At 44.7% G+C, this 60,000-nt stretch overlaps 1 pseudogene; it reads right to left on the bottom strand.

The window, feature by feature from the left end:
* Positions 1–18,912: 18,912 nt before the first annotated feature.
* On the bottom strand, positions 18,913–55,189 carry LOC147007743 (uncharacterized; annotated as a pseudogene).
* Between the last annotated feature and the right edge of the window lie 4,811 nt (positions 55,190–60,000).

Below are 60,000 nucleotides of genomic sequence, written 5' to 3' on the forward strand. Positions count from 1 at the left end.
GAAGGCAGTGTCATGCTGTGGAGACAGAAGACAGTGTTAAGCTGTGGAGACAGAAGACAGTGTTGCTGTGGAGAACCAGAAGACAGTGTCACTGTGGAGACAGAAGACAGTGTCACTGTGGAAGAAGACAGAAGCCAGCGTGTCGCTGTGGAGACCAAGAAGACCGTGTCACTGTGGAGGACAGAAGACAGTGTCACTTTCATGTGGAGACAGAAGAAGAGGTGTGCCACTGCTGGAGACAGAAGACAGTGCCCTATGGAGACAGAAGACAGTTAATCGCTGTCGAGACAGAAAGGTGAGACAGATGTCAGCCTATGGAGACAGAAGACAGTGTCACTGTGGAGACAGAAGAAGAGTGTCACTGTGGAGACAGAAGTCAGTGTCACTCTGGAGGAGACAGAAGACAGTGTCGCTGTGGAGACAGAAGTCAGTGTCGCTGTGGAGGAGAAAGAAGCCAGTGTCACTGTGGAGACAGAAGGTACAGTGTCGCTGTGGAGACAGAAGACAGTGTCACTGTGGAGACAGAAGACAGTGTCGCTCAGGATACAGAAGACAGTGTCACTGTGGAGGGTAGAAGACAGTGTGTCTCGCTGTGGAGACAGAAGTAGTGTCACTGCTGGAGACAGAGAAGACGAGTGTCACTGTGGAGACAGAAGACAGTGTCACTGTGGAGACAGAAGTCAGTGTCACTGTGGAGACAGTGTGACAGATGTCACTCTGGAGACAGAAGACAGGGTGTCACTGTGGAGACAGAAGACAGTGTCACATGTGGAGGACAGAGAATGGAAGTCAGTGTCGGCTGTGGAGGTGACAGACAATGACCTTATCTGTGAAGGAGAAAAGAAAGAAGAGTGTCCACTGCAGAGAAGACAGGGAAAGAAATTGTGGTTGTGGAGGAGAAAGAAGAAAGTATCACTTTGGGTTGAAAGAAGACAGTAGTCGCTCTGGAGAAAGATGAAAGTATCAGCTGCAGAGGAGACAGTTGAAGAATATGAACATTGTTGAACGAGGTTGCTGGAAAAAAAAGCTCTTTCCTCCAAGAGACAAAGGAAGAAAGCAGAAGACAAGGAGCAAACAAAATTGCTGGATCTGAGCAGAAACCCCACAGTGTTGTCAGGGTACATCAACAGCAACCGATACCTCACTGTGATGACTGGCTGCAGCAGCAGCAACAACAACAAGAAGAAACATGCAGCAACATCAACAACCCAAAACAGCACTTTTGATAGAGAAGTTCCAGAAGGAACAAGAAGCCTATGCACGTGATGACTGGCGGGATCAACATCAACAGCAGAAACAGCAGCAACATCAACAACAGGAACAACGCACTTTGGCGATAAGAGGTTCCAGAAGGAACAGAGAGCCTGCGCCGTAATGACTGGGCGGGATCAACATCAACAACAGAAACAGCAAGCAACATCAACAACAGACAGCACTTTGATAAGAGGTTCCAGCAGGAACCAAGCCTGCTTCCGTGATGACTGGCAGCATCAACGTCAGCAAGCGGAATCGGCAGCAACATCAACAACAGAAACAACACTTTAAGTTGTTCCGAAGCGAGAACAGAGGCCTCGAAATGTGAAGAACACGGACAGCAACAGCAACTTCGCAGCCAGCCGCAGCAGCAGCAGCAACAGCAGCAGCATGATGGGTGTTGAGGAGCCACATCACGTATTCAGGAAGTTCAACAGGTAAAGCGGCTCAGTCCTTTGGAGAAGTTGGGGTGAACATTTCCATGTGGAGTACAAACATAGCCAACCCCAAGATGGAGACGTCAAGTTGAAAAAGCATTTTGGCACTTCATCTTTCATGTAGACATTGCTGTTAATGTTTCATTCCAATGAAAAACATCCTTATTTGTCGAGATCATTGTAATTATCACTTTGGAGGAAAAGGTAACTCATTGCATGGTCATTGCCATGGAGGATAAAAACAAGAACTCTTAGATTCCCTTCGATTGGATTATGTCACCAAATTCAACTTTTCATGATTACTTGTTCCATTACTACATTTCAACTTCTGTACTCTTTCCTGAATGAGGGTTTCTTCATTTAATTCTTTCATTTTTCTATTTTTTCAAAGGTCCCTCGGAAGCGGTGCGGATTCCCTCCTCCACCACCTCACATTGAAGCGATATCGTTCCAATAGAACGTAGAAAGTTTCCAAGATTCTTGCCTTACATGACAAATTATTCCAAACATTTGTTTGAACTTTCCACGTTCTTCACCTGCACCGTGTGCCTTTTTTTCTGTGCGTCACAGAGTGTTGAGAACAGACAATTAGAATGTTTTGCTGCACTCTAGAGCCAGACCAAGCCCAAAATAAATCTTCCAATTGGTGGAAGTCTGGCATGAAGCTTAAACTCTGAAAGTATCCACATGGCATGTCATTGTGTACACCTGGATGATCATTCAAAATAAATTGTTTTAGAGAAAAACCAAATTTTTACAATCCCACTTTCTCTCTCAAGCTTGGGGTGACTCAGGCTGCCTCCCAAGAAAGCATTTCATCATGGTTCCAGGGAGAGGGAGGAGCAGAGAGAGATATCGATACAGATATAGGATAGATAGAATCCTCCATTCAAGGATTAATGGTGAAAAGCATGATAATGATTGAGATTATGATGACGAGTGTGATTGAATGATTTTAACCCTACCTTTTTTGTTGATGTTAATGCTGCATGACAGAGGAAGAAGTCATATTTATAGCCGCTGGAGCAGAGGATGAGATGTTTGGTAGATGAATCCATCATCACTCCCAAGTTAATATCTCCAGGAATCAAAACGAAGACAGGGAAGCTCTTACAGATGGGCTGATCCAAAGTTATTTCCAATAAAAAAACAGTCTCCAGAATTTCAGGTAAATGTTTACACTCGAAGGACTTTATTTAATATAGAATTGACACATTTTTTGAGTCAAGTTTTTAAATCTGTCACTTCCTTGTTTAAATAGCATGACAAGAACTTAATAATACTCAGTGAAGAGACTTTAATAATTCAATTAAATACATCAGGCTTGAGGTGAGGTCTCTCACTGATCACTGTGCAATCAATGCCAATCATGTCTGTCATCACATGAAGGGAACTGTAATCCATTGACTCTACGGTGTTTTGCTGCAGCTATCACGTGTGACTTCATTATTGTGCAAACCACATTGACACTCCAACGATATTTTTCACTTTTTCCTCCTTCCCTTCAGCTCCTGCCATCATCTGGATTAGCACTTTGAATATTCATCCAAAAAATATCTGACCTTAGATCTGACCACAATCTTCTCCACCTCATCAACTCAGATTTCTTTCATCAAAAATCCCATTCGTTTTTTACAACAAACGCTTTATCGTCTCCTTTTGGCTCTCATTGTAGATCCTCGACAAGGTATACAAAAAAAAAAAAAAAGCATGTTTCACTTGTACCAGCTTCCCCAAAGCTCATCTGCAGATTCCATCAGAAGAACTTCACTCAAAGCTATACTACAAATACTGCACAAAAATGAGTTTTACTGTTACAACTCATTTGCCAGTGTTGTGCCTGAAAGGCAGCAGAAACTTCCCAACATCAAGAGGCAAGACGAGAAGCAAGCCCAGCAGCAAAGACTGCAATCCTGCCCCCACCCACCCCACATACTTACTGCGATCTCAGTCATTGAGCTGTACTTCCAGTTGGTTTTCCATACAATCCTGGTTCAGGAGGACTACAGTTCATGCCACCCCTATGAAACCTTTGTCGCTCCTGTGTGAAGCTTGAGGGCCACTCGCCGTAAAATACAAAACACACAGGAAATAGGCGCAATGTGTTGAAGCGTGGCAGTGATGGTCACGTTTAACCCCTCGACCAGTCAAAGATCCTGGGGGAGTTAAATATCAAAGCAAGGTCAACTTTGGTATTCTTTGCTTTTATTTTATCAAAGCGACCGGTCTTATTTGTTCTCTCCAACATGTGTCTTTTTCTTGCCCTCCCCCCCCCACCCCACCCTTCGTCTTCCCGTGGTGAAGCGATGGGTGGTATTTGCTGAAGTCCCTGAAGAAAAACAGCAATAATATTCTAAAAATAGAGAAATGTTGGTTACAATGCCATGTCATACACACTTCAACATCCCAGATTATAATGGGGTTTACAAAGAAACGCGCTGCAAACAGACTCATGAGGGAAGAATGAAGTATCCACTTGGTGGGGATAATGAGGTATCAGCAAATAAAATAATTTGATACCTAATAAAATCTAACCAACAGTTTTGCCAAATGTATATACAAGTAGATAATTATCCGTCACATGGACAGGTGGCATCGGTGGTGGTAGGCGGTCTCTTCTGTGTCTGTGAGTTGTGCGTGATAGCACTGGACCAATCATGTTCAGTGATGCCTTTCGGGCTGCAGAGCCAATACTCGGTTCCACGTGCTTTCACTTTTTAGCTCCCTAATTTTTGATCATTCGAAACTTGTGATCGTGGGCTGAAAAGTGTAGGCCTAGTACGGTGGATATGCTGATTCTGGCTCACTTTCCCCATGTTAATGAATGGGGGATTCCACAACTGATTCATATGTTTTTCCCTAAAATAAACCCCCTTTTTTATCCCAACCTGTTGGAAATGTATCCTAAAACATGTAAGTGAATGGAGATATTTACTGGCTTCTCATGCCTTTTAACCTCGGAGCACTTTTTTCAAATAACTTAATGCATATTGTTTGAAAACTCACTTATTGAACCTATAAATGTTTGTTCATTCTCAAATTCCACAAAATAATGATTTCTGAACTCTTCCGAAGTAAAAACATTGGTATTGTGTTGTTTAAAAATGAATATGAACTTGTTTTGTTTGTATTATTTGAGGTCTGAAAACACTGAATCTTTGTTGTTATTTTGACCAGTTGTCATTTTCTGCAAATAAATCCTTCAAATGATAATATTTTTATTCAGAATTTGGGAGAAATATTGTCAGTAGTTTATAAAATAAAACAAAAATGTTCATTTTACTGAAACGCATACATATAAATAGTAAAACAAGAAAAACTGATAATTTTGCAGTGGTCTCTTAATTTTTTCCAGAGCTGCTATATTTCATTATTTATTTGTTACTCTTCTTTTCATCCCTCAAATTGTAAGACCTACAAACATGCATCCCCTCTCACTTTACTATAAATTTGTTTGGGGAAGAGTGTCACCAAGAGGATCGAGGAAAACTGAAAATGACATCACAAACAGCATTTGTTTAAGTTACACGACAGCATGGTTTTCCATGGAGATCACCATGTTAAGTGGTAGACGACATTGCTTGTTTGAGGTGCTTTGAAGGACAGCAAGCCACCTGGCAAGCGCGATATTAAAGAAAGCTGCTTACAGACGGAACACACACCCCTGGTGTTCATGTCACGCACTTTTTAAATTTAGGGGATACATGTCAGAGACTCCATATTGTACTGGAGTGGGCATGACACCCACAAAACACCCAAAGAAGTCTTTCTTGCATTGGATGTTAGCGTTACATCCAAAAAACACCCAAATAAGTCTTCCCTAACAAATGGGTGTTCGTGTTACATCCCAAAAAAAACATCAGCAATTGTTGCTTGAGGCTTGGAAGGTGAAGGCCAAGGAGATGGTCAAACCAGTAAAGAAAATGGCTTGTTCCAAGTTCCAACGATGTGTTCTGGTGTCCATGGAGATCGCATAAAGTACCCTGATGTTGGAAGGAATGAGGAGGGAGGAGGAGGAGGAGGAGGAGGAGCTAAGTGGGGAGGAGAAATGCATGAATGACAGATTTGGTGCTGTAGCGCCAATGATGTGCTGTGGCACCAATAGATGTGCTGTGGCACCAATGATGTGCTGTGGCAGAGGTGATATTGAAGCCTCATTGGAACCAAATGAGCAGTTCTCTACGGGTGGTGAAGAAGAAAAAACCAACACAAAACAATCTGCTTATAAATGTAGTGAAGAATGGGATGGGCCGAAATCAGAGAAAAGGAGGGAAAAATGGCCAGCAGACAACACCGACATAGCACACAAACATTGCCACAAAACTTGCCAAGATAACACCCAGCACACTGCTTCATACACCACAAAAATGCACACATACACTGCGCACAGTGTTACACTACGCACACTCACTTTGATCACAAACCATTTATAAATGTTTGTACACAAAGCACCACTCCACCTACACATCCCTAAGGAGACCCAAGAAAGGAGGAAAGTGGAAGGAGGGGTGAAACAATATAAAACTACAACTAGCACTCAGTAGGATGCATACCTCCACCAGGCTAAAAAGTTTAGGTTTTGAATCCCACAGACAGACCGGATCTGGATTCAGACCTGACATAAAAATCTAATCGGCTTTTCTTGTCACCTACCCAACTCATCCACCAAGTTTTGTACATAATCCAAATCACAATGTTTTCAAATATCATGGAATGTGCGGAGATGCCGATAGAAAGTCGGCACCTCCCCCTTTCAAAATTTCCACCTATTATTGCCTTATTGCCTGGAATTTAATAGCATGAAATCAGACTTTTTCCCACCTCTATTTACACATAAGCGTAACCCACAACTTCAAGTGAAAAACAAATTCACTACAAATTTCAGAAAGATTAATTAAAAATACAAAACTATAATATCTTCGATGGATAATTGTCACACCCCCTTATAAAAGCAATTTTAAATGAGCTCAGGTGTATGACTTAATCATCCTTCAAAATCACACATCAAGTTAATTGGCCTCCAGCCTGTGTCAAATTGACCTGTGATTCTGAAGTTATTTCAGAATAAAATCAGTTGTTCTACTATGAGTTTCTCTCTGCAAAGGTAGAACGCATTTCACAGCAAAGACTCAATATGAACACCAAGGAGGTTTTAGAAAAACCTCTAAGGGATACAGTTCTGGACAGAGCACAGATCCAGAGATGGGTTATAAAATATTTCAAAGGCCTTGAATATCCGTTTGGAAGCACAGTCAAGACAATCATTGAGAGAGTGGAAGGCCGATGGGTACTGACCCAAGACCCTGCCTAGATCATACACCCTCCTCCTGAAACTGGATGACCAAGTAAGGAGAAACTGATCAGAAAGAGGGCACCAAGAGGCCAATATGCCCAACTTTCAAAGGGCTACATACCTTTATACTGTAGAAACACTGGTCACTGTGTGCATGTGACAACACTATCCCCAAGCACTCCATGAGATCTGGCCTGCACGGAGAAGAAGGGTAAGAAAGGAAGCCATTCTCGAAATCACCCACCTTGAGTCCCAATGTGAGTTATGCAAAAAATCCACTCTGAGGATTGTGAAGCCATGTAGGAGAAAAGTTTTGTGGTCTGACAAAACCAAGATGGAGACTTTTGAGAAACAGGAAATGCAAAACAGTACATTTGGCCTACAAACCCAACACAACACATTACCCAAACAGCACCAACCCTGCTGCTGTAGGCGTGGTGGTGGCAGCATTGATGTTATGGGGATGTTTATTATCAGCAAGGAGTGGGGCACTTGCCAGGATAGAAGGAAAAATGGATGGAGCAAAATACAGAGAAAAATCCCAGAAGGAAAACCTACTCACCTCTGCAAGAAAAGCTGAAATTAAATTTGGGACGGAAGTTCACCTTTTCAGCAGCATGGCATTCTCCTTTCTCTCAATGGTGAAGAATCACTGAAGAAATTTTGCATAAAATTTCTCAAATCAGGATCTTCTCAACAAGAATCAAAATCAATTTTGTTCTTGGTACTCACACCCAACCTGTTCATAAGTTTCGCCCAAATCTGTACTACAACATTTTGAGATATGTGCTACAATGGTATTTGATTTGAGATGATTCAGTTTGTCCCCAAGATAATAGGTAGAGAAAGATCTTCCTTTGGTTGCTAGATGATTTAAATGAAGTTTCATAGAAGATGCTTGAAAACAATGGATGAAAAAATAAGAAGAGTTTTGCAGTGCGAAATGAACTGATGATGTCACCTTATTCATAGCAAATATATTGATATGGACTCGGGTTCAAGGCTGCGCCACTCAGGAAGGCGCTTGGGCTCCTCTCAAACAACTGGTCCTGAAGCCGCTGGGCACAGACAACTCATGCACCTGCAGGTGCTTCGAAACCAACCATGAACGCCGATTGGCATGGCCACTCTGGGTAGGGTTACACTACTTAGGGTGATACCTTGCATGTGGACGGCCGGTCAATGGTAGGAGTCACATGCCATCAATGCACACTCGGATTTACTGCCGGGTGATACAGTGAAGTGTACACTGGCCTGTGGGAGAGCAATTTTGTGGGGTATAACTTCCCAGACAATGCCAATGTCTGCATGCACCATGCTGAACCAATGAATGAAAGAGTGCAAAAACGGGCCAATTTGGTTACATTTGTATCAAGCATTTTGTACAAATCAGGCGAGAAAGGTTATGTAGTACATTAAAAAAAAAGTGTTTATTCACTTAAATTATGCACCAACGGGGGAAAGCAAGAAATTTGTGGGTGCAGCAAAAAAAAATAGTTATTTATAAAAGAGACAGAATAGAGTTACCCCAAGATAAACTTCTGCAGAAATCTTAACTATATGTTACACACTAACGAGGCACCATCAAGCACACATACCCGAGGGAAGCTAGAGAGTCCAGAAACTGAAGCGAAGCAGTTCAAGGTGTAGGAAATGACATTTACTTTTGCACCAAAGCATAGTCGATGAGACCGACACAAGCAATCAGCTTTGGAAGGGAGAAGAGGGGGAAGAAAACAGGGGTGTTATGGTGCATGAGTGGGAGTTGCAAAATGTCATGCAGCGTGATGCAAGAGGAAGTGAGAGGTGTGAATCGGAAATTGTCGTTGCTCTTTCAATTTGTGTGTCCACACAGTGGACAAGACTTACACATGTGGAGAGATGGGTGAAGACAGCTGAATGGGGACACGTGTGGGAAAGTCTGTAAATGTTTGGCTCTATGACATGTGGAACGCCATGTCAAAGCCGAGACACTGATGACCCATCAATATCAACAAAATTCCACTCTCCCATCAACAAAGTAAGGAAATAATGTTCAGTACTTTTTTCTTTGCTGGTAAATAATAGGATATCTGAGATATATGACACATCTGTGACCAGTCTGATTTTGTAATCTACCTAAGTGAGCATTTCATTGCTATTACTTACATATCCTCACACCCAGTCCCAACAAGTGTCTCACCTCCTGTTTCCTGTTTTCTGTGCAGTGAAAGCTGAAATGTTATTCCAAAATTCTCTTGTGAGCAACGAAATTTTCAATAAACTTTGACGTGTCTTGGTAATATTCCAACAATTGTAAAAGCAATGTGAAATCACAGATCATAAAAGTTTTATCAGATGATGCCTTTATTTCAATTGAAATACCATATTTTGAACAATATGATTGGAAACAATAATAAATGATTATATTGGCATTGTTCGTGATCAAACAAGAAAACTTCATTAAAATATATATGAGAGCAAAGTGGGGAAAGATCCCCCATTGAAAAAGGTGATGCTTGAAACGAATTTCCAACACCCCAACCCCCTACCCCATTCCCCCATTTTTAACTTATCTTCTATCTTGGCGATAACAGCAGAAAACATCATCGCTTTGAACAGACATTAAAATCCTTCCATATTTTCCAATTGGATTTGATTTCCAATCATCAATTTGGTTTTTAGACTAGGTCACTCCACCCTGGATATGCTGCTTCTGCCCTCTCTCCCAACAATGGATGGAGGACTCTCATCAATGCAGGATATAGAAATAAGAGCCCATATCCAGAGAATGAATTCACGTGCTGTTGACACAGTCTGGCACCCTGCTCTACTCACACAAACTCTCTTCCTATGGTATCCAAGGCCATCTCCACTCATGGCTGCATGAATTTCCTCTCCTGTCACAGTGATCAACGTGTGTGCCCTAAATGGGAGTTCTTTCATCCCCTCTTCCTGTACAGGCTGGAGTTCCTCAAAGCAGTGTTCTGGGCCCGGTTCTCCCTCCCCTCACTCTGTTCAATCCCACTTCTCTTCCCTCCAGGCCCTTCAAAACAGCTGTTCGCCACCACCTCTTATCGTCTCCCATCCAAATCATCCGATCTTTTCTACCCCCGTTAATCACACCCCCAACCCCACCACCTTCTAAATTCCCAGCTTTCCTTCCTGAAAGTCCCTGTAATGTGTCCTTGTATACCCGTGTTTCCCACCCCATCCCTCTCTCCTTCCTACAGATCTCCTAATGTCCTCTGTTCTCCACTGTTTTTGTCCTTCCCACTCCTGCCGCTCTTGTCTCATGTCCCCCTTGCTGTGCGTTGTGTTGTAGCTCTCGCATACGAGCTATCGACAAGGTGTTGCACAAAAAAAAACAACTACTCAACTTCTCCCTCAACAAACCTCTTGAAGTTCAGTCACTCAAACATCAGCCATTAGATCTTTGTCAGTTAAATGCTAGATGTGGTAATTTAAATAATCCTGGAATGCACATATAAATGAGCAATTAAAATTAATGGTTACACGTTTTCAGTTTTCATGTGTAGCACGGATCGGTAGGGTGTAATATAAACTAGCTTGATGTAATAGCAGAGCTAGTTATTGACTGGTAATACGTAATGGTGGTATTGTACCTGTAAACGGCCTGGTAAGATTCTCGACAGAAACTTCCACAATGGACTATAATCGCATTTGCTTGGAACCTGCACGGGATTGTTCATGTGAGTCACTATATAAACCCACAGAAAGACGATGTGCAGAGAGGCAGGTGATGCGGGAACGAGAACTGTGTGTTTTCCATACGCCCCACAGTGCTCGATTGTAACGGCTGAGTGAGCGAAGTGTTAATGTCATCTGAGCGGTTGTCAACACATGGAGCCGATTATAATCAGGGTATTTGATTAAAACTCATTAAGATTATGTATTGGGGAAAAGGATTACATTGAGCTCTTTAATCATCTGGATGAGGCCGTACGTACAAGAGAACACCCCGCGACGGGAATCGAAGAATCAAATCCCGAAGAGACGAGGTAGACACCCAGCGTCAGTTGTGTGCTGGCAGGGCTGGGACACTGGGCGGTGGAAATAACGACTTCACGGGAATCGGAGTTGTGCATTGCAAATGTCGTAAACTTCTCCTGCATTGACTTTGTATCTCCTTGTTTTGAAATACAAGTTTCAAAACACCACTCCAGAAGTCAGACACCTCTTGCCAAGAGATCCTATTTGAGTGATATAGCTGACCTGCACGTTCATCCACTCATGAAGCTCAAAGTTTGGTTGTAGTTGTTTGAGGACAGGCCTGAGTCCCGTATCTCCACATACAACATACACACACACGAAGGGAAGAAAACCCTGAAGGGTGTGTGCACCATATGTCATCCTCATCCCCCAACAATCTTTAATGGGAAACACACTTTATCTCAGTTGGCCTCTATCGCTTTAGCTCTCGACTTGGCATGCCTTCCCATAATTCAGTCTTTCCTTGACACACTTTGCCAAATCATGTGCACCCACAATACTTTCATCCCACAGCTTCAATCGACAGCTGGTTGCTCTCTGCTCTTGAGCTGGCACCCTACTTCACACCTCACACACATCTTAATGCGATGGACACCAAGTTCTCCAAATCACATTGGAAATCTCCTTCGATGAAACTGAGTCTATGAGCCTATGACTTTCACACCACCAGACAGATCGATGGTCTCTCTGTCTTCTACCACCTTCTGCCATTTCTGTGCCTTGTCCCCCAACCTCCCCTGGCCCCAGGGATTTTCTGCTAAGGGTTGTATGCAGTCCACCATTAAATCCCAATATCTAGAATCACTGTCCAACTTATATTCACTGTATGTTCCTCTTTTTTTCCAGCCATGTGTATCCAACAGAGAAGAGTTCTTATTCTCTCCAATTTCATTCTTCCATCCAACAAATCTTCAAGAGAGCTGTTTCCACCCACCATCATAAGATCATCTGCCATCCAAAACAAATATTGTTTTTCTCCTCTGGTTGGCCACCACTCCCTGAACTCCAACCCCACCTCCTTCCAAATTTCCAGTTTTTCCCTTCGGAGAGTTTGCTTCTCTATCCCATCTTTTTATCCACACCATGTGTCCTCCCCCTAACCCTACTCTCCCCCAGCACATTCTGCTCATGCACCCCCACTCTGTATTTACTATGTTATTTCACTTTTGTTTAAGGCCATTTATGCTTCATCCTCAGTTTTACCTTGCACTTTATGAGTTGAGAGTTTGCACCTGTATTCACCTATGGTGGGAATAAACTCAATTTCCACTCATTTTCAGCATACAAAGAGAATCTTTAATGTCGTAAACGTGCGCACACATACGGGAGAAATCTCACATCAATGGAAACTCTCAAATTTATGCCTTTAAATCCAAGCCTTATGTGTCCGAAGCAGGAGACGAGTGAGGGAAATGATTGTACAGGCAGGATAAAAGAGAAATTGCGCTTTCATCTGGGAAGGAATAACTTTTCTCAAAGCTTTAAAACAAATTACTGCTTTCTACCACTGGGAAAGAGTGGAGGCAAGTCTACATACAATGTTATTGATTCCGGTAGGCAAGGCCAAAGTACAGCGAATCAGAAAAAGAGCACAAACAGCCACTCAAGGTACACAGAGTTTGGAGGTAAAGACAGTTACACAGATCAAGGGAGTGAATCATTACTTCGGCATGTTCTCAGCGATTGATAAAGAACAACATCGTATTCTGACATTTTGACTTCGTGCCCTCATCGGACCTTGGCAGCTTTTACAATGCCGCCACACAAAATGCCGTGCATTACATTCATTAAATTTGTGAAATAAATTTAAAAATATCTAAAGTTATATTGAATCATGTACTAATTGATATACATAAGTGTTCTTGGAACTTTTGCATTTCCAGGTTGTTACTAATCGTGCGACAACCTATATGTAGCTGCAACTCAAAGTTTCCAACCCATGTTTCCACTTGACCAGTCTGGTGTGGCATCTTATCAAATATGCCTTCTGAAAGTCTAGATATTCTACATCCACTGCACGATATCTGACACTGAAGACTGTCCTGATGGACAATATTTCAAAGCTTAATAATAATATAGATGAACACAACTGCCAGCCAATTATGCATACATATTTGGGGTAAATAAACATACAACAGCCGATGGAAATATTCCAACACAACACTTCATATTGCATATTTTTATTCTCATTCAAACACAAACATCATAAGCATGATAACATTCAAGCAATCTTGTGCCACCTCTTCCTCTTTTAAAAGTTGCACTTTGTGTCTCTGTAAAGTGTAAAGCATTTGATTCAGTGAATCGGGATGCCCTCTGGAGGATTCTTAGTCTTCATGGGGTGCCACCAAAACTGATCAATCTGATGTCTGAACTATACTCTGGGACTGAGAGTGCTGTGAGATGTGGTGGCACCATCTCAGCCTTATTTCCAGTTATTACTGGAGTCTGTCAGGGGTGTGTACTGGCCCCCACACTTTTCAGCACTTGTATGGACTGGATTTGGGGAGGATGTCAGAGAGCTCAAGCTGTGGTGCATCGTTTGGGAATGTCAAGATCTCTGACTGATTTCGCAGATGATGCAGTCATCTTTGTGGAGACTCTGGATATCATTTTGGGGGCTGTTGAGGAGGTGAATGAGGAGTCAGAGCCGATGGGATTACGGGTTTCCTGGGTCAAAACTAAGAACCAGGCTTTCAATGACATCTTGGATGCTGCTATCCTGTCTGTACCTGTTTGTGGTGAGGATGTTGAGGACATGGAGAGATTCACTTACCTTGGTAGTGATATTCATATCTCTGCTGACTGTGAGCCAGAGGTCAATGGACATCTGGGTCAGGCCTGTGGTGTCATGGATTCACTGAATCATGGGGTGTGGCGTTAGTCAGTACCTGTGTAGGAGGACGAAAGCCTGAGTCCAGGTTCTTGGTGCTTCCAGTCTTGCTCTACAGATATGAGACTTGGACTCTGACAAAGGGATCTGAGATGGAGACTTAATTCCATTGGTACCAGGTCTCTTCGGAGAATCATTGGCTATCGCTGGTCAGACTTTGTGTCCAACGAGCGGTTGCTGAGGTCGACTCAAATGAGATTTGTTACCTGCATTGTTTGTGAGCGTCAGCTGTGGCTGTATGGACATGTGGCTCATTTTCCTGACACTGATCCTGCTCACCAGATTCTCTCTACAGAGGAGCCTCATGAGTGGAGGAGGCCAATGAGCTGACCACGTTCCTCGTGGTTGCAGCAGGTTGATCAGCATCTCAAGGAGATGGGGATGGGCCAGGCATCTGCCTGGGTGATGGACAGATGGAGGCGCCCACAGTGGACAGTGGACACAGCGGTGCTCTACTCCAGCGCATGCTCCCATACCTGACCTGATCTTTGGGCCAAGTGGTTCCACCATTGACCCAGGCTTCAACCCTCAATGCACCAAAACAGCTGCATTTTTCTTTTAACTGCTGGGTTCTCTATAAAACCCGGCAAGAACATTTAACCATCACACTATCTACCTGGCAAAAGCCTACCTGCATGCATGCTTTCACATGCAGCAAACTTTGCTCCTCCATGGTCGGCCAACACCATACCGTACTCATATCTTCAACACCATGTGAAAGCCGTTTTAAATTTAAACTACCGTTTGTCCTTAACGGCCTCCCCATTACGTTTATCCAACCTCCTCCACAGTCATCCCAACCGTGCCTTTGCTCACTGGAGCTACAATCACTCCCTCAATATTCAAACTCACACACGTGCACAGATTCCCACCAAAAAGCTCAACCCCTCTCACGCCTACACTACACGGTACATCCCGTGTGCTTTCAGTCAGATGTGAGAATAAATGCCAATTGTTGCTCCCAGCTCGATGACGCCATTCAGAAAACGCCATTTTCATTTTTTGCCTTCTCCATCCCGACCCGATTTAGAATCCTGTGTGGGTGTGGGAACAGGCAACTTGGTAATAGCTTTTAACACAATCTCAAATGTTTATTATTAGAGAAGTATATAACAAATTGATGTTGTAATCACTGGTAATAAATGAGTAATGAGTTATATTGCATACCTACTGATTCCCCCTCCACCCATTTGCGTTCCTTTCCATTTGTCCACCTCCTTATTATTCACAACATTTAGTTATCATATTTCACAATATTTCTGTCTCTTCCTATTTTTAATCACAATCCATTGTAAAGGAACCTGAAATTTTATAAGCCATGCTTTAATATTCAGGTTCCTCCACTATTCTCATCATCATAAGGTATCCATTTTTCTTGTATTTGATTGATTCAAGAGGAGAAATAAACTCTCACTCTCCCATGATACCTTTTAAGACAGACAGAGTTGCGGTATGAATTTATTTTGCAGAAAAACTTACATCTTCTTTACTAATAAGTGTATGTTTGTGTGTGTGTGTGTGTGTGTGTGTGTGTGTGTGTGTGTGTGTGTGTGTGTGTGTGTGTGTGTGTGTGTGTGTGTGTGTCAATGTGTCTCCTCCATTACTCCAAAACCATAAAACCCTAGCAGCCTCCAAACTTTGCATGCATACAAAGAAAACTCCAAGGAAGTGCAAGACTGAAAATTGGGTGTTTGGGTTAATTACAACACCCCTTTTGAGTATAATTAACGGCTTTATTCAATTATATCCTTCATCAGGCACATTCTCGGTCACCGCTCTCTCTGGGGTAGTAAGGCATATTCTAAGTAACCTCGCTGGGGTCTGAAGCCCCAATGATTTTTGGCCCGCTCAACCATGCTTCACCGAGGAACAGGTCGCAATGATTTAACGATAAAGTTTTTTTTTCCCACTTTCCTGACTCATATTATCAAATGCGTGTTCATCTTAGCTACGAATCGCTAGGTCCATTGTAATGCGTATAAACGCCCAGAGATGGCAGTGTTCATGGCCTTATTTCATATTTGCACATGCGATAACCTCGAGAATCTCTTAAAATAAGCTCAATAACCTCTGAAACTAAGCTGAATTCCAAACTTTAAGCTCCAAAATCGAACTGATAAGCAGTTCAGACTCCTAAAAAATAAGGGTTCATTCGTCCCATTTGGACATATTTGACATCTTGGGCGTCACCGGGAGGTATATGTTTAACATGACGGTTCGGTGATTGCTAATTGCATGCCAAGCGAGCCATTTATCATCAACCATTTTGTTGGAGTGCTTAAGCCACTTGGCAAGTGCTCTACAACATTTGCACTGTCACTGAATGCTGTATAATTGATTGACTTAAACAAAGGTCAGTGGCCACTCTTGTGCGTTGTTGGCCACGTATTGTTCTGTGGTGCAACAGGCGATGGCTGGCTCGCTGAAAATGTGAAATTATATTTTCCACGACGTTTCCCGTTTTTGTTTTTCCATTATACACACGTCACTTCAACAACAATACATATTAGATTTAAAAAAAAAAAAACGCACTCATCTCAAATCAACCAAGCTGCGCGATGGCACGTTGTCCCTCGGGTGGTGCCTCTCATGCGTTGTTGGCCACGTGTAGTTCTGTGGTGCAACAGGTGGTGGCTGGCTTACTGAAAATGTGAAATTTTATTTTCCAAGACAGTTCCCTTTTCTCTCTGTGTCCCCATGCCCTGAAGCAAGGCACTCATTCTTTCACTTTGTTATCTTGTTTTATTATGTACAGAATTGTTTTTCTCTTTGCTTTGAAGGACCTCTTGTTTCACAAAGGTTTCCTGTTGTCTGGTGTTGATTAACCAGTACCTTTTGCTGCTTTGACCCCTCCCTATTTTCCAATCATAGAGAAGACCATGTTTTCTGGCTCAGTCAGAGATCTGCTTGTACACTTGGGACAAGCCTTTATCTCCACACGTGCACTTCGACAATAAACGATCTATTACATTACAAAGTGTTTTCTCTGTTGTGTAAATTTCCTCCACAGCAGCAAGAAGTGGGCTCGCCGCAAAACAGGACAAACTGTACCAGACCAGCCCAGCATCAAAGCCCGTGATGCACTTGAGTCATGTGTACACTGTCCATCCTAACCCTTTTGAACGCTTTTTACCTGAGACGGCTTCTGCACAAGGTCAAAGATCCAACATCATTTGAGGACTTGCGCACAGTGGGTGTCACAATCTGTGAAACTTACAGGCTTGCCAGATCCAGAGGATGCATGGAGGATGATATACACTGGAAAAGCACATTGGAGGAGACAGCTGCAACTCGATCACCATGGCTGCTGCGAGAAACTTGTTTGCCATGATGGTGCAGACATGTGCCATGTCAAATCCTCAACAATTATAGGACAACCACAAGGGAGAATGCAGCAAAGGACATTTTGCATCACGCACAAGTGCAAAATCTTGACCTGGAACTGGGCGATAGAGATGCCACCTTCAATCAAGCTCTCATTATCATTGGATCAAGGCTTTGGGTGGCTCTGACCTCAAAAACTTTTTGGCCTTCCTAACCCTCAACGACAAAAATGACAATGAGCTCACAAATGAAATTTTGAGAGACCAACTACAACATGGAACAGCTTGCTGAATACATACAGGAGAATGAGCCATGTATGGTTCCAGACCAAAAGAGAAGCCTTCATCAAGATTACACAAGCAGTTTTCAATGGGAGTGGTGGTACTTTCTTTCTGGATGCTCCCAGTGGAAATGTCAAAACTTTTCTCATCAATCTTCCTTTGGAAAAAAAAATCAAGCAGAGAAACATTATTGCCTTTGCAATGGCATCATCAAGCATTGCTGCCACATTGTTGACAGGAGGAAAAACAACTCAGTCTTCAAGTTGCCCTGAAATCTGGCAAGTATGGCGGCACCAACCTGCAACATTGACAGGGGCACTGGCAAAGCAAAGCTCCTGCACAAGTGCTGGCTCATTGTCTGGGATGAGTGTGCAATGTCTCACAACACTGCCTTTGAAGCTCTTGATCGCACCATGCATGATCTTCAACATAATGACAGAAGAATGTGTGGAGTGACTCTGGTGTTGGCTGGGCATTTTCAACAGACATTGGCAGTCATTCCACATGGAGACCAAATCTGATGAAATGCAGGCCTGCCTCAAAAGCCTCATACATTTGGAACAACATTCAGCGACTCAGCCTAATGACCAACATGCGAGTGGCTTCTAATAGGTGATTCATCTGCTGTGGTGGTTGCTGCAAGCCTGCTAAAACTGGGAAATGGAGCCATGGTATCTGAAAATCAAGATGGAACTGTCTCAAGGAACAAAATTGGGGAAAAACAGTTGCAACACTTCAACAATCATAAGGCGCAGTATTTCCAAATGTTGCACATAACTTTCATGACTCCAAGTGGCTATGCCAAAGAGCCATCTTGGCAACGAAAATGATGCAGCCAATTCCACAGTTTTCTGGCACTGTGCAAATGTACAAGACACAAATGAAGCAGTCCACTACCCCAAATAATTTCTTAACCCTCTTGAACCACCACATGTGCCTCCTCACAATCTGGAGCTCAATATCGGTGCACCCATTATGTTTCTCAGGAATCGGGACCCACCAACACTCTGCAATGGAACACATTTGGCTGTCAATAAGCTTATGTCACATGTTGTGTTGTACTTCCAGCTGGTTGTCCGTTCCATCAGCTTCAGAAGGACACAGTTCAAGCCAATGAAACCTTTGCCGCCCATGTGAAGTGGGGCCATCGCCGTAAGATACAAAACACACAGGAAATGGCACTCTGTGTTGAGGTGTGGCAGTGATGGTCATGTTTAACCCTCAACCAGTCAAAAATCCCTGGGGTTAGACACAGCAGGAGTAAGCTTTGGTTATATTTGCTCTCTCCCACCTGTCTCTCTCTTTCTCTTTCCTCCCACCCTCCTCTCTCTGTCTGTCTGTCTCCACCACACCCCTATCTCTCTCTCCCTCCCCCTCCTTTAGTATTCCCGTCAGCAAGCGACAGGTGGTATTGCTCATAATTAATAAAATGGTCTGGAGAATCACAAGGCACTGACGTTTTAGTCTATAATAAGAGTACAATTTTATTCCACTGCTCACTTTTAAGCATAAATGTACTCAACAATGTCAGTGTTGCATTTTATTCCAAGATACAATTGGCCTGTAATGTTCAAATTTAATGCAATCAAACTGTGTCCAAGTAATATTATAAACAAGAATGACAGATTGAAAACTTCACGTACAAGAATTTTGGTGAGAAGATAAACTGGTTTTGGTGGCCAATTCAGCGAGAAGATCTGAATAGATGGTACAACTGGTAGAACACGAAGCTGCACGTGAGAACTGTTCTGCCATCAATGCCTGTTCAACTTTCCAGTCACCATGGTCCACTTCTGCTTGAAACCGATCGACCAAGTCCTTCCAAGCATCTCCCGGATTTGCTTTGTCTGGATGGTGTTGAGGCCTGGATTTCTGCAGTTTTACGAATGAGCTCTGCTCGATAAGCTGCACGTAGCTTTGGGTAGATTTTAGTGGCTTGTGAGAGAACAACTGGTGGCAGCTGCCAGAACAAGGAATCCCACAGATTGGGCGGAATAGTCGCAATGAGGCTTGAAGTCACTGGGTCAAATGAAGGGTCCATGGCTGTGGTGGCAGAGGAACAAAGAGCTGAAAGTGCAGTTGGCATCCTTGACAAACAGTGCAGGCCTGCTTCAAAACTCAGCTTGCCTGCCTCAATCTGCCCTTTATTGCCATCACTCTCAGATCCATGGGAAGGACCTTGGTTTAGGACACGAAAGCTGCAAAAGCCGATCGCGTAGTGCGAGACCAAAGGCCTGAAGGAATGGAGAAGGGCTGCAGTGTCCATGGCCCGATGTGGAGTATCTGCTGATCGCCAATAGTTGCAATGTTGCAGTTTTGCGAGCTTCCCGAGCAACCTGTTGGAAGGAGCAAAAACATTGGCTGGTACATTTACTAAGTCCTAAGTGTGGTACTCAAGACTGATTGTTGATTTGTACTTGCCACCTGAAATATCGTACACGCGCAGTACATTCACACACCACCGCCACATACTTACCATCTCCAGATCAAATATTTGTGGGTCGAGGCCCAGTTCCTGCAAGACTACTTTCTGCACCAACCAATCATTAAGGTCCTGAGGCCACCCCATGCCAGCCTGTAATGATGGCACCAACAAGGAGAGGGCAAGCAAGCGGCGGGCGTGTGCCAGGTGGGCAAACTTGAGCTGCAAAGGGTGGTGGCGAAGAGCCCAGTCCACAGCCCTACCTGAAGCCTTGGCCTTGTCTGACAGTAGGAGGTAGACTTTCTGTTGATCACAGAAGAATAACACATATCACGTTAAAAGCCTTAAGATTTAATACCCTCCAAGGGTAACATTTGTTATTTTTAGCAGAGTGTTGCGTTAATTGAAAAAGTCCTGCACTGGGGTTTTCGATGATCCTTCACCGAAAGTAATAAATGCATGCCAATCTGCAGCCTTCTTTCGTTAACGGCCACAATTATTCCCACCTTTATTTGGCCCAACTCTTTCATAAACCAGCTGGACAGGCCTGACACACTCAACTCAGGAGTTAAAGCAGGAATTTGGAATTTGTTCAGAGCACCGGCAATAGCTCACCTACCTTTGCAGAAGGACACCATGGGATCCTTAATGTCCAGCAACTAATGATGGTGGATGGGACACGAAGCTGAACGTCCATCCGAGGGACGGCACGCATATTGACGAATCACCCTGCCTGTGAAACACCGTTATTACAGTTTATAGCTGAGTCAGGATTCTAACCCAGGCTAGTGTGCGTACCTCCAGGTCACCCTGTTAGCCCCTCCAATCAGCAGTGATTTGGTAAAAAAATATATATATATACTAGAAGTATTTCTATATTTTTATAGAGGAAGAGAGAAAGGAAGATAGAGAGGAAGAGTTCAATTTATCTGATACATGAGAAAAAAAAAGTCTACAGACAACGAATAGGAATGGCCAGACTGAGTGGGCTGTGCAAGCACAGATCATGGAGTCCATGGTCTTAAGTTTGGCCGATGTTTTGAAAAGAAGAGATGTATGTATATTGTATACATGTAATCACCTATTAACAAAATAAAGTTTTGAGAGAGGAGAAGAGAGGAGGGGAAGGAGGAGGAGGGGAAGGAGGAGGAGGAGAATAGGAGATGAGGAGAAAAGGGAGGAGGAGAAGTAGGTGAAGGAGAGAGAGGAGGGAAGGAGAGAGAAAGGGGGGAGAGTCTGGAAGAAGAACGTCGGGGAAATGCAATCATCTTTTGCAATGTGCAATGCATGCAATCAGAACGCCGGGAAATACATATGTTTGTACAAAGATGAATGTTGTGTTGAGAAAAAAAAAGAGTACTTAAAATTTGAACTCAAAAATGTTTTGTTTTTTTTTGCTGTGGAAAATGGTGGGAATATGGTAGCGTACAGGAAATATGGTGTCAGCGAGAAATGTGTTTGGGAAAGCGACGGATACGTTGCAGGCAGCGACACCAAGAAAACCAAAAAGGCTCACAGTGGCTGCAAAACTAAGTGGACAAACATTGAGTACTTGTATTTCATTAAGTGACAGGTGTTTGTTTGTTACCCCACGCATGCGAAGCGAAAAGCGGGATTAAGCAATTGGTTCATATCCGTCAGTCTGTCTGTCTTATAAGTTTATGGTCGAGGAACAACTTATTTAAATTGAACGTTAAATTTTAAACTGGAATTGGAACATGAATAGGAAGACAAGTTTGCCGTTTAACAGTCTGGTACTTCAGCTCTGAATATGTCCTGATTGCACATGCACAGAGAGGAGTGACATAATATCTTTACTCTGTCTGCCTGCCTGGCAGTCAAACAAAATTGAAAATCATTCCAAACAGGAACATTACCGTTTCTAAGGACGTTATAAAGGACACAAAAAAACAGGCACGGATAACTAATGTAACGTGTTTGATAGGGTGATGTAATAGACACTGGGTAAAACTGCGGTAAAACCCAGAATCTATTTATTTATACGCCTTGAAACGTCTTTAAACCTTTATTTAAACTGAATGATAAGCTTGAACACTCAAACACAAATCGCCTTCATTATATTTCCAGGAACCATTTTATATATCGGTATACAGCATGAGTGGGTGCAGTAGTGGGGTGAAGAAGAGGCCGCCTGTATGGCTATGTACGATGCCAATTGATGCTGCGTTCTATGGTGATAAAGCCTCCATCTCCTAAACTGCGACTCAATGTTGTCTTAGTACAGTGTACAGGTGTGATTTATAAGACTGTTTTCAGAGTGCCAAACTTCTGGATTTTAAAAATTATTATTTTATTAGCGAGCATGATGAAGCTTCATACTAAGCGCGCGCACGTGAGAGAATAGGAAACAACAACAACAACAACAACAACAACACAATACTCCTGGCTAGTTGGAATCCGTGTGGGTTAGCTTCACGACCTTATGCTTCCGGTTGTTGTTAAACGCTGTCAATGCGGTGTATAAACACGATTGGGTTTTATTTCTATCTTGTGAATATTACTTAGCAGCGTGCACATGAGAGAATAGGAAACAACAAAAACAACACAATACCGTGGCATTTGTGAATCCGTGTCGTTCCCTATGACCATTTTGCTTCCGTTTTTTTGCTTCTGGTTTTTTTGTTTCAGGTTTTTTCATGGGGAATGATGCATGCTGGGAGATCATGACCGGAAGTGTTTATTTATTTATTCAATTATTTTTTCCCAAAGTTAATTTTAGCGAATGCAGTGACCTTCATATAGCAGCGTGAGCGTGAGAGAATAGGAAACAACAACAACAACAACAAGAACAACAACAACAACAACACAATACTCCTGGCTCGTTGGAATCCGTGTGGGTTAGTTATGACCTTTTGCTTCCGGTTGTTGTTAAACGCTGTGCGGTGTATAAACACGATTGGGTTTTTATTTCTATCTTGTGAATATTACTTAACAGCGTGCACATGAGAGAATAGGAAACAACAAAAACAACCATCCCTATGTCTGGCTGTGTCTGTGCCAGTGGGGTTCGCTTGAGTTCCCATCGTAGCAGCGTTCATGAGCAGCATCGGTGTCCCAAATGACTCAGATTGCTGCTGAGCCGTATCCATCGCTCGAGCCTGATCGACTACCTTGTCAAGAGTGGGTTGCGCTTTCTCTAGTAAGCGTTGCCGTATGTGGGCTGATCTGAGTCCTTGGATGAATGCCTCCGTGTCGCTTCCTTTCGGTGTTCCTCGGCGCTTACGGCCCGGAAGCTGCCGTCTTTTCCCAGCTGATTCAGAGCTTGCAGGAACTGATCGATTGTCTCCCCGGCTGCTTGCTTGCGTGTGTTGAGAAGATGTCGTATGTATACCTCGTTCTTGGGCTTCACGTAGAGCGCCTGCAGTACGTCAATCGCTGCTTCGTAAGTGTCGCACCCCGAGAAGAGCCTGTACACGCCGGGCAGAGACATGATTCACGAGAGCGGCAAATTTGTCAGCTCCCTCCGCGATGATGGTCAGATAGTGTGAGAAGGAACAGAACCAATGTGACCATTTCATTTCTGCGTCAGTCGCGTTCGGGTCTGCGTCGAACCTCTCTGGTTTGTAGATCTTGTCCATCTTTGGTTGAGAGAGCCGAGAAAATCAAATGGAATAAATTGAAATGAGAGCGAGAGAAAGAACCTTCAGAGTTTAGGCTTTATTCCATTTGATTGGAGCCGCTTCTGTGGGCACACCGGGGAATACAGGTTCAGCTAGGAGTACATAAGCAGTAACGTATACATGTGCAGTTAACCATTGCAGACAATCCGCGTAAGCACGGAGTTCGATATAATCTCCATTCTCACCAGTCAATGAGCACCTTCAGTTAACGAGCATCAAGTGGACAGCCGATGTCAATAGCAATGCCCCGGGGACAATCACTCGTGCCGCAGAGAGACCTCCCCTTATACGCGAGACGCACAACATGTGATCCCGCGTCATGTCCCTCAATTCACGTTAATTCACCACAAATGCCCTGGCAATTGTGAATCCGTGTCGTTGCCTATGACCAGTTTGCTTCCGTTTTTTTTGCTTCTGGTTTTTTCATGGGGAATGATGCATGCTGGGAGATAATGACCGGAAGTTTTTTATTTATTATTTGGATTCCACACACACACACACACACACACACACACACACACACACACACACACACACACACACACACACACACACACACACACACACACACACACACACACACACACACACACACACACACACACACACACACACACACACACACACACACGATATCTCTTATTGTCGGGTTTTCTGGCTGTTTGTCTGTGTGTGTGTGTCTACAACACGAGCTCCACAGCACGAACCAGCGAACAGATTTCGATGAAACTTTGTCAAAAGGAGGAATGTATACTGGGAATGTGCGAGTTTGAATTTCGTTGCCTAGCAACCACCCGTTGCTGTACAGCGGCCGAAAAACCACGTACAGTATTTTCAATAATTGTCCTTTAGTTTGAATGTAGAGAAACGAGACTTCGGAATTAAACACGTCGAGATATTTAGAAAATTTGCTCGAGCCGATTTTTGATTGAGGTTTTATTTTTCAAATGGTAGTCCTTCAAAAATCGGGTGTCTATTTGCCGTCATTTAAGGTGTGTATACAGTGTTTGTAAGGCACTACACCGTCGTTCCACCTTCGATCTCCTCGATCCAAACGTTATTGACCAAAGTGAAAAGGATCCAAAATTAATGGAATGACCGGCATTTCTGTCTTTGTGGATTTCTAATAATATGTTTATTTATTTACTGAAAACGATTCCACAATCCACACACCACCTCCAATTATTTATTTATTTACCGAAAACGATTTCCCATCCACACCACCTCCAATTATTTATTTACCGAAAACGATTCCACGACCCACACACCACCTCCAATTATTTATTATTTAAAGTGGGAGTGGCGTAGGAAAAAATATTGTGTGGATCAGGTGTGGTCAAACAAGAGCATTGAGAGAAGTTTATCGGGTTTTCCGTGTGTGTGTGTGTGTGTGTGTGTGTGTGTGTGTGTGTGTGTGTGTGTGTGTGTGTGTGTGTGTGTGTGTGTGTGTGTGTGTGTGTGTGTGTGTGTGTGTGTGTGTGTGTGTGTGTGTGTGTGTGTGTGTGTGTGTGTGTGTGTGCAACGTGAGGCTCCACAGCACAAACCAACAAACCGATTATTTTCAAATGGTAGTCCTTCAAAAATAGGGTCTATTTACCGTCATTTTTTTATGAGGAGTGCCATTTGGCAAAATACGCAATAGGAAAAATCTTGCCAGGCAGAGGAACAATTGTATGTGAACCAATACGTCTTGGCAATGAATCTTCGTCGGTGGATCGGTCAGAATGAAAAGCATCGTATCCAGCGCTTCGATCCCAACCGAATCCCTTGTTTAATTATTATTTTCCTAAAGTTAATTTTATACTTCCAAAAGTGATTTTGTTCATGACAGGAAGTGTTTATTTTGTATTTAACATTACCGGGAGCGATTTTGAAACTCTTTCCGGAACTTTTAATTTCTTTTATTCTTGACCAGAAGTGATCGTTTATTTATTCAATCATTTTTTTCCCAAAGTTAATTTTAATAAAGATATCTCCCGCATCATCAAAAAATATTTTTTAATCGTGATTTACATTATTTGATCGCTGATCCCGAATCCAGAGCCGAAGTAACCGGAAATTGCGTCAAAATCATCAGCTGTGCGGCGCTTACATGTATCACGGTATAGTTGGCAAGTATACAGTTGTGAACAAGTTTTATGTAAAGTCAGAAGCGAATGCAAGAAGAATTCTATGTTCGCTTCTCGGCTGCCTGTTCCATATTAAAATTGAAGTATACATTTGAACACTACGTGGGGCATCGTGTTCAAAGAACTCTCTCGTGTTTATTAAGCAGAAGTGAACTGCAAACAAAATTGTGATCTAATGTGCTATGAGCTAATACTGATAATGATTCTTCCGCTTGTTATAAATAATAAATATGCTTGCTCGTTTTAAAGAATTACCATGGGCAGCAATGTGTTGCATCAGTGCTAGGGAGGAATTCACACATCCATTGTTCTGACTGACAGTTTTGCGAACCACCATTAGTTTATCTCGCTTTGTTTCTCCTCCAAATCAACTTGTATAATATGAATAAAGGAAAGAAAATAGGGAAATTAGCCAACTCGACTTATAGGTTGACGGATATGGTGCAAGCATTCCCCAATAAACAAATTTTGTGTGAAAAAAAAAGATTGTAAAGAAATAAGAACTATTTAAAAATAAAGAAATGCTGGCTCCTCCATGAGCCTCGACTTTATATACAAAATTAATAGATAATACCGCACCTCCACTGTGCCGTGCCCAAGTGAATGCCCGGACAACCTGTACCTCTCCTCGAGGCCTGGCTCAAGCCAGAACATGGACAAAGGATCTGACATCAGCACCCAAGGATGGCATTACATCACCTGTGTGTAATTGACATTGACAAAATAGATAAGATATCTGACCACTGATATAACACTCATCACTTTACATCACACAAATGATGACGTTAAATCAAAAGTTTGACAACGGCAACCAATAGGTGCTGGTACACGTCAAAAGTGTGACATGTACCAGCACATCAGATACACGTCGTCCAATCAATATTTGGAGTTTCACACAAGAACATGTCGTTGCTTTTATACGAGATTTACCACAAAATTAATTCAATTTTATATACCTCGGTAACAGTAAATTGTTTCTAAAATCATTTGGTTTGTAAGAGTCAGTCCCAAGAGTGAATGAGTTCACCAAATTATTCTTGCAGATTAACTTCCTTCCTATTTTTCCAAATGTACTTTTCCTGCCCATTCATCATTTTAAAGGGAATTAAATTTAAAGGGAATTAAGGAATTTATGTGCCTGGGTTGGACAGCTCACACAAAGATGAGCTGTCCAACACAGGACTACACACATCTAAGCTATCCTGCAAACCCACTATCATAGTTGTGCAACAAAACAAACATGGAAAATTTGTTAAAGCTTTCAAATGATACCAAATTAATGTTACATTCACATTTATTTTGCATTATTATTGCATCTTCCTTGCTGATGGAATAGTACATGTACATCCACAAAATATTACCTGAAAGACAGGTAATGTCTCAATGAGCAACAACAATTTATCAAATTCAATCAGATTTTATTATCACGCTTGTGAAAAGCAAATTTTCAATGTGATCCTATCAATTTGGACCCCAGGTATCCAAGGTGACCCAAACAGCTGATCCCTCAGTGTCAGGTGAGATCAAATAGTACGTCAGCTTTCAAATTGTTTTAAACATCATCATGTTTGGTATCAACATAAACAGTGTGAGAATACAAAACACTTTAGTGCCATTTTTGACTCGTTTTAGTCTAATTTTGCCTAATTTTAAATTCAGAAAGGGTAATTAGGTAAATCGAACTAAAATACACAATTTGGTGTCTGGCTGTTTGTCTGACCGCAATACATTCGGTCGTTACTTATCTATTCTCAACCACACTTTCCAGGAGATGAAGGGTTCAGCGACGGAGGTTGTAGCGACCTAACGTGCCCTTCTCCTCCAAGGGGGATTTCCGCCTTGGACGAACTCCGTCTTAAGGCGGATAAATGGCTCAGCTCGGCATTTTGTGGGAAGTAAAAATTATTATACCGACTGGAAATAAAAACTATTAGAACCACAAACTATTCTGTCAATTCTTTCCAACACATGATTACCATTTTAAACAAACAGTTACTACTGTCAGTTTGTTTTTTTTTAAACAGTCGTCACTGAAAGAAATTTGGAGCAAACCAGAGGTGTGTTCCATTACCCAGGAAAGCTTGCTATCACTTGCCAAGCCAGCCGTTCAATACCAACCGTTTCAATGGATTGCTTAAGGCACTTGGCGGCGCTCTACAAGCTGATTGGTGATGGAACACACACTGACATCCTTGAGGCATTCTATGCTTATCACATTCCCCAGAGACCAACGGATCCGAGCTGTCTCAACTTGCTCGGCCTCTGAATAAGGTACTCAAATGAATCTTTATGCATAAATGATAAATCCCCATTTCCTGTCCAATTTTATAGACACAAGATTTTGTTGACTGTACATGGACTGTTTATTAACACATCTTGGGGTCTCATATGTCATTTCTCCCAGCCAAGGCTTCAAGTGTGACGTGCGATATTGCTACCGACACGATTACGGCCCAATTGTGACCTTTATTTGATGCATAAACTCATTCATAATGCACACTAACATCTAAGCTGTCCAACTTGGTTTCAAATCTTGACAGGGTAATTCATCAACGTGTGCCGTCCATCACATGGACATTAATATGGGCGTCCCGTCTGCAGACATAAGTTGGTGGATGTTAAAGATCCCAGGGTGTCCTTCACGAAGAAGTGGGCGAACCATGAACAAATTCCAAATTCCTGCTGCAACTTCAGTCGAATGTGAAGCCTGGACAGCCTGGTTTGTCAAAGACTTGGGACAAGATAAACTATTCATAGTTTGCAAAGAAGTGGTATTTATTCATGAATAAATACCACTTCTTTGCAAAATATTTTGTACAAAGATTATTTGCCGAATATGTATTTCTCCATTTTCAGATAATGGACCCCATGTGTATTCCGTCGAAGTGACACTGGGGACAAACAACTGTCCCCACTCAAGCAATAATTCCACTCACAAACCCATAAGTCAGGACTTTGACACGGGCATGGTGATTCAAGTAGTTGGGTGAAATGAAAGTAAAATTTGACACCAAATATCCTGAACCATGGAGAGAAAACGGCATGATGGCATGTGTCATGTCAGAGAAAATCCTTGGGCAACAAGCTACACGGGGCAGAAGTCAAAAGCAAAACAAACAACTAGATTACTGGAGAGTTCATACAACATCTTACCCCACGCATACTTGAGAAAAAGGACATGGGAAGGGTCTTTTAAACTCTTCCTTTACATTTCTGAGCACGATCCATATTTCCTACGAGCCATTTCGTTTAAATTTTGATATTCCACAAAGTTGAGAGCCACGAGCAGCACATTTGATTGGTCGAGATTGCGAAATATTGTTGTGGGGCTGGGTATCGGTGGCGAGCACGACCGCGACAGGGAGCAGTAGCGTCGGCTCCACCGAACACACCGGAATTTAGGTCGTTTCCCTCGGATAAGTCCGAAAGGCACGGGTCCCTTATGGGACCATGAATCGCCAATAATTCAACCACATGGGGTAGGGTTGATTGCCAAACTTCGATATACCTAAGTACCCACGCAGCAAACAAGCCTGGGGTTGGCGTAGTGGTTAGGGTGCTGACTTGGGATCCAAAAAGGTCCAGAGTTCAAGCCCGTTGGCCGCTTGAATTAATACCCACTAGGAGGTTGACTCAGCCTGTCATCTTTCAGAGGTCAGCGAAGTGAGTACCAGTGTACTGGGCCCAGAGTATGCCCCGGTTAGAATAGGTGTACCCATATCCCTGTGTCGTAAGAGGCGACCAGGGTTGTGTCAGGAAGGGCATCCGGCGTAAACCCTGTGCCAAATCATTATGCGGATCATAACGGATGATCCGCTGTGGCAACCCCTAATGGGAGCAGCCGAAAGAAGAAGAAAGAAGACCCACGCGGCAAGCTACTGAAATTCACACCCTCGACAGGCGTCGTGCGGAACGAGCCGTAACCGTGCTCGAACCGTGTGTAACCTGAGCAGATGGTTACCGAGTCCCGTTGGTCCAAATGAACAATTTACTGTTTCGATATTTCTCAACACACACCATGCTTAACCAATGGCAGAAATGAGAAAGAACGAGCTGGTACATTCAACAAGAGGGAATTTATTTACAATAGGCAATAATCAGGAAGGGAGACAGAGAGCAGAGTTACAACCGAATAAAAGCAATGCAACCAATGTACAATGAAAAACACTTAATCAATCCTACTTAAAGAAGGGGCCCACGGACACAAACACATACACATACACACACACACACACACCCAAACACACACACACACACACACACGCACACAATGACACACACACACACACATGCACACACACGCCACGCACACACACACACACACACACACACACACACACACACACGCACACACACACGCACACGCACACACACACACGCATACACACACACACACACACACACTTATGGACGTCGATTGGTGGGGGACGGGGTGGACATGTCCCCCACTGTTTATCAAGGGGGACAACATATCGATTGTCCCCCCTACCCACTTTTTCATTGAACGTAAGTTACGTAACACAAAGCGAGCTGCTCTAGTACAACCAGGCCCAGATGCTCCTCAAATACAAGAATAAATTTTTAAATCTCGATTAAAGTTTTATTGGTCTATTATAGTTCTATTAAATATGACAGGTTAATAATTCACCATTGAGAATCTGTGCTTCCCAAGCCATTGTCTCCCACCGGCCAAGCGTTCATAAGCGGCCGTCGCTTTTTGATCCTTCGATGTCAGCTCTTCCTATCATTGCGAAGCAGAATTAGCCAAGCGTTGGATTGTTCACTCACTAACAGGGAACGTGACCTGGGCATTTTGAGGTATATTGGGACGATTTCGGACTTTGTATCGTCATTTTATGAGTGTTTAAAGAAATCACGGCTTCATGGCCCGGAGCGCCACGACTCGGAACTCTTAGGCCCCAGCGGCGCGGGGCCCTTTGAGCGCCCAAAATGGTTTATTTCACCTTTCTAACTTATATCGCACTATACTAAAACAAAACGTCTGTGCACGCACTATACTTAAACAAAGGCACGCGGTTTCAAAGTTGTGTTTTTTGGGGTTTTTTTGCACGTACGGGCACGCACGTACGACCCGCACATATGGGCACACACTAGTGGAAATGATGAACGTATTTACAAATCAACAAACTATGTACAATAATTGGAAAGAAGAGAGTGCACGTCCGGACGGCAACAGATCTTAATCCCTCGTCTCCTGGTCTCGTGGTTTGTGAGAGGTAAAGAATTAGATAAATGTTCACATTACAACTGATTTTAAGCTCATTCCTTTGGTGAACCCTTTTGATGGCATGCAAATCAAGAACACAATCTTAAACGACGACGCTAACTATGAACCAATAATATCATAATCATCGCACTCAACTTTAGCCCATTGGTTTATTAAATGCAGATTAAATAAAATGATGAATATTAATAATCCCAGGTAATAAAATACCAGGGTATCTGACACTAACCAAAAGTAATAAAACTAATAAGCACGTGGCAGGGAACTAAGCGAGGAATGGAATGCTAAATTGGGAGCTCAGATGAGAAATTAACAACTGAACTCGTATCAGCGCTCTTTTAGTAATACATGTGCTACGCAAAGCTTATCACATGTCAACATTGTGCCTGGAGGTATAGTGACCTCGCCAAAAGTATGTTGACCTTAAAAATGCCCTGTTACACAAAAAATACCCCTTATAATTCACATGTCAAAATTTATTCAACTGAAATGTAATTCCCTTCTCGTTTCATAGAGGATATGGACATGAGAAAGTTTTTCGCGACAGCATCCAAGTAACACATCCCCGACCACTCTCCTGGAGCAATCAAGTTCCCAGAAAGAGGTGGAGCGATTCAAAGGAAGACAGCAGAAAAGGGTGCATGTGAGAGTACTCGGCCTAATTTACCAGATCAGCCTTTCCAACTTCATGATGTCAGTTGTATCCCAGTCCAAGTACTGCCAAACCGAAAGTTGAAGTTTCAACAACAGTGGGTCAAAGATTTTCCGTGGCTTCATTTTGATCAGAGCATCGGCGGTGTACTCTGTCACACCTGTACGGACGCTTCTCGTGAAAAACTTACCGAACTTGCCCGCTGTGCAGAAGACGCATTTGTCTCAAAGGGCTTTCGGAACTGGAAAAAAGGCTACAGAAAAATTCAGACAACACGAATGAACAAACACACATAGGCTTGGCTCTGAAAATCTGAAATGTCGCAGAAGTCAACCTGGTGTCCATGTGCAGCTGAGCAGCAAACTGCTAGAAGAACAAAGATCTGCATGGTCAGCGCTTCTGAAGATTATCACCTCACTGCAATATTTAGCCGAACAAAATTTTGCAATTCGTGGGAAGGATGCCTCTGAAGGGAATTTCAAAATGCTCTTACAGTTGCAGGCCGAGGATGATGTAAACCTCAAGACATGTCTGTCAAGGAAGGCAGCGTTCACAAGTGGAGAAATTGAGAACGATATTCTACAGTTGATGAGTCATGTCATCCTCAGAAATATCTGCAGTAACATGAATGAAATGTCCACTCAATTCGGATTCGTAACTGATGGAACACAAGATATTCAGGGTAATGAGCAGGAGTCGCTGTGTGTGCGCTATGTGACGGATTCCTTTGATGTTCAAGAAGATCTCATCAGCCTCCACCAAGTATCGTCACCAACAGGAGTATCACTTTGTAAGATGCTTCAGGATGTCCTAATTCGGTGTCAACTCCCTATTGAACACCTTAGAGCGCAGACTTATGATGGGGCAAGCAACATGTCCAGAAAGTACAAGGGCTGTCAAGCACAGCTAAAAAAACTCCAACCGCTGGCCAATTATGTTCACTGTGGAGCTCATGTCACCCAACTCACTACATCCGAAGCCCTACAAACTGCACCGTTCATAAGAGATGCCCTTGATTATGTCCAGGTACTCAGCAACATCTACAACAACATCTACAGCATCTGTACTTGAATATCCACGCTGACGATGCTGACACTCCTTGCCCGACACGCCTGAGGCCAATTTGCCCGACGCGTTCGTTAACTCTTTCTCCTGCAGTGAAATCGATATTGGATAACTATGAAGTGGTACTGGATGCCCTTCACCAAGCAAGTGATGACTTTGGTACGAACACGGCATCGCGAGCCAACGGAATTTGAAGTTGTCTTTCATCAGGAACGTGTGTTCTCGGTCTGTTTGCATCATTGCCCGTTCTCCAATCCCTTGAATACCTCAATAAGGCACTTTAGGGTTCACCAGTTACCGTCTCTGGTATGCTTACTGCTTCTAAGGTAACTGCACAGAATCTCCAATGTCTCCTACCGACCAGATGTTTAAGGAGGTTTTCGAAGTAGCACAACAGAAGCTCCAGCAGTGCCAACTAGATCCAGTGACCCTCCCTCGTAAGCACAAGCTTCCAAAGAGACTTGATGGAGGCACGCAGGAATATACTGCCAATTCTGCAGAGGAGGTATACAGAGTTGAATTTTTCAAAGTCATTGACAGCGCATCCGAGAACTTGAACGAGTACTTCACATCAACGACCTCATGGTGTATAGGGACTTGGGTGAAATGCTCCTGTCTGGGTCATTCAAACCACAAATAGTCCGCAAATATCCCGAACTGTCGGATTCCCTAGACTCCCCTAGAGCAAGAACTTGGCTTCTTTCGTCACCAGTTCAGTGGTTCATCTGTTGAGGATTACCGTAAGATATTTGTAGACATGGTGCCGGAAGTCCGTCGAATGTTCCCACAGGTAGAACGTTTGCTTCGGCTTCTATTGGTTTCCCCAGCAAGTTCATGTACGAAGCTGAGCGGTCACTCAGTGAACTCAGGCGTATGAAGACTTGGTTCACGTTCCCCAATGACCCAACAACGCCTCAACCATCTCATGATCTGTCATGTTCACCGAGATCGTCTGACTGCACTTGACCCCAAGACATTGCTACAAAGTTTTTAACTGGATCGGCAGACAAGAGGGTCCATATTTTTTGGCAAGTTTTAAGGTAAGTTGACCGTACTCGTGTAATATCAATTTCATGTATGTCAGTCTAGTTTTCTGATAAACAATTATATATATATATATATATATATATATATATATATATATATATATATATATATATATATATATATATATATATATACTGTAAAAATATATGAATATGTATTTCTTTGATGACATTATTTGATAAAAAGATGGTCGGTAGATGGTCAGATTAATTTAAGGGATTTGTGTGATCAGAAGACAGCTTGTCAACGAGCGTATAAAATCAAGAATTTGCAAGGGTGGACTTGCTGTGTCCACGCCGGCACGAAGTGGGCTTCGTGGTCTGGACATGCAATGTCTCCCCCACTTTTCAAAAGCAATCGACGCCCATGCACACACTTTAAGAAGCCATCGACGAACGTCCATCTTGTTTAGGGATCCTGAAATCATGAAAAGTAACCTCAGGTGGACGTTCTACAATCCCACTCTCGGAGAAACATTTTATATTTTCAAATAAAAAATACAAAAACACTTCATTTTAAACAATAAATCATTTTGTATTTTCTTCTTTGCATCTTGTGTTGATGAATTGTTGTGGTGTTGATGTGGTGCAGGTATCATGGGCTGAATGGCCTCCACCTGTGGCTGGGTTACTTGAGGCGACCTCCGTCGTCATGGTAACATGGTTCGGGCCCTTTATAATGTGCATGGAAGCCTGTGTTGGGCCGACTCCACGAGCACCCTCTGTCAATGGTAGGTGAGGAAGTTTGTGCTCCCTCACAGCTACACAGGCTCAAACCCGAACACGGGGCGTCCTTTGTGTGATTGGAACAAAATTTAACTGACCATCGCTGTGCGACACAGCACACACAGGCCCTCGGCACGGACATACACAGGCCCTCGGCACGGACATACACAGGCCCTCGGCACGGACATACACAGGCCCTCGGTACGGACATACACAGGCCCTCGGCACGGACATACACAGGCCCTCGGCACGGACATACACAGGCCCTCGGCACGGACACACACAGGCCCTCGGCACGGACATACACAGGCCCCGGCACGGACACACACAGGCCCTCGGCACGGACATACACAGGCCCCCGGCACGGTACACACAGGCGCTCGGCACGGACACACACAGGCCCTCGGCACGGATACATATGAATATATCGGCATATCGGCAATCAATCAAACAGATTGAAATAAGCACGGACATACACAGGCCCTCGGCACGGACATACACAGGCCCGCCCACCGGATGCTCTGCCACGTCACTTCCCGAGCAACAACATCAACAGCATAACAACAAGCAAGGATTCCCCGAAATACAACCAATAATATTGACGGAAAGTGTTGTGACATCAACAACCACACAACCCAACCAACTCAACTGGGTGACGTGTCGGGAGGAGCCGATCACCCTCATCAACGTGTACTGTGTGCAGATTGAAATAAGCACGGATTTCTGTGCTCCGTTGCACCAACCGACTTTTATTTACGGATGTTTTCGTTTACACATAAAAACATTATTTAACTTCAAGAAACAAGAGTCGGATTAAGAAGATTGGAAACAGTTTATAAAGCTTTGTGTTACCATGACAACAATACAAGGGGCGTGGCTTCGCTCGTTTTTGAAGCTTTGTGACGTCATAGAGGAGGGTGAGAGGTACAACGCACAGTTCGTCATCCCAGTTCATGTGAAGATCGTCGTCGTGTTCGAAGCAGCCATGTGGCCTCTTATCAGACTAATCTTAAGCGTTTTTCTACTCGAAGGAGGTCGAGACTCGCCATTTACATCGGCACAATCATGGACAGGTGCAGGAGGCGTATTCACCCACCTGGACTGCAAACTTACCTCATCAGGTAAGTGGGAAGGAGAAAGAGTTTGTGGTTTAAACGATGACTCGAGTAACATATCAATTTGATGACGACAGTATGTAGAGCAAGAGGAGGTTCAAAAGAGGAGAGCAGGTGATGAGACATTTTCACATCGTGATCATCCCGTGATGGATCATCTCAGGAAGTTTAATGTGGGAGTGAACTCGTCCACTTATCATCCATTGTCTCGACACAAGAGATCCCGACCACAAACCCTGTGTTCCATTGTTATAGGAAGGGGATTCCACGAGAGAACACCGCTCTGTTTGAAGGGATGTAAAGCCGGCTGTTCGGTGTGGAAACACTCGATTGTAATGGCAGAAACAACTCGTAACAACCCTGAGGTTCTTCAAGACCTCGAAGTTCATAATCCTGCTCATCATCATGGAAATGTGACCTTTATTGTTGTCGACCTTGAACATCAAGGTGCTGTCTGCACCATGAGGATGTTCCCTTGTCCGAGTTCACTGTCGACATTTGGACAGGTTTGTTTTCTGTACCAACACTGCTCGTGTCCGTATGCTCACAGATCGTCCGGAACAACGATCCACGACGGGTTCAAGTACAAGTGGACCGTGTGGAACTTTTTGAAACTGGAGTCCTCCTGATCCTCAGCACGTTGATCCTCATCAGGGTTTGGATGGCGTGGAAACATGCCCGGTCATTGGGGAGGAACAAAAGGAAAAAGTGTATTCATCTCTGGTAAGGGAACCATTTGTTTCCCTTCTCTTTTTAATGAGTTAATTAAAGGAAGAAAGAAAGGTCTTCACACTGTTTGTTGAAATGACATCATTTAGCTTCCTCTGATGTCCACCCAACCCCACCAGTCCTCTCCCCACCCCACCAGTCCTCTCCCCACCCCACCAGTCCTCTCCCCACCCCACCAGTCCTCTCCCGACCACACCAGTCCTCTCCCTACCCTACCAGTCCTCTCCCCACCCCACCAGTCCTCTCCCGACCACACCAGTCCTCTCCCTACCACACCAGTCCTCTCCCTACCACACCAGTCCTGTCCCTACCTCACCAGTCCTCTCCCCACCCCACCAGTCCTCTCCCCACCCTCCTCTCGCCATCCCACCAGTTCTCTCCCCACCCCACCAGTCCTCTCCCCTCATCCCCTCTCCTCCTCCCCTCCCATCCCCTCTCCCCCCTCCCCTCCCATCCCCTCTTCTCCACTCCCACCCCTCTCCTACCATCCGCTCTCCTCCCATCCCCTCCCATCCCCTCTCCTCCTTGAGGCCGTCTCTCAGAGGAAAGGGGGATTGGAACGGCGTGCCATTGGTCGTGCTTGCCAGTAGCTCACACTGATTGGTTGTAAGTCCGTGACGCTGATTGGACGATCACGGATGCTCAAGTGGTGTTTAAGAAGGGAGAAAGGGAGAGGAAGGTTTTGGGGTTCTTCTGGGGACTTGACCTGAGACCACACTTGTTACAGATTGTAGTTGTTACACTCCTGCTAGGTGGACCCCCTCTGCCCCAGTGAACTGGTCTCGCCACAAAATGACTGAATTTGTCGGACATTGTGAATAACTGTGTGGAAATCATTTGTTCAAATCATAAAAAAGCATTTTAATAGAATAACAAAGGATGTCGGGATGGTATGCCAAAGTGTGTAAACATGTTCGAGATGGTCACAATAAATCATCACGTGAAACCATCTCCCACATCTTTCTTTGAATAATGATTGTGTCTTCAAATGACACTCACGCTCTCAATTTTGATTAAGAATCACACAAACACGTGCATGTGTGTTAGTGTGTGTGTGTATATTGTTGCGAATTCTGGCCCGCCTGACGTGGGATCGGCCGCGTACCTCTAATGGCAGCCGCGTGGCCCACCAGACAGACAATTCAGTCGTGACGCTCCTGGAACTACCGCCAGGAGCCAGTCATGGAGTGGGGGTTTAACCTCACCACAAACCAGTCCGCATTCTATCCGCGTGAAATAGGGTAAATCGCCGAATGTCGATATACCTAAATACCCACGCGGGTAACCTACCGAGGGGTTGGACCACGCCGCAGGTCGGCTTAGGACATGAACCGGCAAAGCGGTTCGTTCCGTGCTACAGGGATAGCCGGCGGTGTTATAGCCGACCTCGACGGTTCCGATTCTTCTTTATTCGGGTGTTCAAAACCCACTACTCATTCCACGATGCAAGATGGCACTTTCAATGTGGTGAAAGGAGGACGTGACGAACGGGATCACGTTGCACACAAGGACATTTATTCAAGCAAGCACGTATATACAGCCAAGGCAGTCATGTAATTTACAGGCAAGGAACAGAAAACAAAAGCAATACGACCGACTATAATGAGAATGTACATGCACTTAACAGTTGTTACTTAACAGGACATGGCGCCACAGCATGCATAGAAAAACAACAGGAAAACCCTCCCCATAGGCAGGGAGGTAGACGGGGTTCGTAAACCTTTATGGTCGTGGGCTGTGGATGACCGAAAAGGCCCGCGAGACCGTGCTGGTTACCTGCCCCATCGAGGTGTGACAGTGGGCAGGTCGCGACGCCTTGTTCCCACGGCAGTTAGAGAAGCCGCGCCTGCTCTTGGGCCTTTGCAATGATGTGGTCGGTGAGTTCTCTCCGGTGTCCCTCACCAGACGCGCAGGTCGCACCACACAGCCGGCAGGGCTGCGCCTCCTGTCTGCGTCTCCGAGGTGTCGCCCGGACTCGCCACCGGCCCGAGGCCTTCACCGACAGGGTCACCCAACGCCAAGACGAGAGAGCCTGACCTCGACCACCAAGAGAGAGCTCGAAGATGAAGCGAGAGGATGACGTCCACCAAGACAGTGAATAGAATCAACACGACCCTGAGAGAGATAGTGAGCCTCGCGCGCAGTCCGCCTTATATAGTGCGGGGCTCCGCCCTTCGCTCCTCCCCGTTTTCGGCTCCACCTTCCTTCGAGAAGGTTCCCGAAAAGGGGCGTTTCCCTCACCCTGACCGCCTCACACTGTGCATCCACCAATCGGCGGTGAGCTGCCCTCCCCCTTTCCTTCACACCAAGTGCGGGGAAATAGGCGGGAAAAAACCCCACAGTCCTCACAAGAGCTTTTGTTCTGCCAATCCTTCTCGGCCAGTTTCCGACGTGGAGACAGTTTCCTGGTCAGGACTGGGTGCAAACAGTCTGGAGTAGTAGACTAGATGGGGGTCTCTCCCGATGATGGAGCATGTTTGTCCTGGATACGTTCAGCTGTCACAACACCGACGACACCAAAGCGCTGCTCCGTCTGACCAACACCGATCTCGTCATCATCCCAGGTGGGATAACTACTCCTGCAGCCCCTCGATGTGTCCATCAATAAGCCGTTCAAGGACCAACTACGTCGCTGCTGGTCTGACTGTATAATGAGTGCGGAGAAGAGGAACACCAAGAGCGGGAGGATGAGAAAGGTCCAACCTTCCGATGATCTTGAGCTGGATTGTCAAGGTGTGGGAGGAGATACTGTCGGACATCATCAACCAAGCATTTCTGAAATCTTACATCTCCAACAACATGGACGGCACAGAGGACGACATCATTTGGGAGGAGGAGGCTGCAAATGATGGTGACAGCGACATGGATAGTGACGGGGACTTCCTCCCACCTGATTTAAGTCGATAAGTGCCGTCTTCGCTGAGGAAAGCATTGACAAGGATTTCCTCGCGTTTAGCTGAAAAGCTTCATCAAACCCAAACGGCCCTTTTCAGGGCCACAAATCCACAAGAAATGTCTATGATACCGGAATGAATCCCTTTTATTCCATTTTCTCAGAACAAAAAAAAAATCCTCTTTGTAATATTAAAAAATAAAATATAAAAATTAAATCTTGGTTCTCTATCTCTTTTCTCTTTCTCTTTCTCTTTCTCTTTCTCTTTCTCTTTCTCTCTTTCTCTTTTCTCTCTTTTTCTCTCTCTCTTTCTCTCTCTCTCTCTCTCTCTCTCTCTCTCTCTCTCTCTCTCTCTCTCTCTCTCTCTCTCTCTCTCTCTCTCTCTCTCTCTCTCTCTCTCTCTCTCTCTCTCTCTCTCTCCCTCTCTCTCTCTCTCTCTCTCTTCCCCTCTCTCTTTCTCTCTCTTTTTCTCTCTCTTTTTCTCTCTCTTTTTCTCTCTCTTTTTCTCTCTCTCTTTCTCTCTCTTTCTCTCTCTCTTTTCGCCTTCTTGAAAATGAGAATAAGACAGTGGAACTAGATTAAACGGACATGGGAGGGAGCATGCTGACACCTCCATCACTTTGTTCCACACAAAGCTAATGTTCAAACGGATTTAGATCTCGATCAGAAAATAAAATGATTAATACATTCCTTTCCTTTGAGGGTGAAAAAACATGGGTATGGTGAATGCACCGGAAAAGTTTATTTATTTATTCATTTATGAGGGTGAAAAACACAGGTGCGGCGAAGACTCGGCCACGGTTTATGCATCGGAAAATACGGTAAATACAAACACGATTCAATCATAAATGTTTGAATGTTCCATGTGTGTGTGCACCTGCTGCCACCGCCAGTCATCATCTCCCTTTGCAAGTCTCTTTGACTGAGACGGAGACTTCCCTGGTCTCGAAAGAACCCATGTTCACCCCAGCAAGGAACCATGACTCATGGACAAAGCAGTCTCCTTATCCTTGGTGCGTTTCCACCTCCACCTCCGAGGGTTCGTCCGACCCCACAGGGTGACATCCCCATCCGCCCAGACACAGTATGTCACTGCCACCACTGGCCATCTCCATCCGTGGTCGCACCGAAGCATGGTCCCATCCGTCCATGGTGGCAGGGAGTTGCACCATGGATCGGAGTTGCCAAAAGGGAGTCGACGAAGCGAACCAAGCCTCACTACGAAACCGCATCCAAATCTGATATATTCAGCGTGGTCCTCGACCCCACTGAGACTCAGTCCCACCTTCAACATGATGGAGTCAATAATGCCCTCCAAGTTGCATGGCCAAGGCCGCATCCCAATCACGTGTCGATCGGCACAACAGTAATGTCTTTCTGCACGTGTACAGCCCTCGGCCTCATAAAAGCCACCGCAGCTGCAGGCCCTCGGCCACATTGCAAACACATGTCTAATGGTACAACACCGGATACCACGTGCTCGGTCTTTTTCCCACTTAAAGTGCTGCACTCATCACGGTCTACGCTCCTATTGATGATGTTATTCGGCGCGCTCTTCGCTCCCATCAGTCTTCGATAAAGTCTTTGTCTGTTTTATGTTTTGGTTTCATCATCGCACACCCATCCTTTTTTAACCTTGTTTATGTTACACATGCAGGATCAATGTTTTATTTCCCATAACAATGCAACACACATGGAACATGCTTTTCTTCCTTTCCAAAATCATGAACTGACAAGCAATGTCTTTTATTTTTGCAGTTTTCAATGTTTCCAGAAACATGAACAGAAAAACAAAGGAAAGAAAGAGCCGCCATTGCTCAAGGAGCTTCAACAAAAGGAAGTGCATGTGCAGTGTCAAACAGATGTTGGTGTGGTGGTACAGAAAGTAGGACAGATGCAGGAATTAAAGGATGAGTCAATATATCAGGAGAAAGCACAAATAATATCTGAGATAAATCTACTGGAACAAGAAATCTGTAAGGGGAAAACAATGTGCGTATTGAGGAGCGAGAGGTTTCTCAAAGTGAAGAAGAAGAAGAAAGAGCACAGAAAAACAAAGGAAGAACAGAGACAAAGGGAAGATGATTTGATCGATAAAGAGGAAGATGAGATGAGTGAAAGAAAAGAAAGAGAGGGTGATGGACCAGGAACATAAAAAACCTTTTGAGGAATTTGATGTGACCAACGTGGAAGAACATGAAAATGTTGCTGCAGAGAAGGAAGAAGAAAGTGTCGCTGTGGAGACAGAAGACAGTGTCACTGTGGAGACAGAAGACAGTGTCACTGTGGAGACAGAAGACAGTGTCACTGTGGAGACAGAAGACAGTGTCGCTGTGGAAGAGACAGAAGTCAGTGTCGCTGTGGAGACAGAAGTCAGTGTCACTGTGGAGACAGAAGACAGTGTCACTGTGGAGACAGAAGACAGTGTTGCTGTGGAGACAGAAGTCAGTGTCGCTGTGGAGACAGAAGACAGTGTCACTGTGGAGTCAGAAGTCAGTGTTGCTGTGGAGACAGAAGTCAGTGTCGCTGTGGAGACATATGACAGTGTCACTGTGGAGACAGAAGACAGTGTCGCTGTGGAGACAGAAGACAGTGTCACTGTGGAGACAGAAGACAGTGTCACTGTGGAAGAGACAGAAGCCAGTGTCGCTGTGGAGACAGAAGACAGTGTCGCTGTGGAGACAGAAGACAGTGTCGCTGTGGAAGAGACAGAAGCCAGTGTCACTGTGGAGACAGAAGACAGTGTCACTGTGGAGACAAAAGACAGTGTCACTGTGGAGACAGAAGACAGTGTCGCTGTGGAGACAGAGAGACAGTGTCACTGTGGAAGAGACAGAAGCCAGTGTCACTGTGGAGACAGAAGACAGTGTCACTGTGGAGACAGAAGACAATGTCACTGTGGAGACAGAAGACAGTGTCACTGTGGAGACAGAAGACAGTGTCACTGTGGAGCCAGAAGTCAGTGTCGCAGTGGAGACAGAAGACAGTGTCACTGTGGAGACAGAAGACAGTGTCGCTGTGGAGACAGAAGACAGTGTCGCTGTGGAGACAGAAGACAGTGTCACTGTGGAGACAGAAGACAGTGTCACTGTGGAAGAGACAGAAGCCAGTGTCGCTGTGGAGACAGAAGACAGTGTCGCTGTGGAAGAGACAGAAGCCAGTGTCACTGTGGAGACAGAAGAAAGTGTCACTGTGGAGACAGAAGACAGTGTCACTGTGGAGACAGAAGACAGAGTCGCTGTGGGAGACAGAAGACAGTGTCACTGTGGAGACAGAAGACAGTGTCACTGTGGAAGAGACAGAAGCCAGTGTCGCTGTGGAGACAGAAGACAGTGTCGCTGTGGAGACAGAAGACAGTGTCGCTGTGGAAGAGACAGAAGCCAGTGTCACTGTGGAGACAGAAGACAGTGTCACTGTGGAGACAGAAGACAGTGTCACTGTGGAGACAGAAGACAGTGTCACTGTGGAGACAGAAGTCAGTGTCGCAGTGGAGACAGAAGACAGTGTCGCTGTGGAAGAGACAGAAGTCAGTGTCACTGTGGAGACAGAAGACAGTGTCACTGTGGAGACAGAAGACAGTGTCGCTGTGGAAGAGACAGAAGTCAGTGTCACTGTGGAGACAGAAGTCAGTGTTGCTGTGGAGGAGACAGACAACAATGTATCTGTGAAGGAGAAAGAAGAAAGTGTCGCTGCAGAAGACAGAAGAAAGTGTGGTTGTGGAGGAGAAAGAAGAAAGTGTCACTTTGGAATTGAAAGAAGACAGTGTCGCTCTGGAGGAGAAAGATGAAAGTATCGCTGCAGAGGAGACAGAAGAATGTGTTGTTGAACAGTTGCTGGAAAAAAGAAAAAGCTCTTCCTCAAGAAACAAAGGAAGAAGCAAAGACAAAGAGCAAACAAAATTGCTGGATCTGAACAGAAACCCCACAGTGTTGTCAGGGTACATCAACAGCAACAGAAACCTCACTGTGATGACTGGCTGCAGCAGCAGCAGCAGCAGCAACAACAACAGAAACAGCAGCAACATCAACAACCGAAACAGCACTTTGATAAGAAGTTCCAGAAGGAACAGAAGCCTTGCCGTGATGACTGGCGGGATCAACATCAACAACAGAAACAGCATCAACATCAACAACAGGAACAGCACTTTGATAAGAGGTTCCAGAAGGAACAGAAGCCTCGCCATGATGACTGGCAGCATCAACGTCAACAACAGAATCGGCAGCAACATCAACAACAGAAACAACACTTTAAGTTGTTCCAGCGGGAACAGAGGCCTCACTGTGAGCACGGACAGCAACACCAACAGCAGCAGCAGCAGCAGCAGCAGCCGCAGCAGCAGCAGCAACAGCAGCAGCATGATGGTGTTGAGGAGCCACATCATATTCAGGAAGTTCAACAGGTAAACACTCTTCAGTCCTTTTTGAGAAGTTGGGGGTGAACATATTGGGTACAAACATAGCCAACCCCCAAGATGGAGACGTCAAGTTGAAAGGCATTTTGCCGCTTCATCTTCTGTAGACATTGCTGTTAATGTTTCATTCAATAGAAAAACATCCTTATTTGTCGAGATCATTGTAATTATCACTTTGGAGGGAAAGGTAACTCATTGGCATGGTCATTTGCCATGGAGGATAAAAAACAAGAAATCTCAATTCCCTTCGATTGGATTATGGCACCAAATTCAACTTTTCATCGATTACTTGTTCCATTACTGCATTTCCTTCTGTACTCTTTCCTGAATGAGGTTTCATCATTTAATTTTTCATTTTTCTATTTTTCAAAAGGTCCCTCGGAAGCTTGGTGCGGATTCCCTCCTCCACCACCTCACATTAAGCGATATCGTTCAGAACGTAAAGTTTCCAAGATTCTGCCTTACATGACAAATTATTCCAAACTTTGTTTGAACTCCACGTTCTTCACCTGCACCGTGTGCCTTTTTTCTGTGCGTCACAAGTGTTGAGAACAGACAAATGTTTTGCTGCACTCTGAGCCAGACAAGCCCAAAATAAATCTTCCAATTGGTGGAAGTCTGGCATGACTTAAACTCTTAAAGTATCCACACATGTCATTGTGTACACCTGGATGATCATTCAAATAAATTGTTTGAAAAACCAAATTTTTACAATCCCACTTTCTCTCAGCTTGGGGTGACTCGAGCTGCCTCCCAGAAAGCATTTCATCATGGTTCAGGGAGAGGGACGAGCATAGATAGATATCGATACAGATATGGATAGATAGATCTCCATTCCAGGATTGTGGTGAAAAGCATGATAATGATTGAGATTATGATGACAGTGCGTTTGAATGATTTTAACTTGCTTTTGTTGATGTGTGCGCAACAGAGGAAGAAGTCATATTTATGGCCGCTGGAGCAGAGGATGAGATGTTTGGTAGTGAATCCATCATCACTCCCAAGTGCTCCAGGAATGCAAGACGAAGACAGAGACTCTTACAGATGGCTGATCCAAGTTGTTTCCAATAAAAAACAGTCTCCAGAATTTCAGGTAATGTTTACACTCCAAGGACTTTATTTAATATATAATTGACACACTTTTTGAGTCCAAGTTTTTAAATCTGTCACTTCCTTGTTTAAAATAGCATGACAAGAACTTAATAATACTCAGTGAAGAGACTTTAATAATTCAATTAAATACATCAGGCAGGTGAGGTCTCTCACTGATCTGTGCAATCAATGCCAATCATGTCTGTCACACATGAAGGGAACTGTATCCATTGACTCTCAGTGTTTGCTGCAGCTATCACGTGTGACTTCATTATTGTGCAAACACATTGACACTCCAACGATATTTTTCACTTTTTCCTCCTTCCCTTCAGCTCCTGCCATCATCTGGATTAACTTCGAATATTCATCCAAAAAATATCTGACCTTAGCTCTGACCACAATCTTGTCCACCTCATCAACTCAGATTTCTTTCATCAAAAAATCCCATTCGTTTTTTGCAACAAACCTTTATCGTTCCTTTTTGGCTCTCATCCGATCCTCGACAAGGTATACAAAAAAAAAACAAGTTTCACTTGTACCAGCTTCCCAAACTCATCTGCAGATTCCATCAGAAAGAACTTCAGTTAATCTATACTACAAATACTGAACAAAATGAGCTTTACTGTTACAATCATTTGAAATTATTGTGCGTGAAGGCAGCAGAAACTCCCCAACATCAAGAGGCAAGACGAGAAGCAAACAGCAGCAAAGACTGCAATCTGCCCCCCCCCATACTTGCGATCTCAGTCATTGAGCTGTACTTCAGTTGGTTTTCCATACAATCTGGTTCAGGAGGACACAGTTCATGCCTATGAAACCTTTGTCACTCCTGTGTGAAGCGGGGCCATCGCCGTAAAATACAAAACACACAGGAAATGGCGCAATGTGTTGAGGCGCGGCGGTGATGGTCACGTTTAACCCTCGACCAGTCAAAGATCCCCGGGGGGTTAAATATCAAAGCAAGGTCAACTTTGGTATTCTTTGCTTTTATTTTATCAAAGCGACCAGTCTTATTTGTTCTCTCCAATATGTGTCTTTTTCTTGCCCTCCCTCCCCACCCCACCCTTCGTCTTCCCGTAAGTGAAGCGATGGGTGGTATTTGCTAGTCCTGAAGTAAAACGGCAATGTATTCTAAAAATAGAGAAATGTTGGTTACAATGCCATGTCATACACACTTCAACATCCCAGTTATAATGAGGTTTACAAAGAACGGCATAAAACAGTCTCATGAGGGAGAATAGTATCCACTTGGTGGGGATAATGAGGTATCAGCAAATAAAATAATTTGATATTAATAAAATCAACAACAGTTTTGCCAATGTATATACAAGTAGATAATTATCCGTCCCATGGACAGGTGGCATTGATGGTGGTGGCGGTTTCTTCTGTGGTTGGCACGTGATAGCACTGGACCAATCATGTTCAGTGATGCACCTCGGGCTGCAGAGCCAATACTCGGCGCCCGCGCTTTCACTTTTTAACTCCCTAATTTTTGATCATTCGCTTGTGATCGTGAGCTGAAAAGTGTGGCTAGTACGGTGGATATGCTGATTCTGACTCACTTTCCCCATGTTAATGAATGGGGGATTCTCAGCGATTCATAAGTTTTTCCTAAAAAATGAACCCCCTTTTTATCCCAACCTGTTTAATTCTCTGCTGTTGAAATATCTAAAACATGTAAGTGAATGGAGATGTTAATAGCCTCCCCTTTTAACCTCGGAGCACTTTTTTTCAAATAACCAATGCATATTGTTTAGCTCACTCATTGAACCTATAAATATTTGTTCATTCTCAAATTCCACAAAATATTGATTTCGGAACTCTTCACTAAGTTAAAACATTAGTGTTGTGTTGTTTAAAAATGAATATGAACTTGTTTTGTTTGTGTTATTTGAGTCTGAAAACACTGAATCTTTTGTTGTCATTTTGACCAGTTGTCATTTTCTGCAAATAAATGCTCCAAATGACAATATTTTTATTCGGAATTTGGGAGAAATGTTGTCAGTAGTTTATAGAATAAAACACAAATGTTCATTTTACTCAAACACATACCTATAAATAGAAAAACCAGAAAAAACTGATAATTTTGCAGTGGTCTGTTAATTTTTTCCAGAGCTGTAGATTTCATTATTTATTTTTTACTCTTCTTTTCATCCTCAAATTGTAAGACCTACAAACATGCATCCCCTCTCCCGCACCATAAATTTGTTTGGGGAAGGTGTCACAAGAAGGATCGAGGAAAACTGAAAATGACATCACAAACAGCATTTGTTTAAGTTCCACGACAGCATGGTTTCCATGGAGATCACTACGTTAAGTGGTGAGCGACATTGCTTGTTTGAGTGCTTTGAAGGAAGCAAGCCACCTGGCAAGCGATATCAAGCTGCTTACTAACGGAACACACCCTGGTGTTCATGTCACACTTTTTAAATTTAGGGGATACATGTCGAGACTCCATATTGTACTGGAGTTGGCATGACACCCACAAAACACCCAAAGAGTCTTCCTTGCGTTGGATGTTAGCGTTACATCCAAAAAAAACACCCAAATAGTCTTCCTAACAATGGGTGTTCGTGTTACATCCAAAAAAACATCAGCAATTGTTGCTTGAGGCTTGGAAGGTGAAGGCCAAGGAGATGGTCAAACCAGGAAAGAAAATGACGTTCCAAGTTCCAACGATGTGTTCTGGTGTCATGGAGATCACATAAAGTACTGATGTTGGAAGGAATGAGGAGGAGGAGGAGGAGGAGGAGGAGGAGCTAAGTGGGGAGGAGGAATGCAAATGACAGATTTGGTGCTGTGGCACCAATGATGTGCTGTGGCACCCAATGATGAGCTGTGGCACCAATGATGTGCTGTGGCAGAGGTGATATTGAAGCCTCATTGTAACAAATGACAGTTCTCTGGTGGTGAAGAATAAAAAACCAACACAAAACAATCTGCTTATAAATGTGTGAATAATGGGATGGTGAGAAATCAGAAAGGAGGAAAAATGGCCAGCAGACAACACCACGACCCATACCTAATTTTTCAATCAATGGAATTACAAACTATTAGAATATTTCGTCTCATTTACCAAATACCACTATCATCTCCGCCTCTATTGCTGTCTCCACTCCCGCCTGAACTTATTTCTCGCCAGCCCAACATCCAATGTTTTAGATTCAATGATTGACGAAAAATATGTTAGTTATTATTGTTAAATTATGGTATGGTGAGATGCGAATCCGTACACTTCTGAACTTCCGAGGTGAAAATGGACTGCATTTTCTAACTCATTGGGGTCGATTTACTCCAAGAAATGTTTAGACGGACAACAAATTAATTATAGATTAGAAAATATCGAAATGAGCTTGAAGCGAAATCATTTGGTATGAGTAACAATCAAAGCAGGCATCGCCATTCCGGCCCGTGGTGTGCTTCTCTCACGATCTGCCTTGCCGGATCCAGATGTTCTTCATTGAAGCTTCAAATACACAAATAAACAAATTGCGACTGGTGAGATTCCGATGGGAAACAGGAAAGCACGAACTTCCTTCAGACTGATTATCAGATTTCATTCCCGATTTCGACACTTATTTCATCCGGATGATATCTGATCCTTAAAACTGAAATAATATTTGGATGATCTTTATTATAAAACCAAGGTTGCACACTAAAAACTCCGCTCACCGTCACCACGATCCCATGAAATTGCTGTGGCACTTAGCGGACTTGCCGACAATGTTTGAGAAGTCTTGGCGTTCCATAGTACCACTTGCATTTTGCACAATGCGTATTTTTTCATTCCCCGTGTACGGTCTGTCGTCTGCTACCAGCTATGTTGTACTGCTATCCCGTGCATGTGCACAGTATCGCTAATATAGTTTAATTAGTCCGTGAGAGGAGATCGTGGAAAATCGTATCATTCAATGCATGAAATCACTCCAAGCTCCTAATTTGGAAACCACAGCACTTAAAAAAGCGAAGTAAACAACGTTTCGTAGCGATGATGAACAAGCATTTAATATGAGTGAGGAAAGTGAAAAAAAAACACCTTGTCGTTCATAAATGGTTGCGGCCTGTTCCAAGCTGAGGCATGGTTGAGTAGGCCAAAAAACATGGCGGCTTCAGACCCCATCGAGGTTACCAAGGAAACACCTCAAGACCCCATCGAGAGCGGTGACCGTGGCTCGCCTGATGAAGGATATAATTAAATACTAATGCCGTTAATTATCTTCAAAAGGTGTTTTAGTTTTCTCAACACACAATTTCACTCTTACACTTCCTTGGGATTTTCTTCGTGTTTGTGTGAGAAAGCTTCAGGCTGCTTGGTTTCATGGTTTTGGAGTTATGGAGGAGAGAAACACACACACACACACACACACACACACACACACACACACACACGCTCACAATGATACACACACACACACGCTTACAATGACACACACACACGCACACGCACACGCACACACGCACACACACTTATGGGCGTCGATTGGTGGGGGCCGGGGGAGGGGACATGTCCCCCCACTGTTTATCAAGGGGGGACAACATATCGATTGTCCCCCCTCCACTTTCATTGAAGGTAAGTTACGTAACACAAAACGACCTGCTCTAGTACAACCAGGCCGAGATGCTCGTCAAATACAAGAATAAATTTTTAAATCTCTATTAAAGTTCTATTGGTCTATTATAGTTCTATTAAATATGACAGGTTAATAATTCACCATTGAGAATCCGTGCTTCCCAAGCCATGGTCTCCCACCGGCCAAGCGTCCATAAGCGACGTCGCTTTTTGATCCTTCGATGTCGGCTTTTCCTATCATTGCGAAGCAGAATTAGCCATAGCGTTGGATTGTTCACTCACTAACAGGGAACGTGACCTGGGCATTTTGAGATATATTGGGACGTTTTCGGACTTTGTATCGTCATTTTATGAGTGTTTAAAGAAATCACGCTTCATGGCCGGGCGCCACGCCTCGGAAGTGTTAGGCCTCCAACGGCTCGGGGCCCCTTTAAGCGCCCAAAAAATGGTTTATTTCACCTTTCTAACTTATATCGCACTATACTTAAACAAAACATATGGGCACGCACTACACTTAAACAAAGGCACGCGGTTTCAAAGTTGTGTTTTTTGGGGGTTTTTGCACATACGGGCACGCACGTACGGCCACGCACATATGGGCACACACTAGTGGAAATGATGAACGTATTTACAAATCAACAAACTATGTACAATAATTGGAAAGAAGAGAGTGCACGTCCGGACGGCAACAGATCTTAATCCCTCGTCTCCTGGTCTCGTGGTTTGTGAGAGGTAAAGAATTAGATAAATGTTCACATTACAACTGATTTTAGCTCATTCCTTTGGTGAACCCTTTTGATGGCATGCAAATCAAGAACACAATCTTTAACGACGACGCTAACTATGAACCAATAATATCATAATCATCTCACTCAACTTTAGCCCATTGGTTTATTAAATGCACATTAAATAAAATGATGAATATTAATAATCCCAGGTAATAAAATACCAGTGTATCTGACCCTAACCAAAAGTAATAAAAGTAATAAGCACGTAGCCGGGGAACTAAGCGAGGAATGGAATGCTAAATTGGGAGCTCAGATGATAAATTAACAACTGAACTCGTATCGGCGCTCTTTTAGTAATACATGTGCTACGCAAAGCTTATCACATGTCAACATTGTGCCTGGAGGTATAGTGACCTAGCCAAAAGTATGTTGACCTTAAAAATGCCATGTTACGCATAAAATAACCCATATAATTCACATGTCAATATTTATTCAACTGAAATGTAATTCCCTTCTCGTTTCATAGAGGATATGGACATGAGAAAGTTTTTCGCGACAGCATCAAGTAGCTTACATCCCCGACCACTCTCCTGGAGCAATCAAGTTCCCAGAAAGAGGTGGACGATTCAAAGGAGAAGACAGCAGAAAAGGGTGCATGTGAGAGTACTCGGCCTAATTTACCAGATCAGACTTTTCAACCTCATGATGTCAGTTGTATCCCAGTCCAAATACTGCCAAACCGAAAGTTGAAGTTTCAACAACAGTGGTTCAAAAGATTTTCCGTGGCTTCATTTTGATCAGAGCATCGGCGGTGTACTCTGTCACACCTGTACGGATGCTTCTCGTGAAAAACTTACCGAACTTGCCCGCTGTGCAGAAAGGCAGCATTTGTCTCAAAGGGCTTTCGGAACTGGAAAAAAAGGCTACAGAAAAATTCAGACAACACGATTGATCAAACGCACAGAGGCTTGGCTCTGAAAATCTGAAATGTCGCAGAAGTCAACCTGGTGTCCATGTGCAGCTGAGCAGCAAACTGCTCGAAGAACAAAGATCTGCAAGGTCAAGCGCTTCTGAAGATTGTCACCTCACTGCAATATTTAGCCGAACAAAATTTTGCAATTCGTGGGAAGGATGCCTCTGATGGGGAATTTCAAAATGCTCTCTTACAGTTGCAGGCCGAGGATGATGTAAACCTCAAGACGTGTCTGTCAAGGAAGACGACGTTCACAAGTGGAGAAATTGAGAATGATATTCTACAGTTTGATGAGTCATGTCATCCTCAGAAATATCTGCAGTAACATGAATGAAATGTCCACTCAGTTCGGATTCGTAACTGATGGAACGCAAATATTTAGGGTAATGAGCAGGAGTCTCTGTGTGTGCGCTATGTGATGGATTCCTTTGATGTTCAAGAAGATCTCATCAGCCTCCACCAAGTATCGTCACCAACAGGAGTATCACTTTGTATGATGCTTCAGGATGTCCTAATTCGGTGTCAACTCCCTATTGAACACCTTAGAGGCGCAGACTTACGATGGGGCAAGCAGCATGTCCCGGAAAGTACAAGGGCTGTCAAGCACAGCTAAAAAAACTCCAACCGCTGGCCAATTATGTTCACTGTGGAGCTCATGTCACCCAACTCATTACATCCGAAGCCCTACAAACTGCACGGTTCATAAGAGATGCCCTTGATTATGTCCAGGTTCTCAGCAACATCTACAACAACTCTGGAAAATTCAAGCATCTGTACTTGAATATCCACGCTGACGATGCTGACACTCCTTGCCCTACACGCCTGAGGCAATTTGCCCGACGCGTTGGTTAACTCTTTCTCCGGCAGTGAAATCGATATTGGATAACTATGAAGTGGTACTGGATGCCCTTCACCAAGCAAGTGATGACTTTGGTACGAACACGGCATCGTGAGCCAACGGTATTCGAAGCTGTCTTTCATCAGGAAAGTGTGTTCTCGGTCTGTTTGCATCATTGCCCGTTCTCCAATCCCTATAATACCTCAATAAGGCACTTCAGGGTTCAAAGTTACCATCTCTGGTATGCTTACTGCTGCAAAGGTAACTGCACAGAATCTCAATGTCTCCGTACCGACCAGACGTTTAAGGAGGTTTTCGAAGCAGCACAACAGAAGCTCCAGCAGTGCCAACTAGATCCAGTGACCCTCCCTGGTAAGCACAAGCTTCGAAGAGACTTGATGGAGGCACGCAGGAATACACTGCCAATTCTGCAGATGAGGTATACAGAGTTGAAATTTTCAAAGTCATCGACGGCGCATCCGAGAACTTGAACGAGAACTTCACATCAACCGACCTCATGGCGTATACGGACTTGGGTGAAATGCTCCTGTCTGGGTCATTCAAACCACAAATAGTCCGCAAATATCCCGAACTGTCGGATTCCCGAGACTCCCCGAGAGCAAGAACTTGGCTTCTTTCGTCACCAGTTCAGTGGTTCATCTGTTGAGGATTACCGTAAGATATTTGTAGACATGGTGCCGGAAGTCCGTCGAATGTTCCCACAGGTAGAACGTTTGCTTAGGCTTCTATTGGTTTCCCCAGCAAGTCCATGCGAAGCTGACCGGTCACTCAGCACACTCAGACGTATGAAGACTTGGTTACGTTCCACAATGACCCAACAACGCCTCAACCATCTCATGATCTGTCATGTTCACCGAGATCGTCTGACTGCACTTGACCCCCAAGAACATTGCTACAAAGTTTTTAACTGGATCGGCAGACAAGAGGTTCATATTTTTGGCAAGTTTTAAGGTAAGTTGACCGTACTCGTGTAATATCAATTTCATGTATGTCAGTCTAGTTTTCTGATAAACAATTATATATATATATATATATACTGTAAAAATATATGTATATGTATTTCTTTGATGACCCTATTTGATAAAAGATGGTAAGATTAATTTAAAGGGATTTGTGTGATCAGAAGACAGCTTGTCAACGAGCGTATAAAATCAGAATTTGCAAGGGTAGACTTGCTGTGTCCACGCCGGCACGAAGTGGGCTTCGTGGTCTGGACATGCAATGTCCCCCCCACTTTTCAAAAGCAATCGACGCCCATGCACACTTTAAGAAGCCATCGACGAACGTCCATCTTGTTTAGGGATCCTGAAATCATGAAAAGTAACCTCAGGTGGACGTTCTACAATCCCACTCTCAGAGAAACATTTTATATTTTCAAATAAAAAATAAAAAAACACTTCATTTTAAATAATAAATCATTTTGTATTTTCTTCTTTTGCATCTTGTGTTGATGAATTGTTGTGGTGTTGATGTGGTGCAGGTATCATGGGCTGAATGGCCTCCACCTGTGGCTGGGTGACTTGAGGTGACCTCCGTCGTCATGGTAACATGGTTCGGGCCCTTTTATGTGCATGGAAGCCTGTGTTGGGCCAAACTCCACGAGCACCCTCTGTCAATGGGAGGTGAGGAAGTTTGTGCTCCCTCACAATTACACAGGCTCAAACCCGAACACGGGCGTCCTTTGTGTAATTGGAACAAAACTTAACTACCCATCGCTCGCCGACACAACACACCCAGGCCCACGGCACGGACATACACAGGCCCTCGGCACGGACACACACAGGCCCTCGGCACGGACATACACAGAGCCCTCGGCACGGACACACACAGGCCCTCGGCACGGACACACACAGGCCCTCGGCACGGACATACACAGGCCCTCGGCACGGACATACACAGGCCCTCGGCACGGACATACACAGGCCCTCGGCACGGACACACACAGGCCCTCGGCACGGACATACACAGGCCCCCGGCACGGACATGCACAGGCCCTCGGCACGGACATACACAGGCCCTCGGCACGGACATACACAGGCCCCCGGCACGGACATACACAGCCCCTCGGCACGGACACACACAGGCCCTCGGCACGGACACACACAGGCCCTCGGCACGGACATACACAGGCCCGCCCACCGGATGCTCTGCCACGTCACTTCCCGAGCAACAACATCAACAGCATAACAACAAGCAAGGATTCCCCGAAATACAACCAGTAATATTGACGGAAAGTGTTGTGACATCAACAACCACACAACCCAACCAACTCAACTGGGTGACGTGTCGGGAGGAGCCGATCACCCTCATCAACGTGTACTGTGTGCAGATTGAAATAAGCACGGATTTCTGTGCTCCGTTGCACCAACCGACTTTTATTTACGGATGTTTTCGTTTACACATAAAAACATTATTTAACTTCAAGAAACAAGAGTCGGATTAAGAAGATTGGAAACAGTTTATAAAGCTTTGTGTTACCATGACAACAATACAAGGGGCGTGGCTTCGCTCCTTTTTTTTTGAAGCTTTGTGACGTCATAGAGGAGGTGAGCGGTACAACGCACAGTTCGTCGTCGTCCCAGTTCATGTGAAGATCGTCGTCGTGTTCGAAGCAGCCATGTGGCCTCTTATCAGACTAATCTTAGCGTTTTTCTACTCGAAGGAGGTCGAGACTCGCCATTTACATCGGCACAATCATGGACAGGTGCACGAGGCGTATTCACCCACCTGGACTGCAAACTTACCTGATCAGGTAAGTGGGAAGGAGAAGAGTTTGTGGTTTAAACGATGACTCGAGTAACATATCAATTTGATGACGACAGTATGTAGAGCAAGAGGAGGTTCAAAAGAGGAGAGCAGGTGATGAGACATTTTCACATCGTGATCATCCCGTGATGGATCATCTCAGGAAGTTTAATGTGGGAGTGAACTCGTCCACTTATCATCCATTGTCTCGACACAAGAGATCCCGACCACAAACCCTGTGTTCCATTGTTATAGGAAGCGGGTTCCACGAGAGAACACCACTCTGTTTGAAGGGATGTAAATCCGGCTGTTCGGTGTGGAAACACTCGATTGTAATGGCTAAACAACTCGTAACAGCCCTGAGGTTCTTCAAGACCTCGAAGTTCATAATCTCTGCTCATCATCATGGAAATGTGACCTTTATTGTTGTCGACCTTGAACATCAAGGTGCTGTCTGACCGTGAGGATGTTCCCTTGTCCGAGTTCACTGTCGACATTGGGACAGGTTTGTTTTCTGTACCAACACTGCTCGTGTCCGTATGCTCACAGATCGTCCGGAACAACGGTCCACGACAGGTTCAAGTACAAGTGGACCGTGTGGAATTTTGAAACTGGAGTCCTCCTGATCCTCAGCACGTTGATCCTCATCAGGGTTTGGAAGGCGTGGAAACATGCCCGGTCATTGGGGAGGAACAAAAGGAAAAAGTGTATTCATCTCTGGTAAGGAACCATTTGTTTCCCCTCTCTCTTTTTAATAAGTTAATTAAAGGAAGAAAGAAAGGTCTTCACACTATTTGTTGAAATGACATCATTTAGCTTCCTCTGATGTCCACCCAACCCCACCAGTCCTCTCCCCACCCCACCAGTCCTCTCCCCACCCCACCAGTCCTCTCCCCACCCCACCAGTCCTCTCCCCACCCCACCAGTCCTCTCCCCACCCCTCCTCTCGCCATCCCACCAGTCCTCTCCCCACCCCTCCTCTCCCCACCCCACCAGTCCTCTCCCCACCCCACCAGTCCTCTCCCCACCCCACCAGTCCTCTCCCCACCCCTCCTCTCGCCATCCCACCAGTCCTCTCCCCACCTCCTCTCCCCACCCCACCAGTCCTCTCCCTCATCTCCTCTCCTCCCATCCCCTCTCCTCCCATCCCCTCCCATCCCCTCTCCTCCTTGAGGCCGTCTCTCAGAGGAAAGGGGGATTGGAACGGCGTGCCATTGGTCCTGCTTGCCAGTAGCTCGCACTGATTGGTTGTAAGTCCGTGGCCTTGATTGGACGATCACGGATGCTCAAGTGGTGTTTAAGAAGGGAAAAAGGGGAGAGGAGGGTTTGGGGGTTCTTTTGGGGACTTGACCTGAGACCACAGGTGTTACAGATTGTACTTGTTACACTCCTGCTAAGTGGACCCCCCTCCCCCCCCAGTGAACTGTTCTCGCCCCAAAATGACTGAATTTGTCAGACATTGTGAATAACTGTGTGGAAATCATTTGTTCAAGTCATAAAAAGCATTTTAATAGAATAACAAAGGATGTCGGGATGGTGTGCCAAAGTGTGTAAACATGTTCGAGATGGTCACAATAAATCATCACGTGAAACCATCTCCACATCTTTCTTTGAATAATGATTGTGTCTTCAAATGACACTCACGCTCTCAATTTTGATTAATAATCACCACAAACACATGCATGTGTGTTAGTGTGTGTGTATATTATTACGAATTCTGGCCCGCCTGACGTGCGATCGGCCGCGTACCTCTAATGGCAGCCGCGTGGCCCACCGGACAGACAATTCAGTCGTGACCCTGCTGGAACTACTGCCAGGAGCCAGTCACTGGTGGGTGTGTAACCTCACCGCAAATGAGTCCGCATTCTACCCGCGTGAAATAGGGTGAATCGCCGAATGTCGATATACCTAAATACCCGCGGGTAACCTACCGAGGGGTTGGACCACGCCGCAGGTCGGCTTAGGACATGAACCGCCGAAGCGGTTCGTTCCGTGCTACAGGGATAGCCGAGCGGTGTTATCGCCGACCTCGACGGATCGATTCTTCTTTACTCGGGTGTTCAGAACCCACTACTCATTCCACGATGCAAGATGGCACTTTCAATGTGGTGAAAGGAGGACGTGACGAACGGGATACGTTGCACACAAGGACATTTATTCAAGAAACCACGTATATACAGCCAAGGCAGTCATGTAATTTACAGGCAAGGAACAGAAAACAAAAGCAATACGACTATAATGAGAATGTACATGCACTTAACAGTTGTTACGAAACAGGACACGGCGCCACAGCATGCATACAAAAACAACAGGAAAACCCTCCCCATAGGCAGGGAGGTAGACTGGGTTCGTAAACCTTTATGGTCGTGGGTTGTGGATGAGGAAAAGGCCCGCGAGACCGTGCTGGTTACCTGCCCCATCGAGGTGTGATGGTGGGCAGGTTGCGACGCCTTGTTCCCACGGCAGCTAGCGAAGCCACGCCTGCTCTCGGGCCTTTGCGATGATGTGGTCGGTGAGTTCTCTCCGGCATCCCTCGCCAGACGCGCAGATTCGCACCACACAGCCGGCAGGGCTGCGCCTCCTGTCTGCGTCTCCCGAGGTGTCGCCCGGATTCGCCACCGGCCCGCGCCTTCACCGACAGGTCACCCAACGCCAAGGCGAGAGAGCCTGACCTCGACCACCAAGAGAGAGCTCGAAGATGAAGCGAGACGATGACGTCCACCAAGGCAGCGAATAGAATCCAACACGACCCCGACAGAGAGAGTGAGCCTCGCGCGCGGTCCGCCTTATATCGTGCGGGGCTCCGCCCTTCACTCCTCCCCGTTTCGCTCCACCTTCCTTCGAGAAGGTTCCCGTAAAGGGGCGTTCCCTCACCCTGACCGCCTCACGCTGTGCATCCACCAATCGGCGGTGAGCTGCCCTCCCCCTTTCCTTCACACCAAGTGCGGGGAAAATAGGCGGGAAAAAACCCCACAGGCCTCACAAGAGCTTTTGTTCTGCCAATCCTTCTCGGACAGTTTCCGGCGTGGAAACCGTCTTGCCGTGGTCCGTGGAGGATGGCATTCGTAAGCGGGCGTAGTGGCGAAGATGGTGGCGATTGTTGTGGGGGTGGTGTGAGCGTGGTGGGCGTTGTGGCGTAGTTGGTGGCGGTTGTTGTTTGCGTGGAGGTTTGTTGCAAAGGTGGCTCAAAATAACTATAGATAAAGAAAAACGGCTATCTCAAAGAGTCGCAGCCCGGTGAACACGAAGAAACCTCTTGAAACAATGGTGGGGACCTATCTGCACATAAACTTAGCGTCATAACTGATCGAAGGAACCTTTATGGTGTATTGCGAATTTCCACAGCCGTACCAATATGTATGTGTGTGTCTGCGTGTATATTTGCATGTGTGTGTGTATATGTATGTGTGTGTCTGTGTGTACATGTGTGTGTGTGTGTATATGTATGTGTGTGTGTATATTTGTGTGCGTGTGTGTGTGTGTGTGTGTGTGTGTCTGTGTGTATGTATATTTGTGTATGTGTGTGTGTGTGTGTGTGTGCGTGTGTGTGTGTGTGTGTGTGTGTGTGTGTGTGTGTGTGTGTGTGTGTGTGTGTGTGTGTGCGCGCGTGTGTGTGTGTGTGTGTGTGTGTGTGTGTGTGTGTGTGTGTGTGTGTGTGTGTGTGTGCGCGCGCGTGTGTGTGTGTGTGTGTGTGTGTGTTTTTTTGTGTGTGTGTGTGTGTGTGTGTGTGTGTGTGTGTGCGCGTGTGTGTGTGCGTGCGTGTGTGTGTGTGTGTGTGTGTGTGTGTGTGTGTGTGTGTGTGTGTGTGTGTGTGTGTGTGTGTGTGTGTGTGTGTACACACATATAATATGTGCAGTGTGTCATGGAAAATCACGTTTCAGTCATGTATAATATGTGCATAATTAGTGTGTATTCTTGTTCATCTCATCTTCCCTTAATAAGGGGTGAGGTCCAATGTCACCAAGCTGCTGCCCTGCTTCACCACGATACTCCTCCACTTCCCTCTATCCTCGATCAACTCTCTCCACTCTCCAAGCACCCTCAACTTACTGAAATCCCCTCCTCACACAATCCTCCCAGCTCAACTACAGTCGACCTCTTCTCCTCCAACATTGCTCCCTCAAGCTATCCACTCTCTTCTGACATTGTCTCTTCTTCCATCCACACCAAGTGTCCAGCCTATCTCTCCATCATGCTCATCTGCACACAAATCTCCTCCCTCAGTTCATCTATCCCCCTCTTCACTCCTGCAATCCTCCTCCTGACACAGTTATTCTTGCTGACTGGCAGCCTCTTTTGTCTCTCTGTCACTGCCACCATTTCCAGACTGTAAAGGTCGGCCTATGTCACACATAACTTCTGAACCTTCCCTTTCCAATTTCCTTGACCTCTTTCTATCTGCAATGCTCCCTCCACCCTCCTGCATGCATTCACCCCCTCCCCACCCCCACTGCTGAATCCTCCTCCTCACCTCTTCCTCTGATTTACCATTCCCGGTCACTGTTCCTCCCAGATACTAAAAACCTATTTCTCTGTCTGATCTCCTTCCCCTTGAATCTGATAGTCATTTATTTTTCTCTGCTGCCCGACCCACATCACCTCAGTCTTCTTCATACTCATCTTCAGCCCATGCTTCCCAAATACCTTCTTTCACTCCCCAGGACTTCCTGCATCTCTATGCGTACTCTCCACCACAACAGTCAAATCCTCCACCAACGACAACCTCCCAAGAATATCCCTCATGTTTCCCTTTCTGTTTACCAGCTCCATCACCATGATAATGACGACTGGGCTGAGAAAGCTTTGCTGCCTCAAACCAATGTTCACACTGAACTCTCCAGACATCCGACGACAAACCAAAACTCTTCCCTTCGTTCCCTTGTACATTCCTTCCACCAACTTAACTTTTGCTTCCAGCACTCCCATCCATCTCCGTGTCGTCATCACCATCTCTCTCGGGAAAGTGTCGTTGGTCTTCTCCAGGTCCACCAATCCCAATGCCATTTCACCTTGCACCTCCAACCTCTTCCACACCAGCTCTCTCAGCATGAACATCCCATTCATCAGCCCCTCCCCTTGAAACCCGTGCTGCTCCTCTCTGATCTCCATCTTGTGGCAGCAATTTTCGCCACCTCAAGACAGAAAAAACTTTCGTTCAATTCAAGCTTTTAATGCTTCGCCTCTCAACGATGCTGCGACCGCAAGACAATTCTACATACAATATTGTGTGTATATGTACAGTTTTACCAGGGTACTTCGAGACAACAGATGGAACTTTGTGGACTTTAAATTACAACATAGAAGGATAATTGGTCTGTTTTGGATATGGGGGGGGGGGAGATTTCTTGTTGCTGCCTTAGATGGTCACCAGACAGAAAAGGTTTAACAAGGTTGTTTACAACTACATCAGCAAAATGTGTGTATTATGTTCTTTACTAGTTTTCTTAGCAAATATTTATTAAATTCTTTCTCAAAGCACAAAAC

Source organism: Eptatretus burgeri, unplaced genomic scaffold, assembly GCF_056783735.1.
Source record: "Eptatretus burgeri isolate ZD-2024b unplaced genomic scaffold, Ebu_testis_v1 Ebu_testis_scaffold_31, whole genome shotgun sequence".
Classification (NCBI taxonomy): Eukaryota; Metazoa; Chordata; class Myxini; order Myxiniformes; family Myxinidae; genus Eptatretus; species Eptatretus burgeri.